Source organism: Ovis canadensis, chromosome 5, assembly GCF_042477335.2.
Source record: "Ovis canadensis isolate MfBH-ARS-UI-01 breed Bighorn chromosome 5, ARS-UI_OviCan_v2, whole genome shotgun sequence".
In the NCBI taxonomy this organism is placed as follows: Eukaryota; Metazoa; Chordata; class Mammalia; order Artiodactyla; family Bovidae; genus Ovis; species Ovis canadensis.
This window is the reverse complement of record NC_091249.1, coordinates 30,096,107-30,168,195: the sequence shown is the minus strand read 5'-3', so window position 1 is coordinate 30,168,195 and position 72,089 is coordinate 30,096,107. Positions and strand designations below refer to the sequence as shown.

The following is a 72,089-nucleotide window of genomic DNA, read 5'->3' as shown; positions in this document are numbered from 1 at the left end:
ATGAGGTGGCCAAAGTGCTGGAGTTTCAGCTTTAGCATCATTCCTTCCAAAGAAATCCCAGGGTTGATCTTCAGAATGAACTGGTTGGATCTCCTTGCAGTTCAAGGGACTCTCAAGAGTCTTCTCCAACACCACAGTTCAAAAGCATCAATTCTTAGGTGCTCAGCTTTCTTCACGGTCCAACTCACATCCACACATGACCACTGGAAAAACCATAGCCGTGACTAGACGGACCTTAGTCGGCAAAGTAATATCTCTGCTTTTCAATATGCTATCTAGGCTGGTCATAACTTTACTTCCAAGGAGTAAGTGTCTTTTAATTTCATGGCCGCAATCGCCATCTGCAGTGATTTTCAAGCTCCCCAAAATAAAGTCTGACACTGCTTCCACTGTTTCCCCGTCTATTTGCCATGAAGTGATGGGACCAGATGCCATGATCTTCGTTTTCTGAATGTTGAGCTTTATGCCAACTTTTTCACTCTCCTCTTTCACTTTCATCAAGAAGCTCTTTAGTTTCTTTTCACTTTCTGCCATAAGGGTGGTGTCATCTGCATATCTGAGGTTATTGATATTTCTCCTGGTAATCTTGATTCCAGCTTGTGCTTCTTCCAACCCAGCGTTTCTCATGATGTACTCTGCATAGAAGTTAAATAAGCAGGGTGGCAATATACAGCCTTGACATACTCCTTTGCCTATTTGGAACCAGTCTGTTGTTCCATGTCCAGGTCTCACTGTTGCTTCCTGACCTGCATATAGGTTTCTCAAGAGGCAGGTCAGGTGGTCTGGTATTCCCATCTCTTTCAGAATTTTCCACAGTTTATTGTGATCCACACAGTCAAAGGCTTTGGCATAGTCAATAAAGCAAAAATAGATGTTTTTCTGGAACTCTCTTGCTTTTTTGATGATCCAGCAGATGTTGGTAATTTGATTTCTGGTTCCTCTGCCTTTTCTAAAACCAGCTTGAACTTATGGTTGCCCATGCGTGCTAAGTCTTCTCAGTCGTGTCCAACTCTTTGCTACCCTATGAATTGTAGTCCACCAAGCTCCTCTGTCCATAGGAATTCTCCAGGCAAGAATACCAGAGTGGTTTGCCATGCCCTCCTCCAAGGGATCTTCCCCACCCAGGGATTGAACCTGTATCTCCTGTGGTTCCTGCATTGCAGGCAGATTCTTTACTGCTGAGCCACCGGGGAAGACCATGGTTGCCCGTACATACTGCTATACTTTAAATGAATGACCAATAAGGACCTACTGTATAGCACACAGAACTCTGCTCAGTGTTATGTGTCAGCTTGGATGGGAGGGAAGTTTGGGAGAGAGTGGATACATGTACATGTATGGCTGAGTCCCTTTGCTGTTCTCCTGAAACTATTGCAATGTTGTTAACTGGTTAAACTCCTATACCAAATAAAAAGGTAAAAAAAATTAAAGCTTTACTGAGAAATACAATACAATACAATACTTTTACATAAACACAATTTTAAAATAATTAAAAAAATAAACAAAGATTGTAATAACAGTAAATGTTAAAATAGCAGCCAAGAGTCACCATAATTCATTTGAAGAGATTTTGTGTGCGTTTTTCAGGTCATAGACAAAGGACTGTGTCCCTTTTCTGTTTAGGGGGCTCTAATATCTCCTCCACATGGTAGCAATATAACCAGAGTGTACAAATCACTTCCTCTCCCAGCTTTGAAATTATGTGATTTCTCTTGAAAAGCTGGCTTCTCCTATGGCTCAGTGGATAAAGAATCTGCCTACAAAGCAGAAGACATAAGAGATGCTGGTTAGATCCCTGGGTCAGGAATATCCCCTGGTGCCGGGGTCTAGCCTCTGTGGATCCAGGGTAATTCGAAGGGAGACGGAGTAGGCATCCTGGGAAAAAACTTATTTAATTACAGATAAAGACAGATTAGAAACGGACAGTGTAGTAGGAAAATTAGTGGAGAAAAAGAGGCTGAATTACTTGGTTTACGTGGAATACCAATCACCACCTATGTAGGCCACAGGTGTCTTTCCGTTCTCCCGAAGGAGAGGAGGCACTGAGGCCTCCCCAGTCTGATCTTAGAAGCCCAGGCAAAATTAGCAGGCTTGGTGAGTACCCACGTACCAGATGGGAATTCAGCCAGAAGGGGAAAGAACGACATGGGGGAATCAGTCTTTCCAGAAACTGATATGATTTCTTTATTTTTCAGGTTTGCTTATATACTTTTTGTTATGCATAGGGATGAATACAGAGTCACATGGGGGTCAGCAGACCTGACCCTTGTCAAAATCAGGTACTTCATATAAAATTATACAAAGGTCTTATGGGTTTTACATCATCTTCTGGCCATGAGGCCTGCTGACATTTTATGGTCCTTTCTGATAACAGTCAGTCAACCAGAAAACTTATTTTTTCCAGGGGTGATTTTTTCTTAAACTAGGCGCCACCCTCCAAATAAAGTTGCATTCCTATAGGGTGAGGGTGTAGTGGGTTACAATCAAGGAAGGAATTTACTTAGCCTAAAGTTTAACATGTTTAATCTTAAAGGTTAATACTTATTTTTCCTATATGCTAGTTATATTCATTATAAGGGCAAAGAATATGGAGATTTAGCAGCAAATGTTGGCTCAACAAATGAAAACCCTTCCCCAGTATTCCCCTTAAGATCTATTTAGTCTTAAGATAAAGTTACATTTTTACATAGCAAGGACACAGTGATTTATAACAAAGTACAGTGATCTATAACAAAAGAGAAAATTCATTAACTCAAAAAGTCTAGTATTGCTAACATCAAAAACTACTATATTTCCTTTTCTATATTCCAAATACATTGATTAATATATTCCCAGGTGCCTAAGGATATGGAAGCCTGGCGGCAATCATTGACTCAACAATGAGAAAAGCCCTATGCTAATTAAGACTTTCAAAATACTCCAAACTCTCTGTACTATTTATGGTTGAGAGGTAGTAAACATTCATGTGCTTGGCAGGAATATGGATAATCCTGTCACACAAGCTAGTTTGCCAGCAAAGAAGTTTGACCTGAGACACCCTTGTCACACCCAGGGCAGGAAATTAGCAGTGATTATTGGCACAACAAATGAAAAACCCTTCACCAATATAATTCCTAACCAACCCACTATACTATACTAATAATTGTCTAACTTTTCAAAAGAGTCTGTATATAGAAAGTTTAAAGCATCTCGTGCCTCTCACGGTTGGGAGGCTGTAAACAATCACATGTGGCCAGACAAACCTACTCAGGCAGGCTAGAGAACCTTCAGAGGAGTTTGTAAGTTGAAACATTTGTCACCCCCAGGAATTTTTATTAACTGGAGCTTCAAGTTAACTCCTTCTCCGAGAGAAATGGTGATGGGAGAGAGCCCCCCGTAAAGTCAGAGGTGTAGGTGAGAGCATAAAACAGACTCTGGTTTTGAGGGTAGATGCTCGGGAACAGGGGGTCTCCTGAGGCTCGATCTCGCCTTTGGGTAATGCCGAGCCTCCTTCCTCACGACTTTTGCCATGGGCGGAGTTCCTCATGCCGGCAAGCCACTCCAATATTGTTGCCTGGAGAATCCCATGGATAGAGGAGCCTGGTGGGCTAGAGTCCATGGGGTCACAAAGAGTTGGACACAACTGAGAGACTAAACACTTTCACACTTTCTCTTCTGTGAAAAGTTAAAATTTAGGGAAAGTCACATGGTTTCAAAATGTGTACACAGAGTGATTTTTTATATTGTGAAATTTCAAATTTACATAGATGGAACTTGCATAAAACAAAATATTTTTCAGGAGGACAATTTGGCACTAACTCTCCAAATTTAATCATTTCATAACCCTTTCATTTAAAAACTTCCTTGATAGGAATCTATCCAGGGGATATTGCAATAAGTGTAATTTATAAATACAGGGACATAGGATATATAAATTCAGGTCAATGATGTTGAATTAAACAAAATGTCCAGCCTAAAAGTTGAGAGTCAGGCTTCCCTGGTGGCCCAGTGGTTAAGAATCTGCCTGCCAGTGCAGGGGACATGGGTTTGATCCCGGATCCAGGAAGATTTCACATGCTGTAGGGCAACTAAGCTTGTGCACCACAACTACTGAGCATGGGTGCCTAGAGCCTGCGCTCTGCAGCAAAAGAAACCACTACTTTGAGAAGCCTGTGTACGGCAACTAGAGAGTAGCCCCTGCTTGCTTCAACTAGAGAAAACTCATGAAGAACGAAGACCCAGTGCAACCAAAAATAAATACAAATTTTTTAAAAAATGAAAGTTGAGAGTTAAGTTTTGTTTGGTGGAAAATCTCAAATAACTTTGAGAGACTGCTCCAAAGAGGCAAGGGCAGGACCCAAGAAACATAGGAGTTTTTGCAATAAAAACCAGCTAGTTGGAACATCAAAAGTGACTTAAAGTGAAAGTCACTCAATCGTGTCCAATATAGTCCATGGAATTCTCCAGGCCAGAATACTGGAGTGGGTAGCTTTTCTCTTCTCCAGGGGATCTTCCCAACCCAGGGATCAAACCCAGGTCTCCCACGCCACGGGCAGATTCTTTACCAGCTGAGCCACAAGGGAAACCCAAGAATACTGGAGTGAATAGCCTATCCCTTCTCCAGCGGATTTTCCCCACCCAGGAATCGAACTGGGGTCTCCTACATTGCAGGGGGATTTTTAACCAACTGAGCTATCAGAGAAGCCTTAGAAAATCAAAAGGTTACTGTTAATTAAAGAAAACCAGATATCTCAAGTTAAGAAATTTAGCACTTTTTTATGTATGGGAAGCTGCAAGAGTCTGGACTCACTGAAATCATTCCTTTGACAGGCACCTCGGCTTACTTGTGCTTTCTCATCCTGACTCCCCTCACAGAGGTTGTCTGCAGTGGCTGAGGGCTTGATGGTTGGCATCCTGTTTGTTTGTTTGTTTGTTTGTTTTACCCTGAGTTCCATCAGGGCTCACCATCTGGATGGCTACAATATCCTTTGTTTACTGACGTGGTAGGCAATATTTTTCATTCACAATGTGATTTGTTCTATCACCCTGAATTATTTGCTGTGATGTAACAGATGGAGGAAAAAGGAACACTTTGTACAGAAAATGTTGCCTTAAACTTGTACATACAGTTACAAAATCACTAAGCTACCATGCTCAAAGATAACCAAATCCCATGGACGGAGGAGCCTGGTAGGCTGCAATCCATGGGGTTGCTAAGAGTCGGACACGACTGAGTGACTTCACTTTCACTTTTCACTTTCATGCATTGGAAAAGGAAATGGCAACCCACTCCAGTGTTCTTTCCTGGAGAATCCCAGCGACAGGGGAGCCTGGTGGGCTGCCATTTCTGGGGTCGCACAGAGTCGGACACGACTGAAGCGACTTAGCAGCAGCAGCAGCAGCAGCAGCAGCATGGCTTAACTTTTGTTGTCGTTCAGTAACTAAGTCGTGTTGTCTTGTTAGACTCTTCGGGACCCCTTGGATTGCAGCACACCAGGTTTCCCTGTACTTCACTATCTCCCAGAGTTTGCCCAAACTTGTGTCCATTGAATCAGTGATGTCCTCCAACCATCTCATCCTCTGTCATCCCCTTATCCTCCTGCTTTCAGTCTTTCTCAGCATCAGGGTCTTTTCCAATGAGTTGGCTCCTTGCATCAGGTGGCCAGAAGGTTGAAGCATCAGCTTCAGCATCAGTCCTTCCAATGAATATTCAGGGTTGATTTCCTTTAGGATTGCCTTGTTTGATCTTCTTGCAGTCCAAGAGACTCTCAAGAGTCTCCTCCAGCACCACAGTTCAAAAGCATTAGTTCTTAAGTGCTCAGTTTTCTTTATGGTCCAACTCTCAGCTTTGCCCATACGGACCTTTGTTGGCAAAGTGATGTCTCTGCTTTTTAATATGCTATCTAAGGTTTGTCATAGCTTTTCTTCCAAGAAGCAAGCATCTTTTAATTTCACAGCCACAGTCACCATCTGCAGTGATTTTGGAGCTCAAGAAAATAAAGTCTGTCACTGTTTTGACTGTTTGCCCACTTATTTGCCATGAAGTGATGGGACCAGATGCCATGATCTTTGTTTTTTGAATGTTGAGGTTTAAGTCAGATTTTTTACTCTCCTCTTTCATCTTCATCAAGACACATATACACACATACATATATCAGATGAATGCGTATATATGGTATGTCATTAAAGTTTTGAAATGAACTTTCCCCATTATTCAAAACAATGCAGGTTTAAAAAAATAAATAAATACTTATCATGGGAACTGGATGACTTTCAGATTTTCTCTCATGACAAAAAAATGTAGTCCTGACCTGCCCTCAGGTTCTTAGCTCAGTTTACAATCTAAATTTGTGTTCTGTTATCAAAGCCTCACAGAATTGGGGGTGGGGTGGTGTATGATTGTATGCATGCCAATGTAAACTACATCTTCTTTATCGGTTTGTCTGTTGACGGACACTTTCATTGCTTCCATGTCTTGCTATTGTTAAATGGTGCTGCTACAGACATTGGAGTATATGTATCTTTCCAAATTAGCATTTAAAATTTTTTGGATATATACCCAGGAGTGAAATTGCTGGATCAGATGGTAGTTCCCAAACTGAAGATTTTTTTTTTAATTTCAGAAGTTATTCAGGTGACCTGACATAATACAATATCACATATAAGCAGTTCTTTTGACCTCTCCTCTCTCCCCACACCAAGGTCAGACAAAGACACTACAGAGCGAGAGGAAGTCATGGAGGAAGTTAGAACATGAGACATTCTCAGGACTCTTGTCCACTCCCTCCCGCCCGGGTGGTGGAGCATGCGCAGAGCAATCTATATAATTTGGTAGGTACAGAAGCAGAAGGAATCTCTTTCAGAATGAACTGGCAGATAGCATCCCAAACAGGGTCCCCAATGACGCAGATTGACAAAAGAACAAAAAGATGTTTCTGAAACATCCAGAGCAGTGGCAGTGATGTGACATCAGCCAGAAGCCAGAATTAGAAGAGAAAGGGAGTAGAGACCATGAGTGACTTTTTCCAGCTTCATTGTGATGCAGTTGACATATAATATTGTGTAAGTTTAAGTTTACTCACATGTTGTGTAAGTAAATCATGTGGTAATTTGACACATATAAACTGCAAAATGTTTACCATCAGGTTAGCTAACACATCCTTCACTTCACATAATTAACATAATTTTAAAAGAACTGTTTCAGAAGGTGCTCCTTATGGCTAATTATTAGAGAAATGCAAAGCAAAACTACAATGAGGTATTACCTCATCATTCTAATGATGGTCAGAATGGCCATCATCAAAAGTCTACAAATAACAAATGCTGGAGAGGGTGTAGAGGAAAAGGAACCTTCTTACAGTATGCATAAGAATATCAATTGGTGTAGTCACTGTGGAGAACAATATGGACGTTCTTTTAAGAAATTAAAAACAGACCTACCATATGATCCAACAATCCTACTCTTGGGTATATATCCAGAGAAAACTAATTTGAAAGGATTCATGCACCATAATGTTCATAGCAGCACTATTTACAACAGTCATAATACGGAAGAAACCTAAATATCCACCCACAGGTGAATGGATATCAAAGATGTAATACATGTATACAGTGGACTGTTAGCCATAAAAAAGAGTGAAATAATGCCATTTGTAGCAACATGGATGGACCTATTGATTCTCATATTAAGTGAAATAAATCTGACAAAGATAAATATCATATGACATTGTCTCTATGTGGAATCTAGGAAAAAATGATACAAGTGAATTTATTTACTGCTGGGGTCCAGCCCCAGCAGGACCCAGGGGTTCCCTCAGGATGGACGGCATTGGCGAGAGAGAGAGAGAGATACGGGGAGACCAAGCTTAGGTGGAGCAGGTCTGTAACTTTATTTTTAAAAGGAGCTTTTATACCTTGGGTTGTACATAGAGGGGGATGGAAGATGCAGTCACGCAGGGTCAGCAGTTCTGACCCTTATTGAAACCAGGCTTTCCTTCTGCATACCTTTCCATATACAAAGGTCTTACGTGATTTACACCATCTTCTGGCCTGGAGACCTGTTAACATTTTATGACCCCCTTTTATGATAAAGGTTAGTTAACCAGAAAACTTATTTTCTCTAAAAGTGTTTATTCTAAAGTCCGGTGCCACTCTCAGAAAGTACTAAATAAAGTTACTTTCCTATGGGGCAAAGGTGCAGTGGGTTATAACACAGGAAGAATTTATTAACTAAAAGGTCTAATGTTGCTAACACCAAGGCTACTACTTATTTTCCCTACATACCAACTATATTAACTATTATACTCCCAGGCACACAGTGGGTAAGGGATATGGAAACTTGGCAGCAAGCATTGGCTCAACAATGAAATCCTTCACCAGCACTATTCCAGTAATTTTTGCTCCTCAAAGGGCTCTATGCCTATTAGGACTTTAGAATGTTTAATTTCCCCTGCCTTTCATGGCTGGGAAGTTGTGAACAATCATGTGCGTTAGTTGTAAGAGTATGGATAAACCTGCCACGCAAGTAGAATGCTAATAGAGGGATTTGAATTAAAATATTCCTTTTATGCCCAGGAGACTTATCACCTAGAGCCCTAAGTTGATTTTCTCCAGAGAAAAGTGGCCGGGGATAGCCCCCTGTTAATCCCAGAAGAGTTGGTGAAATGCATAATATAGTTAACAGTAGACAGACAGATTGTGTTATCTGGGTAGATGCTCGAGCAGGTCCAGGGAGTCTCTCAAGTCCTGATCCGCCTTGCCTGTCAGGTCTCTCCTCATGACCTTGTCATGGGTGGGATCTCGTGTGCTGGCTCCCGGCAATTTACAAAACAGAAACAGATTCACAGACACTGAAAACAAACTTATGGTTGCCAAATGGGAAAAGGGATGGAGGAGGAATAAATTAAGTGTTTGGGATTAATAGGTACATACTATTATATATAAAATGAACATCAAGAACCTATTGTACAGCACAAGGAACTATATTCAGTATCTGGTAACAACCTATAATGGAAAAGAATCTGAAAAAGGATAGATATATACACCAGAAACTAACACAACATTGTACATCAACTATACTTAAATAAAAAAGAACCGTTCCAGACTTACAGAAATATGATGATAGGACTGATGTACCCAGCACCCATGTACCCCTACAAGTAACATTCCATAGACACCGAGCATCTCCTTCACTTCTCTCTCCTGTGAATGTCTTAGAAACAAGGATAACATTCGTATTCCCAAGGCGAATTAACAGATTAGTTGGAGATCAATAAATATTTGAGAAAGGAAGGAACAGAGAGCCAAAGGAGAAAAGAAAGAACCACTTAATTAGGATCCATGAAATCTCAATCTTTAGTCTCCTGCTAAACCACAACCAAATCCTGACCTTTTTCTTGAAAAAAAAAAAAATCTGTTTTTTTTTAAAGAAAAAATTAAAACCAAAGAATTACTATGTATTATATCAAACATTTATATACCCATCACCTATAAAGGACAATTGTTAACATTTTATTGTATTTCCCTGGTGGCTTAGTGGTAAGGAATCCACCTGCCAATGCAGGAGACCCAAGTTCAATCCCTGGGTTGAGAAGATCCCCTGGAGGAGGAAATGGCAACCCACTCCAGTATTCTTACCCGGAGAATCCTATGGAGAGAGGAGCCTGGCGGGCTACAGTTAATGGGGTTGCAAAAGAGTCAAACACTACTTAGCAACTAAGCAGCAACAACAGCAGCATTTTATTGTATTCAATTTGGGTTTTAATTAGCAACATTTTATTATGTTCATTTTGGGTCTTTTTAAACAAAGAAAATGACTTTTGACAGATCCAATGGCTTCCTCTGACTCTCCAACCCTAGGTTCTGTTTTTCTTTCCATTCCCCCAAGGTGGCAAATAGTATTTATTTAACGTATACCCTTCCTTTCTGATTTTCACACATATGTGTATTATATGCATCCAAACACATATGCGTCTCAACATATACTCATACATAAAACACCCATATCAGTGAACAATATCTAGCATTGCTTTGTGCATTTCCATTTTTGTCTATGTTTGCCTAAATATGTAATAAAAATACTTACAGTTCATCTTATATTTTTAAGTTCAACTGGTCTATAAAGATGATGTCTGTGAAACTGGAATGTCATACTGCATAATATATTAGCAACCAAACACATTCATCATTTGTTTGCACCCTGAGTTCTGCTCGTTACCACAGGAAGAAAATAGGGGAAGTGGGTTTTTGCAGCAACATGCATCAGGATGCCACCCTTACAGGGCTAAATAATCTAGTCTGAGAAAAAATACCCATCAGTATCTAGGAAGCAAGTATAGGAACCAGACAGCACATAATTAAAGCACCCCATTTCTCAGTGCATGTTATTTTAAAAATGTGGGGAAGACACTAAATGCTGGTATAAAAACTTTGGAAAATTATTTGGCCATATCTACTGTATCTCTGTCATCTTTATCCCTATCTATAGTTATCTGTATATGCTTTTTGCTCTGTGTGTGTGTGTGTGTGTGTGTGTGTGTGTAATTTCACTCCTAGGCATATTCCCAAAAGAAATGAGTACCCATATACATCAATAGATATGTATGGATAAATAGATTGGGACATATTCATGGAATGGAATCCCATATACCAATGAAAAAGGACAAAGCACAGCTACATGTCCCAACGTGGATGAATCTAATAGACAATAATCAACAAAAGAAGAGCAATTGAAGAGACAACAGATGGTATGAGTCTACTTATATAAAGTTCAAGAACAGACAAAAATAAGCTATGGTGGTGGAGATGGGTTAATTCCAGGGTTGGAAGGATGGTACTGATCAGAAGGGGACATTGGAGAATATTCTGAGGGACTGAAAAGATTTCCATGTCTTGATTACCCTCCCTCTGAAGAGAGGAGAATACTTCCTGAGACACTAGCTTGCTGTACTCCCTCTTTGCCTGACAAAGAATAAATCTGCTCTTTCTTTCTCCTTTGAAACTCTGTCTCCATATCTCATATCAGCATTGTGTACAGAGAACCAATATTTTGGCATCAGTAATGGTCTTCTGAGTGTGTGCTAATCTACAAACTCATCAAGTTGTATATACTCATTATGCACAGTTTTTTTTGTAAGTAAAAAATTACTTAATTAAAAGAAAAGAAAATAGAAATAGCCTTCTATGAATGAAAGGCATTGATCTGGTCTCTGATGGAAGGAAGTAAGATTCAGGTGGAGAATATAGCATGGTCAAGTTGTTGTTGGGCATATGTTGGGGCTGAGAGGTGAACGCAGAGAGAAAGGCCATAGTGGGACATTCAGCATCTCACAAACTTGGGCCTCCATCTGGAAGAGATCAGCTCAGGGATTTGATAACTTCATCTTTGTAGGACTTGATCACAAAGCAGCTTGTAAGTAATAGCTAATGTGAAGACATCTATAGCCAAGATATTTCTTTAAAAAGCAGAAGAAAAGAGACTTCCTTCTTCTGATCCCTCCCCCTGCTCCCCCAAAATTTGCAAGTTTATTTTGGTCAGAAATAGCAAATCAGAATGGAAACTAACACCATGGTACTCTTGGCCCTGTTCGGACTTTGCACTTCCACCCTGGCTGGGTTGCTGGTCCATGAACTAAATTCTGAATATTGGCCCTGATACCCACTTACTCTGGAACTCATCATTCTCCTTTATGTGTCAAGGCTTATTTAATCTCTCCAGCATCATCTGAAATCACATATCCTTCAAGAAACCACTTATTGTGGATTATAAAAAAACACTAATTTGAAAAGATACATGCTTCCTAAAGTTCATAGCAGCATTATTGACAATTGCTAACATATGGAAGCAACCTGAGTGTCCATCAACAGATGAATGGAAAAAAGATGTGGTATACACACACACTGGAATACTTTTAAGCCATAAAAAGGAATGAAAATTTACCATTTGCAGCAACATGTATGAACCTGGAGGGCATTATGCTAAGTGAAGTAAGTCAGGCAGAGAAAGATAAAAACAGTATGATATCACTTAGAGGTGGGATTTGAAAAACACAAGAAACTGGTGAATGTATATAATAAAAAAGAAGCAGACTCACAGATGTAGAGAATAAGTTAGTGGTTACCAGTGGGGAGGAGGGGCAACATGAGGATGGGGGAGTGGGAGGTACGACAGTGTTTTCATTGTCACATTTGGGGGGTGATACTGCTAGCCTCTAGTGGGTGGGGCTTACAACAGGCTCCCACAGCAAAGAATAATCCAGCTCCAATGTCAATAATCCCAAGATATAGAAAAAACACGCAGAGCATAATTTAAAATTTTCTAACATTTGTAGGAGCTCTGGGCATAGAGCTTAGATGTAACTTTTATTTTCTTCTATTTCAAATCCATGTTTCTAAGATTTCTATAAGAAATGTACTTTAAGATTTTTAAACATCATTTTATTATGAAAACTTGCCAAGCTGAAAGAATTTTACAGTGAATGCCCATGTACCTGAGAGAGGCTGGGACTTGGGACCATTTGTTGCAGTGGTTCCACCTGGACAAACATCTCCCTGAACAACAAAATGCAAAATGGGACGAATAACTTCACACATGCACAGATGGGGGCAAATTATGAACAATAAGATACAAAAATGCGGCAAGCCAGTTGCCATTTCTGAGGGGTGGAAGCAAAATCAGGTCCTGCGCATGAACCTGGAATCTTCAGTGAACATTTTACTTGTGTTTTCACAATATATCTCCATGTCTGCATTGCCCTCTCACTTCATTTATTCATCTTACTTTTTTAAATTAATTTATTTCTTTATTGAAGGATAATTGCTTTACAGAATTTTTTTGTTTTCTGTCAAACCTCAGCATGAATCAGCCATAGGTATACATATATCCCCTCCCTTTTGAACCTCCCTTGCATCTCCCTCCCCATCCCACCCCTCTAAGTTGATACAGAGCCCCTGTTTGAGTTTCCTGAGCCATACAGCAAATTCCCATTGGCTATCTATTTTGCATATGGTAATGTAAGTTTCCATGTTACTCTTTCCACACATCTCACCCTCTCCTCCCCTCTCCCCATATCCGTAAGTCTATTCTCTATGTCTGTTTCTCCATTGTTGCCCTGTAAATAAATTCTTCAGTACCATTTTTCTAGATTACATATATATGCATTGCAGCTGCTGCTGCTAAGTTGCTTCAATCATGTCCAACTCTGTGCAACCCCATAGATGGCAGCCCATCAGGCTCTTCTGTCCCTGGGATTCTCCAGGCAAGAATACTGGAGTGGGTTGCTGTTTCCTTCTCCAATGCATGCGTAAATGCTAAGTTGCTTCGGTCATGTCTGACTCTGTATGACTCCATGGACAGCAGCCCACCAGGCTCCTCTGTCTACGGAATTCTCTAGGCAAGAAGACTGGAGTGGGTTACCATTTCCTTCTCTCATATATGCATTAGAATATGATATTTATCTTTCTCTCTCTGACTCACTTCACTCTGTATAATAGGTTCTAGGTTCACCCACCTCATTAGAACTAACTCAAATGTGTTCCTTTTTAGGGCTGAGTAATATTCCATTGTGCATATGTACCACAACTTATTTATCCATTCATCTGATGATGGACATCTAGGCTGCTTCCATGTTCTAGCTATTGTAAATAGTGCTGAGATGAACAATGGGATACATGTGTCTTTTTCAATTTTGGTTTCCTCAGGGTATATGCCTAGGAGTTGGATTTCTGGATCATATGGTGGTTTTATTCTTAGTTTTTAAGGAATCTCCATACCATCTTCCATAGTGCCTGTATCAGTCTACATTCCCACCAACAGTGCAAGAGCATTCCCTTTTCTCCACACCATCACCAGCATTTATTGTTTGTAGACTTTTTGGTGATGGCCATTCTGACTGATGTGAAGTGATATCTCATTGTAGTTTTGATTTGCATTTCTCTAATAATGAGCGATGTTCAGCATCTTTTCATGTGTTGTTAGCCATCTGTATGTCTTCTTCAGAGAAATGTCTGTTTAGATCTGTTTCCCACTTTTTGATTGGGTTGTTTGTTTTTCTGGTATTGAGTTGTATGAGCTGCTTGTATATTTTGGAAATTAATCCTTTGTCAGTTGTTTCATTTGCTATTATTTTCTCCCATTCTGAGGGTTGTCTTTTCAACTTGCTTATAGTTTCCTTTGCTATGCAAAAGTTTTTAAGTTTAATCAGGTCCCATTTGTTTACTTTTGTTTTTATTTTCATTACTCTAGAAGGTAGGTCACAGAGGATCTTGCTTTGATTCATGTCATCGAGTGTTCAGCCTGTGTTTTCCTCTAAGAGTTTCATAGCTTCTGGTCTTACATTTAGGTCTTTAATCCATTTTGAGTTTATCTTTGTGTATGGTGTTAGGAAGTGTTCTAATTTCATTTTTTTTACATGTAGCTGTCCAGTTTTCCCAGCACTATTTATTGAAGGGCTATCTTTACCACATTGTATATTCTTGCCTCCTTTGTCAAAAATGAAGTACCCATAGGTGCATGGATTTATTTCTGGGATTTCTATCTTGTTCCATTGGTCTATATTTCTGTTTCTGTGCCAGTACCATATGGTGTTGATGACTGTAGCTTAGTAGTATAATCTGAAGTCAGGAAGGTTTCTTCCTCCAGTTCCATTCGTCTTTCTCAAGACTGCTTTGGCTATTTGGGGTCTTTTTGGTTTCCATAAGAAATGTGTAATTTTTTGTTCTAGTTCTGTGAAAATTTTCATTTGGAATTTGATAGGAATCACACTGAATCTGTAGGTTGCATTTGGTAGTATAGTCATTTTCACAATATTGATTCTTTCTACCCAGGAACATGGAATATCTCTCCATCTGCTTATGTCGTCTTTGATTCTTTCCTTAGTATCTTATAACTTTCTGTGTAACAGTTCTTTTGTTTCCTTAGGTAAGTTTATTCCTAGATATTTAATTATTTTTGTTGCAATAGTGAATGGGATTGATTCCTCAATTTCTCTTTCCAATTTGTCATTGTTAGTATATAGAAATGCAAGTGATTTCTGTGTATTGATTTTGTATCCTGCAACCATAATAAATTCACTGATTAGCTCTAGTAATTTTCTGACATTCATCTTATTTTTTCAGATGCATTTCAGAGGAAGTTGTATCCTTCAGTTGACTGTCTCTGTTTCTGTATTTTAAAAAAAAAAAACTGCTGTTCTCTTTAGTTTCTCATTAGAATACTAGAAGATGGTCCCACAGTAGCTGTTACAAAATCCCCAATTCTTCTTGAGAAACACCAGAGATAAAGACATATAAGTTCCTATTTCTCTTTTCATTTTGTCATGATGGCTCGAAGTATCTTTTTGCCTTTGAGTGGTAAGTCATTAAAATATTTTATTCTCTCTTAGGAAAAACAGATATTGTATATTAATGGGTAGATATGGAATCTAGAAAAAAGGTACTGATGAATCTATTTGCAGGGCAGGAATAGACACAGGCACAGAGAATGGAATTGTGGACAATGGGGAAGGTGGGGGGTAAGGAGGCAAGAAGTAGGTGAGACAAATTGAGAAATAGCATTGAAACATATGCATTATCATGTGTAAAATAGATAGCTAGTGGGGAGATGCTGTATAACACAGAAAGTGCACTCAGTGCTCTGTGACAACTTTGAGGGGTAGACTGGGGTGGGGGGCAGTGGGGGTGAAGTTCAAGAGACAGATGACATATGTATACTTATGGGTGACTCAAGTTGTTGTATGGCAGAAGCCAACACAACATTATAGAGCAATTATCCTCCAATTAAAAATATTTTTTAAAAAAATAATTAAAATTTTTTTAATATTTTATTCTCTTTAAGTAGAAATAGCAAGGGCACTTCAACTCTCATACTCTGTCTTGTTCTCAACACTGTGGCTTGGGCAGGGGGCATCCACCTGGTTTGCTCTTTTAAACCATGGCTGAGGTATGTCTCCTATGGAAATACCCGGAGGAATTAAGATGGGTCACTTCAAAATGATTTTATCAGGCAGCGGGGCTCTTCAAAGCTTGCAATCTCTTTTATTCCATCGTACAAGGATAGGATCAAAGTGAGCTTCTGGGGTGGTTGTTGTTGTGCTGTGCTCAGTCGTGTCCTACTCTTTGCAACCCCATGAACAGAGGAACCTGGCAGGCTACAGTCCGCTGGATTTTCCAGGCAAGAATATTGGAGCGGGTTGTATTTTCCTTCTCCAGGAGATCTTTGCCACCTCATCTCCTGCAACTGCTGCATTGGCAGGCAGATTCTTTACTGCTGACCCAACTGGGAATCCCTTGCAAAACATGAATCTCATGTAAGAATGGATTCTTTCGTGTCAGGGCCAGGTTTTTGGCATGGAAAGCTGTCCTGTGCTCATTTTTCTTCCTGAAACTGAGTTTGATTCTTCCGGATCTATTTGCTTAGTGAGCCAGAATTTCCATACTTGAGTCCTCTAAGTCTCTGAGCTGACCACTTGGAGCATGCAAATTGCTTGTAAATTTACTGAGCATGCAAACTGCTCATAAAATTGCAATGTTGCTCTTTCAGTATGAACGTACCTTGATGGGAACTAAAAATTGATGAGTATCCTTCTTGTTTCGGAGAAATCACATTTGCTTCCTGCTCCTAATTTTGGAAGCCCCAACATGTATTTTATAAACATATTGAAATTGCTCCTCATTCCATGCTATGTGTGTTTTTGTTTTTGTTTTACTAAAAATACCAAGAGGACTTCTAGAATTATACTTTTAAATTTACTTGCCCACGATAAACTCATTTAATTGTCCAAGTCCTGTGACTTTCTTTTTTGGCCACACTGGGAAACACAGAATCTTAGTTCCCGGACCAGGAATCCAATCCAGCCCCTCAGTAGAAAAAGTGCAGAATCCTAACCACTGAACGACCAGGGAATTCTCCAACTCTTTTGACTTTTATGAAACATTTGTCCAGTGAGAAAACCTAACTTCTGTATTATTCTCAGATAGAATAAACTGCTAATGAATGTTAAATTCAACAATTGATGAAGCCACATTTTGCTACCTATATAACTACCTAGGGGCTTCCTTGGTGGCTCAGACGGTAAAGAATCTGCCTGCAATTCGATTCAGGCGGCCCAGGTTTGATCCCTGGGTCATGACAATCCCCTGGAGAAGGAAATGACAATCCTCTTCAGTATTCTTGCCTGGAAAATCCCATGGACAGAAGAACCTGGTGGGCTATATATAGTCCATGAAGTCACAAAGACTGGGCAACTAACACTTTCACTTTGCTTTCTTTCATATACTTATAAAAGGCATTAAAGTAAATAATTATTTGTCAGTATTATTCAGCTTTCTAAATTTCCCCCGTTTCATCCATTTTTATCCTCGACATCTCAAAAATATTATTATCGATCTGTGAATGTTTGTTGACCATGATCAACTGACTTCTAGTGCTCAACGACCAAACAGTCTCTAGAGGGCCAAAATTGTGTTGAATGTGCCCAATGTGTTTAGAGAAAGTATTCAAGAGCTATTTGGGGGAGGAAAGTAAAGTCAGCCTCAGCAGATTCAGGCCACCAGAAAGTATTTTAAAAATTTAACTCCCTTTTTGTTTTCTCCCCCAGGACTTTCCTGCTTAATTTTCTTTCTGAATATTCCTAACGCATCATTTCAAGGTATGTGGGTGATGGGCAGAATGAATCTGGAATAGTTTGTGAAGCCTGTGTTTCTACAGATGTTGTTGTTGTTGTTGTTGTTGTTGTTGTTGTTTTGGACCACACTCTGAGGCATGTGGGACCCTAGTTCACTGACCAGGGATCAAATCCATAGCCCCTGCACTGGAAGGTGGAATCTTAACCACTAGATTGCCAGGAAAGTCCCTATAGATGTTTCTTTACAAAGCAGTTTGAGGATAAGCAGAACAACTTTTGCTTTCCCCAAACTCAGAGTTAAAAAGAGAAATATGGAAATGGTAAGCATTTGCTCAAACTCATGTGACTCTCCAAGTAATTCTAGCCTTCACTGTTTTTCTTACCATGCTACATTTATGACGCTTAAAAAGAAATAGCTTTATTGGCTCACTCTTACTGTGTAACTGAGGCTATTTACACAAAGAATCCACAAAAGTCAGAAGAACAATTATATAGAAATAATAAAAGAAAACAATTCTTTTTATTATGCATGCACGCTAAGTCTCTTCAGTTGTGTCTGACTCTTTGCAAAACCTTATGGATTGTAAGCTGCCAGGCTCCTCTGTCCATGGGATTCTCCGGGCAAGAATACTGGAGTGGGTTGCCATGCCCTCCTCCAGGGGATCTTCCTGACCCAGGGATCGAACCTGTGTCTCCTGTGGCTTCTTCACTGCAGGCAGATTCTTTAACACTGAGCCACAATCCAAACCTATTTATACCTATAAATAAATATATACCTATGCTAATATATTTCTATATAGCTATGCCTATATACATGTCTGTGTATATATGTATATATATATACACCTATATGTACTTATTTACCTATATATAAATATATAAAATATACATTTATATTTATATATATATACCTATTTATGGGCTTCCCTGATGGCTCAGTGGTAAAGAATCTGCCTGCAGTGCAGGAGACACAGGAGACACAAGCTTGATCCTTGTGTCAGAAAGACCCCCTGGAGTAGGAAATGGCACCCCACTCCAGTATTCTTGCCTGGAGAATCCCATGGACAGGGTAGCCTAGTGGGCTACAGTCCATAGGGTTGCAAAGAGTTAGACATGGCTGAGTGACTGAGAATGTTGTACCTATTGACTTATTTATATAGTTATTTTTAAAGTATATATTAATATAAATATAGACAAATAGGTGTATATTTAAATATATATACATACATAGGTATACACATTTTAAAGTATATATTATATATATAATTAAGTAAATATGTGTATATTTAAACACCTGAGTCACAGTAAAAAGAGTGATCATCTTTTATTATTTCCATATAATTTTTGTGGGTTCTTTGTGCAAATAGCCTATGTATGTTAAATAGTACGTACATAAATATAAACATTCATTTACATACATAAATAGGTAAATAGATATAGATACAGACCAAGATTTGGTAAATGCAGATATGACTATGTATGTATTATTTACAAATGCAGTCACAGTTTATGCTTTTTACAATATGTTTTTATTTCACCTAATACATCCTAAATATCTCTTGTCAATCAGACATAGCATTCCATTTTGTTAATATACCACAGTTTATTGATCCATTTTCCTGTTGATGGACTCCTGATTTTCTGATTTTCTGATGGTTAACTATGATGAAGAGGGCTGCTGTGAAGCCTTTTGAACAAAGACTTCATGTGCAAGTCTTTCTGTGGACATATGCTCTCATTTTTCTTGGGAGAATTTCTCTAAGAGGAATCACTGGATCATAGGATGACCAAATATGTAGAATTATTTTCATCTTGAAAGCAAAAAATTAAGAAAATGCAATCTAGCCTGGGAAACTGCAAATTAAAAATCATGAGGCTTGCCTGGTGGTCAAATGGTTATAACTCTATGTTTTCACTGCAAGGGGCATGGGTTTGATCCCTATTCTGGGAACTAAGGTCCCTCATGCTGTGCCTCCTGGCCAATTAAAAAAAAAATAGTAAGAAAGTATTATCTTCATGAATATTTAGTGGGAGATTGCCATGGGACATTAACTTTTTAAGATTATATTTTTAACATTTTCTTTTTGGCTCTCCTGGGTCGTTGACGCTGCACAGGCTTTTCTCTAGTTTTGGAGAGCAGAGGCTACTCTCTAGCTGTGGTACAGCTTCTCACTGTGGTGGCCTCTCTTGTTATCGGGCACTTAGGCTTCAGTACTTGCAGCACATAGGCTCTGTAGTTGTGGCAAGTGGGCTCAGTTGCTCCAAGGTGTGTGGGATCTTCCTGGACCAGGAATCGAACCCACGTTTCCTGAACTGGCCAGTGGATTCTTTACCACTGAGCCACCAGGGAAGCCCCTAAGATTACAGTTTGAACTCAGGGATGGTCAGTCTGTCTTCCTGTTCACTCCTGTCTACCATTCCACATCAAGATGGTCTCCATCTCATGGCTGTCCCACTGCTCAAGAAAACCTTCTGCTAGAGACTTCCCTGGCTGTCCAGTGGTTAAGATTCCACACTTTCAACACAAAGGATCCGGGTTCAACCTCTGGTTGGGGAACTAAGATCCCACGTGCCATGTGGCAGAGCCAAAAAAAAAAAAAAAAACCACCTTCTGCTAGATTTTCTCATACTTAGTCATCTCAGCCACACTTGCCCTGGTCATCCTACAGAATTTCTCTTCCTGACCCTCTCTTAGCCTCTGGCTTCTTTTTTTCAAATTTATTTTTAATTGGAGGATAATTGCCTTATGGTATTGTGTTGGTTTCTGCCATACATCAATATGAATCAGCTATCAGTTCAGTTCAGTTGCTCAGTGTCGAATTCTTTGAGACCCCATGGACTGCAACGTGCCAGGCTTCCCTGTTCATCACCAACTCCTGGAGCTTGCTCACACTCATGGCTGTACATATGTCCCCTCCTTCTGGAACCTCCCTCCCACCCCATCCCACCCCTTTAATTTGTTACAGAGCACTGGGTTTGAGCTTCATGCATCATACAGTAAAATTTTCACTGGCTATCTAATCTTACATATGGTAATATGTGTTTCAATGCTACTTTCTCAATTCATCCCATCTCGGGCTTCTTCATGTGGGTGTTCAGTCGCTAAGTCGTGTCCGACTCTTTGTGGCCTCATGGACTGCAGCACACCAGACTTCCCTGTCCTTCACTATCTCCTGGAGTTTGCTCAAACTCATGTCCATTACAGAGAAGGCAATAGCACCCCACTCCAGTACTCTTGCCTGGAGAATCACAAGGACAGGGGAGCCTGGTGGGCTGCTGTCTATGGGATCGCACAGAGTCGGACACAACTGAAGCGACTTAGCAGCAGCAGCAGCAGCAGCATGTCCATTGAGTTGGTGATGTCATCCAACCATCTCATTCTCTGCCACCCCCTTCTCTGTCACCTTCTCCTCTTGCCCTCAATCTGGCTTCTTACATCTATTTGCAATCCTTTCCATAGGGGATAATTTGTTCCCTTGTCCCCTCATAAAAATATAAGCTCTGTAGAACCAGGGCCTGGAGTGCTTTCATTAACTGGTGGGTAAGAGAAGGTAAACCAAGGGCTGAACCTAAGGAGTACGCCGTAGTGGACTGAACACCTGCATAATAGGATAGTGACATGGACTGAATTCACTCATTTGACCTTTGATGGATCCTTAATCACAGATGTGAATGAATGCCTGGATACCCAGGCTTGCCCTTCGAAAGCCACCTGCACTGATACTGTGGGAAGCTACTTCTGCACCTGTAAATCTGGATATGAATCAAGCAATGGGAAGAGACATTTTAATGATCCTGGAGTGACATGCATAGGTGAGTGTTATTTCAGTAAGAACATTCTAGAAAAAAAAGTAGATCTTCTCGTCCCTCCTATTGAGAGATTGAACCTAAATTTTGATAATAACTTATCAAATCAATGGCTTTGATAGTGGAGACCTATGTGCTAGGCACGAAAAACAATTTTTTGTTGAATAGCGTTAAAGAACCCTTCAATTATTTAGCTCAAGGATCTTTTCGTTTAGACTGCATAGTCTTTGGATCTAAGTACTAAGTGAGAAGGAATGTTACCAGGGATGTATAAAAGGCATTTGTCCTCAATTTGGAATATTTTAAAGTCCATATTAATAAGGGGTTGGCAGACGTGTATAGCCTAATGAGTTTTTCTCATTTGGAAATGTTGTTGTTCAGTTGCTAAGTCATGTCTTACTCTTTGCAACCCCATGGACTGCAGCATGCCAGTCTTCCCTATCCTTCACTATCTCCGAGTTTGCTCAAATTCATGTACATTGAGTTGGTAATGCTATCTAACTGTCTCATCCTTTGCTGCCCTCTTCTTCCTTTGCCTTCAACCTTTCTCAGCATCAGGGTCTTTTTCAATGAGTTAGCTCTTCACTTCAGGTGGCCAAAGTATTGGAGCTTCAACTTTAGCATCAGTCCTTCCAATGAATATTCAGGACTGATTTCCTTTAGAATCAATTGATTTGATCTTGCTGTCCAAAGGACTCTCAAGAGCCTTCTCCAGCATCACAATTTGAAGGCATCAATTCTTTGGTGCACAGCCTTCTTCTTGATCCAACTCACATCCGTATACAACTACTGGAAAAATCATAGCTTTGACTATACAGACCTTTGTTGGCATTAGCAAAATGATGTCTCTGCTTGTTAATATGCTGTCTAGATTTGTCATAGCTTTCCTTCCAAGGAGCAAGTTTCCTAATACACTAAAATAAAAACAGAGTTCACACAAAATTTTATTACTACCATTTTGCATTTTGGGGTTTCAAAAAAATATTAGCATTTACATTTGTGTTTATAGCAAAAAATTAATGAAAAGGTTATAAAGATTTGTGTATGGAAATTTGTTTTCATTATATGTTCTAACATGTTATTGCTTCAGTTTAGAAAGTACTTTTTAGAAAGTGTTTTATAAGAACTTAACTTCTAAAACACACTAGTGATTTTTCTAATGTTGTTCCTGACTTTTTCAAATGGAGAAATCAACTCATTTTAAAAAGTTGTTTGTATATTTATTTTTTAGGTAAAAAGAAATTTTCTCAGGAGTAGGATTATGGAATCATATGATAACTCTATTTTTATTTTTTTAAGTACTCCACACTGTTCTCCATAGTGGCTGTATCAATTTACATTCCTACCAACAATGTAGGAGGGTTCCCTTCTCTCCACACCCTCTTCAGAATGTATTGCTTGTAGACTCTGAACATAAGAATACCAACTGTGCTCAAGAGACAGAAAACGTGGACTCATCGGAAAGTCGTCTTAGTTCTTCCATCGTTTTCTACACAGATGAGTGCTATGCATGCTCAGTTACTCCATCACACCCCGACCCCACGGACTATAGCCCACCAAGCTCCTCTTGTCCATGAAACTTTCCAGGCAAGAAAACTGAAGTGGATTACCATTTTCCTGACCCGGGGATCGAACCCACATCTCTCGTGTCTCCTGCCTTGGCAGGTAGATTCTTTACCACTAGCACCACCTGGGAAGCCCAATGAGTTCCATTCTGTTTTCTAAATCTCACCCCACTGTTTCCTTTGGGAATTTCTTGTATGGTGTTTTCATATTCTCTTACACTTTGTCACTTCTTCTGAGACATATTTTCTAAACTCATACTTTAAAAATCTACTCACCACTCTCTGTTCCTTCTACTGTTTTTTAAACAATAAAGAAATATATATGTTAGTTAGCGTTAGTTGCTCATTCATGTCCAACTCTGCAATGCCATGGACTATAGCCCACCAGGCTCCTCTGTCCATGGGATTTCCCAGGAAGAATACTAGAATGGGTTGACTTTTCCTTCTCCAAGGGATATTCCCAACCCAGAGATTGAGCCTAGGTCTCCCACATTGCAGGCACATTCATTATAGTCTGAGCCACCAGGGAAGCCCATATTAAACTATTTTTTTAAGTAATATGTATTTAACTATTTTTTTAAGTAAAAAAAAATGTTTGAAGTATTTATTGTTGTTTTTCAGTCACTAAGTTGTGTTCAACTCTTTGCAACCCCATGGACTGTAGCACGCCAGGCTTTCCTGTCTTTAACTACCTCCCAGATTGGAGAAGGCAATGACAACCCACTCCACTGTTCTTGCCTGGAGAATCCCAGGGATGGAGCCTTGTGGGCTGCCATCTCTGGGGTCACACAGAGTCGGACACGACTGAAGCAACTTAGCAGCAGCAGCAGAGTTTGCTCAGATTCATGTCCATTGAGTCAGTGATGCTATCTAACCATCTCATCTAACTGATTATTCTACTCTTATTTTCCTTGCTTGTAGTTACCCTTCATTAACATGGTATTAGGGCTTCCCTGGTGACAGTAAAGAATCCATCTTCCTGTCATCATCCTCATGGATGGGCTTCAACACTAGAAAAAAAAAAGTTTTATATACTCCAAGAAAAATTGATTTTAAAAAAGGAAAATAAATATGAGTAATCCTGTTCACTGCTCTGACACTGGCTGACCATCTCGGTTGGGTTGGCACTTGGTGGTTTTCTAGAGGCAAAACTTTCAGCTTTATATTGAGACAGCCTTGAGCAAACCAAGGTGAGTGTCTTGAAATGCACAGACTGTGACCTGTGTCCTGGACATGCCACAAAGGTGGCATGGAAAGGTAAACTCATGGAGCCCTGAGTGACCCCATGAAGCCCTGAGTGACCCCATGGAGCCCTGTCACTGACTGATTCACTTTTCATCCTTTTCCTGCCACAGATAAGAATGAATGCCTGAACAGCACAGCGTGCCCACTGACAGCCACGTGTAAGAACACCCGGGGAAGCTACTTATGTGTCTGCAATCCTGGGTTTGAGACGCCTGATCGGAGAGCTCAATTTATTGGCTCCAGAGGAACTTGCATAGGTAAGCAGATTCTCTGACGCCTTCTGGTGAAAATTTCCTTAGAGAAAGAGTTGACCAAAACAAACAATGCATCAGTACAGATCTTTACTTCCATATGCTAATAACCTTTCAATTCTTCAGTATCTAAGCACTATCATTTGATATAGCTGTTTATGTGTGCATAACATGTATGTGTGTGTGTCAGTCACTTCAGCTAGTTCCGTTCTTTGCGATCCCATGGACTGTAGCCCGCCAGGCTGCTCTGTCCATGGGATTCTCCAGGCAAGAATACTGGAGGGGGTTGCCATTTCCTTCTCCAAAGGATATTCCCGACCCAGAGATCAAACCCTGGTGTCCCACATTGCAGGCAGATTCATTATAGTCTGAGCCACCAGGGAAGCCCAAATATGTTTTAAACTTATTTTTATTTTTAATTAAAAAATTTTATTTAAGTATTTATTGTTGTTGTTCAGTCGCTTAGTTTTATCCAGCTCTTTGCAACTCCATGGACTGCAGCATGCCAGGCGTCCCTGTCTTTAACTGTCTCCCAGAGTTTGCTCCGATTCATGTGCATTGAGTCAGTGATGCTATCTAATCATCTCATCTAACTGATTATTCTACTCTTTAATTTCCCTTGCTGGTAGTTACCCTTCATTAACATGGTATTAGGGCTTCCCTTGGAAGAAGGCAATGGCACCCCACTCCAGTACTCTTGCCTGGAAAATCCCATGGATGGAGGAGCCTGGTAGGCTGCAGTCCATGGGGTCGCTAAGAGTCGGACACGACGGAGCAACTTCACTTTCACTTTTCACTTTCATGCTTTGGAGAAGGAAATGGCAACCCACTCCAGTGTTCTTGCCTGGAGAATCCCAGGGACATGGGAGCCTGGTGGGCTGCCGTCTATGGGCTTGCACAGAGTTGAACATGACTGAAGCGACTTAGCAACAGCAGCAGCAGCAGCAGGGCTTCTCTGATGACTGAGACAGTAAAGAATCTATCTTCCTGTCATCATCCTCATGGATGGGCTTCAACACTAGAAAAAAAAAGTTTTATATACTCCAAGAAAAATTGATTTTAAAAATGGGAAGTAAATACAAGTAATCCTGTTCACTGCTCTGACACTGGCTGAATATCTTGGTTGGGTTGGCAATCAGTGGTTTTCTAGAGGCAAAACTTTCAGCTTTATATTGAGACAGCCTTGAGCAAACCAAGGTGAGTGCCTTAAAATGCACAGACTGTGACCTGTGTGCTGGACATGCCACAAAGGTGGCATGAAAAGGTGAACTCATGGAGCCCTGAGTGACCCCATGAAGCCCTGAGTGACCCCATGGAGCCCTGTCACTGACTGATTCACTTTTCATCCTTTTCCTGCCACAGATAAGAATGAATGCCTGAACAGCACAGCGTGCCCACTGACAGCCACGTGTAAGAACACCCAGGGAAGCTACTTATGTGTCTGCAATCCTGGGTTTGAGACGCCTGATCGGAGAGCTCAATTTACTGGCTCCAGAGGAACTTGCATAGGTAAGCAGATTCTCTGACGCCTTCTGGTGAAAATTTCCTTAGAGAAAGAGTTGACCAAAACAAACAATGCATCAGTACAGATCTTACTTCCGTATGCTAATAACCTTTCAATTCCTCAGTACCTAAACACTGTCATTTGATATAGCTGTTTATGTGTGCATAACATGTATGTGTGTGTGTGTCAGTCACTTCAGCTAGTTCCATTCTTTGCAATCCCATGGACTGTAGCCCGCCAGGCTGCTCTGTCCATGGGATTCTCCAGGCAAGAATGCTGGAGTGGGTTGCCATTTCCTTCTCCAAAGGATATTCCCGACCCAGAGATCAAACCCTGGTCTCCCACATTGCAGGCAGATTCATTACAGTCTGAGCCACCAGGGAAGCCCAAATATGTTTTAAACTTTTTTTAATTAAAAATTTTTTATTGAGGTATTTATTGTTGTTGTTCAGTCGCTTAGTTTTATCCAGCTCTTTGCAACTCCATGGACTGCAGCATGCCAGGCTTCCCTGTCTTTAACTGTCTCCCAGAGTTTGCTCAGATTCATGTGCATTGAATCAGTGATGCTATCTAATCATCTCATCTAACTAATTACTCTACTCTTTAATTTCCCTTGCTGGTAGTTACCCTTCATTAACATGGTATTCAGGCTTCCCTGATGACTGAGACAGTAAAGAATCTACCTTCCTGTCATCATCCTCATGGATGGGCTTCAACACTAGAAAAAAAATGTTTTGTATACTCCAATAAAAATTAATTTTAGAAATGGAAAGTAAATACGAGTAATCCTGTTCACTGCTCTGACACTGGCTGAACATCTTGGTTGGGTTGGCAATCAGTGGTTTTCTAGAGGCAAAACTTTCAGCTTTATATTGAGACAGCCTTGAGCAAACCAAGGTGAGTGCCTTGAAATGCGCAGACTGTGACCTGTGTGCTGGACATGCCACAAAGGTGGCATGAAAAAGTGAACTCATGGAGCCCTGAGTGACCCCATGGAGCCCTGTCACTGACTGATTCATTTTTCATCCTTTTCCTGCCACAGATAAGAATGAATGCCTGAACCCCGCACTGTGTTCACCGACAGCCCGGTGTAAGAACACCCGGGGAAGCTACTTATGTGTCTGCAATCCAGGGTTTGAGACACCTGATGGGGGAACTCAATTTACTGACTCCGGAGGAACTTGCATAAGTAAGCAGATTCCCTGATGCCTTCGGGTGAAAATTTTCCGAGGGAAAGAGTTGAGGTAAACAAGTGGAGGAAAACAATGCATCAGTATGGATCTGACTTCAGTGTGCTAATAACCCTTCAATTCCTCAGTATCTAAACACTGTCCTTTGATACAGCTGCCTATGTGTGTTTCCGTGTGCTTAACACGTATGTGTGCACACATGTTTACGAGCGCTCAGTCGCTTCAATCATGTTCTATTCTTTGCGACCCCATGCACTGCAGCCCCAGGCTCCTCTGTCCGTGGGATTCTCCAGGCAAGAGTACTGGAGTGGGTTGGGATCCTCTAGGAGGATCTTCCTGATCCAGGGTTCGAATCCAGGCCTCCTGCGTCTCCTGCTTTGGCAGGCAGTTCTTTACTACTGAGCAGAGGTGCCTTCCAAATGTGCAGCTCCTGTTAAGGTAACACAAAAGACTCCCCCTAGTGGTTGCCAATTTATTCGTATTTTAACTTGTCTTTCTGACTTCTATTGAAATATTAAAACTTAGGGCAACTCAATTAAAAAACAAAAAGACAAATTATTTTTATAAAAGAATAGAGACATATATATATAACTAAAGCACTTTGCTGTACTCCTGAAACTAATACAACATTGTTAATCAACTATACTCTGATATAAAATAAAAAGTTTAAAAAAAAAAGAAAAAACCCACATAATAGGAGAAAATATTTACAAATGATAAGATGGATTAGGGATTAGTATCCCTCAGCAAAAGATTCGAATAGACATTTTTCCAAAAAAGAAATACAGATGGTCAACAGGCACATGGAAAGATGTTTAACATTGCTGATCATCAGAGCAATGCAAATCAAAACCGCAATGAAGTAACACCTCACACCTATCAGAATGGCTATCATCAGAAAGTCTACAGATAAATGTTGGAGAGGATGTGGAGTAAAGGAAACCCTTGTACATTGTCGGTGGAATTTGTCACTATGGAAAACAGGGATTCCCTGGTGGCTCAGAGGGTAAAGAATCTGCCTGCAGTGTGGGAGACCTGAGTTCGATCCCTGTGTCAGGCATATCCCTTGGAGAAAAAAGTGGCAGCTCACTCCAGTATTCTTGCCTGGAAAATCCCATGGACAGAGGAGAAGCCTGGCAGGCTACAGACCACAGGGTTGCAAAGAGGCGGACATGACTAAGTGACTTCACTTTCACTTTATGGAAAACAATATGGAGTTTCCTCAAAATACTAAACAAAGAACTGCGATATGATCCAGCAATTCCACTCCTGGGTACATATCTGAAGAGAACAAACACATTAATTTGAAAAGATACATTCATCCCAGTGTTCATAGCAGTAGTGTTTACAATAGCCAAGATACAGAAGCAATCTGTGCCCATCAACAGATAAATGGATAAAGAAGATCTGAGATATACAGACAGACAGATATAGATATACACAGAATGGAATACTACTCAGCCATGAAAAAGGATGAAATTCTGACATTTGCAACAATATGGACTACAGAGTATTATGCTTAGTGAAATAAGTCAGACAAACACATTATGATATTACTTACATGTGGACTCTAAGAAATAAAACAAATAGATATATAACAAAACAGAAACAGACTCACAGATATAGAGAACAAACTAGTGGCTCCAGTGGGGAGAAGAAAGGGGAGGGGCAAGATAGGGGTATAGAATTAAGAGGTACAAACAAGTATGTATAAAGTAAATAAGCAACAAGGATATATTATATAGCAGAGGGAAATATACCCATTACTTTGTGATCATTTTCAATGGGGTTTAATCTATATAAAAATATTGAATCACTATGTTATATACCTGAAACTAATACAGTATTATAAATAAACTATACTTCAGTTTTGGGCTTCCCTGGTTGCTCAAACAATCTGTCTGCAATGCAGGAGACCCAGGTTTGATCCCTGAGGAAGATACCCTGGAGAAGGGAATGGCAATCCAGTATTCTTTCCTGGAGAATTCTATGGACAGAGGAGTCTGGTGGGCTACAGTCCATGGGGGCACAAAGACTCAGATATAAATAAGCGACTAACACACACACAAACACACACATATACACACAAACACTTCAATTGGTTAGCAGGCATGACAACCAGCAGGCATGACTGAGAAGCAGAAATCCCATAATCCCTTTTGTAAAGAAAGCTGGAAGGAAGTTGGAAAAAGGAAAAGTTGGGAGGGAAATTTTCCCAATTTCAGACTGAGAAGAAACATTTCTGTTTTTCTTTTTTTTTTTTTTTTTGAATTCTCATTCTATTTCTAGGAATCAACCCTAGGTCCCCTATCCCAACCCAAGTTACATTTTCGGAAGACTATAAACAACAGGTATGTTTCCATCTTTGTAAGTCTGTGTTTGGTGCCCACCACCAGTATGTGGAAATAAACAGTAATTACAAATAAAATACTCTTAGAGGGAATACGCTTAAATATAAAATATAAAACAAGCATTCAAATCAATCTCCCCACACCTGCCAGCGCACATATACATAATGGTCTCTGGGGATAAAAAGGTGTTTCTTGATATTAATATTTTTGCATCATCTCCCATTTCTTCCATATTTTGTTTTAGCGATTGCTTTCTTTCTGAGCAACAATGTATTGTTTGGAGAATATATGGCAGCCATGAAGTGTTCTCAGTCAACACTAGTTCTGTACAGAATTAATTATAAAAAAGACGCCATCTGGGACTTCCCTGGTGGTCCAGTGGTTAAGATTCTGTGCGTCCAATCCCTGGTCACAGAACTAAGATTTTGCATGCTAAATGGCATGGCCATATTATTATTAAAAAAAAAAAACAACAGTAAGCACCCACACCCCCTCAATTTAACCATCATTATGGTTGATATAATTTCACTGTTGCAAGTGCTGTGTGTTATTGCAAAGAAATCTTTCAAAAGTGACTTACAAAACAAACGTATGTTACATCGGGACAATATGGAAATCAATATTACACCCATAAGATGAATTTTCAAAATTCAATCCTTTGTTTCATTAAGTTATTTGCAGTTTGATCTAAATTGCCCAGTGTCATATAGAACTTATAGGACTTAAAAAACATGCCTTCTAGACCATGTAGGTTAAAGTGCACTTTTGGAAAACAGACTGTCTCTAGTCACAGTCAAAAATAAAGGTAAATGAAATATTAGCTATAAAAAAGAACACATTTGAGTCAATTCAATGAGGTGGAGGAAACTGGAGTCTATTATACAGAGTGAAGTAAGTCAGAAAGAGAAATGCCAATACAGTATATTAACACATATATATGGAATTTAGAAAGATGGTAATGATGACCCTATATGCAAGACCGCAAAAGAGACACAGATGTAAAGAACAGACTTTTGGACTATGTGGGAGAAGGCGAGGGTGGGATGATTTGCGAGAATAGCATTGATACATGTATATTATCAAATGCAAAATAGATGAACAGTGCACGTTCAATGGATGAAGCAGGGCACTCAAAGCCGGTGCTCTGGAACAATGCAGAAAGATGGGATGGGGAGGGAAGAGGGAGGGGGAATCAGGATTGGGGGACACATGTACACCCATGGCTGATTCATGCTGATGTATGGCAAAATCCCCACAATATTGTATACTCCAATTAAAATTAATTAATTAATTTTTTAAAAAAGAAATTACACACAAACCAGAAAAAACAGTAGAGTGGGAGGAGAATAAATAAAGCTGGGGAAAAAAGAATAAAGGTGAATATGTTATAAAGATTGTTTTTGTTAACATGGACAGTGGAAAGACATGTTTACATCGTTATCTCTTATACACAAACATTATATAGAAATAAATATTTTATATAAAATATATAAAAATAGAAATAAATTTTAATATTTTGACCATTATGAATGGCATTTGATTGTTTCACTTCCATCCCCCAAAGTTGATATATTCGAATTGCCCCTCCTCCAATTTTAATTTTCTCAGTGAGAAAAAAGATATTAACTTAATAGTTGGGAATATTTAGGCATTTTTGACAGGTAAGCTCTCTAGAAATTATTTTTGAGAATAATGAGGTGGGTGTTGAACTGATTCACTCTTTTCAAATGGATACCCACTAGTCCCAAAACAATGTATTGAACTTTATTTAGATTGTGTGTGTGTTAAACTCCAGCAAGTGTGTTTAATTTTGCCGTCTTGCATTCACAGATATGTGAGAGTATTTCTCTGCCAGGACCAACTGTTTTAATAAAGCTTCTGAGAACTTGAGAACAACCTCTGGATGCGTCTAACTGAATGAAAGCCAGTGACATGTTTCTATTCTTTCCTTTTAGGGCACCACCGAGGACCCAAATACCCCTGTTTCCATGGTGACCAAAGGAGTACCAGAAGATAACAACGTCACACTTGTGTTACAGGTTTGAAATCATTCCCAGTTTCTGTGAATGTTTTCTCATAGTAGATAAGTCTTCATTTTTCCTTCCTCCAATATGCCTGAAGGAATTAATTATAAGTTAGATGGGACAAATTGCTTTTCCTTTCTGGGTCTCCACATCACAGGACAAATCCAAACTGCACGTGTAGATTTTTAACCTTATCTCTAGAGGTCTCTCCCTTCCCTCTTTTCTGAAAATAAACATTTCCCATATTCGATGACAATTGACTGTTTCTTCAGGGGTATACTAAAAAGCTGTAAGAGAAAGTACAAATGCAGGGGAATTTAGCAGAAAAGCAAAGGTGAAACCAGGTAGCATGGGTACGTTCTCAGTCGCTCAGTCGTGTCCGACTCCTGGCAGCCCCACGGACTATAGCCCACCAGGCTCCTCTGTCCATGGGACTTTCCAGGCAGGAATACTGGAGTGGGTTGCCATTTCCTCCTCCAGGGGATCATCTCCACCCAGGAAACCAGGTAGAAGGTGATGCAAAATCTAGGACCAGTGAATTAAAAACATTCAATTACTTCACAATGGAATGAAGTGAGAGTGTAAGGTCTGAGTTTCTTCCATCTTTGTTTAAACATTCACGCCTTTTCCCTACACTGTTTCCTTCTTCTGCTATTAGGCAATAGAAATATTCCCAGAGAAAGCTCTTAGTTATGGAAGCTTTCAAGAAATATCTGGAAAATAGAAACTGTAATTGTACTCCTGCCTGGAAAATCCCATGGACAGAGGAGCCTGGTGGGCTGCAGTCCATGGGGTCGCAAAGGGTCAGACACGACTGAGCGACTTCACTTTCCCTTTTCACTTTCATGCATTAGAGGAGGAAATGGCAACACACTCCAGTGTTCTTGCCTGGAGAATCCCAGGGACAGGGGAGCCTGGTGGGTTGCTGTCTCTGGGGTCGCACAGAGTCGGACACGACTGAAGTGACTTAGCAGCAGCAGCAGTAGTTTCCTTTTATGATTTCCTCCTAGACAATAGTCATTTTCACAACCACTACTTTTTTGTTTATTCATCTTTCATTCTTTACAAAATTTTTATTGGTATATCACATTCTATTTTTTATTTATTCCTAAGTATTTTGTTCTTGTTTAAAATTTTTATTGGAGTATAGTTAATTGACAATGTTGTTAGTTTCAGGTGTATAGCAAAGACATTCAGTTATATATATATATTCATTCTTTTACAGCTCCTTTTCCTATGTAGGTATTGTAGAATGTGGAGTATAGGTCCCTGTGCTATACAGTAGGTCTGTGTATGTTAATCACAATTTCCTAATTTGTCCCTCTCTGCATCCTGTGTTTCCCCTTTGATAATCATTAGTTTGTTTTAGAAATCTGTGAGTCTGTTTCTATTTTATAAACGCACTTACAATTTTTAAATTTATTTTTTTCCATTATGGTTTATCACAGGATAGTGAATGTAGTTCCCTGTGCTCTACAGTAGGACCTTGTTTTTTATCCATCCTATGTATAGTAGTTAGCATCTGTTAATCCCAAACTTCCAGTCTATCCCTCTCCTAACCCTCTCCCTCTCGGCAACCACAAGTCTGCTCTCTACATCTGCACACTCACTATTTGTATGGCAGGAAATAGCCGATTCTTTTGGCAACTTCAGCAACATCACCACCAAGCCATCTCAGGAACATAAGGAAGAAACCGCCCGTTTTGCGACACAGTATCTTGACAGAGTGCAGTCGGCAGCCTATGAAGCTGCCCTCAATCGACCCACAGGAGGAACGCTGAGGAGAGAGTCACAATTTATGGGTAAGCTGCAGTCATAGATACTCAGGCAGACTCTCAAACTTAATTGGGTTCAGGAAATGCTGGTTGAGGCAGAAAACAGCCTTCTCTTTCTTTACACTGGCAAAATCTGTGTATGTACTTGACATGAAATATCTTATTTCTCTTCAGAACCCTAAGTTTGCATTGGATGAGGCTTGAAAGTTCATTTGACTGGACCATCCATTCATCTTTCAAGTCTAATCTGTTTTTAAAGTGAATCTTTTGTGGCTGTGTGTACTGTCACTTTTAATCCTAGAGTCACCCTAGGGTTCTTAGGTACAAATCTTTATCAAGGATACACTGAAGGATAAAGCAGTCTTTACTCTTAGAATTAGCAAGGCTTCCATGGGCATAAAGAGCACCTAGTCAAGTGTCTGATGCCTAAAACGATTTGTGCTGTGTACTTAGCCACTCAGTCATGTCAGACTCTTTGTGACTCTGGACTGTAGCCTGCCAGGCTCCTCTGTCCATGAAATTCCACAGGCAAGAATATTGGAGTGGGGTGCCATTTCCTCCTCCAGAGGATCTTCCTGACTCATTGAACCCAAATTTCCTGTGTCTCCTGCATTGTAGGAGAATTCTTTACCCGATGAGCCATCAGAGAAGCACCCTAGAAGTATTTACTAATAGTCAAATGAATGAATGAATATATGAACAGAAAAGCTGTGGTGCTGTCATCAATTAGAGGATAAAATTCCACTTTAAGAAATTATTTTGGTGAAGTATAGTTATCCCCCTCACAACCTCTAAGTTTTCAGACTCTTCTTTCCTGCTGACATCATGTGTAAGCAATGATATCTCACTATAGTTTTATCTGCATATCACTGATTACTAGTAGATTAGATGTCTCTATTTTATGCTGGCCATTAGGTTTCTTTTTTGAGATTATTCTGATTTATATTTTTTGTCCAATATCCCTTATCCTTTTACTCTTTGTCCATTGTGTTTTTGGGTTTTATCTTATTGATATTTAGGAGCTTTTTACATATGATGGACCTCATTTATGTCTCTAAATATCTTCTGCCAATCTGTGGTTTGTTGAAAGGATGTTTGAGTGGAGATGTTTTCACTTTTGATGTACTCAAACTTCTCTGTATTAGAGAAGAGGTGAGGAATATAGCAAATGTCAGGGAAGCAGTTTGTGATGCTAATTAGAGTGAATAGAGTAGGCTTGGAAAGAAGGCAGATTTGTGAGAAGACTTGAAGAAGAAAAAGTAAGCTACATGCATATCTGGGGGAGAATGATATGGTCAGAGGGCTTGAGGTGAGCATTCCTGGTGTTTTGGAGATACTTGCAGAGTGACTGAAGGTGACTGGACAAGGAACTGATGCAAGGCAAGATCAAGCAGGGTCCTCCTGGGAATTGTAACAGCACTGACTTTTATTCAGGGAGACCCTATCTGATTCACATTTTGAAAGGATCCCACTGGCTGCTCTGGGAGAACAATGAATGCAGTTAGATGATTGGGATGAGCCAGGAGAGACCTCCTGATGGGCCAGATGAAGTCAGTGCCCCAAATCAGATTCACACCAAGGTTGGTGTCTTTTTAGCAAAAGGTCTGGATTTGCTGCCAGGATGCATGTGGAGTCTGAGAGAAAGAGAAAGTTTGGTGCTGAAGTTGATTAATATGTAGATGATGAAAATATTTAGCTTATTCAAAACAAAAGAAGCTGAAGAGTGAGTATGGAGAGATGAAGGGAAGAAAGAAGATGTCTTATGATTCTTTTTTTAATTAAGTTTTTTGGGAGTATGGTTGCCTTGCAGTGTTGTGTTAGTTTCAACTATATAGCAAGGTGAGTCAGCTACTTTTTTTTCTATTTCCTTCCCATTTAGGTCACCACAGAGCACTGAGTAGAGTCTCCTGTGCTAGAAAGTAGCTTCTCATTAGTTATCTATTTTATTTGTTGTTAGTTTTTAGTCGCAAAGTCACATCCAACCCTTTGAGACCCCATGGACTGTAGCCTGCCAAGTTCCTCTGTCCATGGGATTTCCCAGGGAAGAATACTAGAGCGGGTTGCCATTTCCTCACCAAAGGATCTTCCTGACCCAGGGACAGAATTCGCATCTCTGGCATCTCCTGCATTGGCAGGCAGATTCTTTACCTCTGAGCCACCTGGGAAGCCCAAAGTATCAATAGTAAATGACATATTGTTGTTCAGTCACTCAGTCATGTCCGACTCTTTGTGACCCCATGGACTGCAGCAGCCAGACTTGCTTGTCCTTCACTATCTCCTGAAGCTTGCTCAAACTCATGTCCATTGAGTCAGTGATGCCACCCAACCATCTCATCCTCTGTCTCCCCCTTCTCCTGCCACCTTCGATCTTTCCCAGTATCAGGGCCTTTTCTAATGAGTCGGCTCTTCGCATCAGGTGGCCAAAGGATTTGAGCTTCAGCTTCAGCATTAGTCCTTCCAATGAATATTCAGGAGTGTTTCCTTTAGGATTGACTGATTTGATCTCCTTGCAGTCCAAGGGACTCTCAAGAGTCTTCTCCAACACCACAGTTCATGAGCATCAGTTCTTCAGTGTTCAGTCTTCTTTATGGTCCAGCTCTCACATCCATACATAACTACTGGAAAAACCATAGCTTTGACTATACAGACCTTTGTTGGCAAAGTAATGTCTCTGCTTAATATGCTGTTTAGCTTTGTCATAGCTTTTCTTCCAAGGAACAAGCATCTTTTAATTTCATCACGGCAGTCACTGTCCACAATGATCTTGAAGTCCAAGAAAGTAAAGTCCATCACTGTTTCCATTGTTTCCCCATCTATTTGCATGAAGTGATGGGACCAGATGCCAGGATCTTAGTTTTTTGAATGTTGAGTTTTAAGCCAATTTTTTCACTCTCCTCTTTCACCTTCTTCAAGAGGCTCTTTAGTTCCTCTTTGCTTTCTGCTGTAAGAGTGGTGTCATCTACATAAGTAAGTTCAGTCATTCCTTTGTGTCCAACTCTGCGACCCCATGTACTGCAGCATGCCAGGTTTCCTTGCATATCTGAGGTTATTTATATATTGAATTTGTTCCCTCCAATAAGAGACTGGGTACCCAAATAAAGCCAGCAGCTTCTATGTGTCCACTCCAACTCCATCACCCAAACTCCAGTTTTCATCTGAAGCTCCTACAGTTGTCATTTTTTTAATTTAATTTTTATTTATTTTTCTGCCATACCATGCAGCATGTGGGATCTTGGTTCCCTGAACAGGGATCAAACCCATACCCCTTGCATTGGGAGCATGGATTCCTAACCACTGGGCACCAGGGAAGTCCTTGTCATTTTTTCAAATGAGATGGACAGGAGATTATATTTTAAAATAAGTGTTTATAAGGATTTCCAACATTCATGCAGATTTTCTGTTTTTTTTGTTTGTTTGTTTGTTTGTTTTAGTTATTGAAGCGCTGACCATCAAGAATGGTTGCAAAACAGAAAATGAGATAGTTAAATTACAGATTGAAAAGGAGACAATGGACATCGATTGCACTGTTGTCACTGGAGGAGGAACTGGAGGTAACAGAAATTACCTAAATTATCTCAACATCTCTAGAATTGGGAGCAGGGGAAACTTACTCTTATTTTTTATTGAGTTATATTAACAATTAATACACAATATTATACTAATTTCATGCAGGCGTGCATGCTAGGTCGCTTCAGTTCTGTCCAACTTTGTGCCACCCTATGGACTATAGCCCACCAGGCTTCTCTGTCCATGGGGATTCTCAAGGTAAGAATACTGGAGAATTCTTGCCTTGGGTTTCCATGCCCTCCCCCAAGGGATCTTCCCGACCCAGGGATCGAACCCATGTCACCTGTGGCTCCTGCACTACAGGCGAATTCTTTACCACTGAGCAGCAATTCTTTACCAGGGAATTCTTTACCAGGGAAGCTCAATTTCAGGAATACAACAGGCTGATCTGATGCTTTTATACGTTATGAATGATCACCTCAGTATACAAAATTGTTACAATATCCTTGACTATATTCTCTATTTGTAATTACATCTTTGTGACATATATTTTGCAGCTGAAAGTTGGTACCTCTTAATCCCCATCACCCTTCTTCTCCCCATGCCCCCTTCATATTCTCTCCTCTCAAAACCACCACTTTGTTTTCTGTGTCCATGAATCTGTTTCTCTTTTGTCTTGTGTTTTAGATTCTACATAAAAGTGAAATCATGTGGGATTTGTTTTTCTCTGTCTGATTTATTTCACTAACATAACATCATACCCTCCAGGTCCATCCATGTTGCTGCAAATGGAAAGACTTCATTCTTTTTATGGTTGTGTAATATTCCATTGTGTATATATACCACTTCTTTATCCATTCATCTATGGGAGGACACTTAGATTGCTTCTGTATCTTGACTATTGTAAACTGTGCTTCTAGGGACAGAGGGGATATCTCTACTAGAATCCAGACATAGCCATAACATCCTGCAAGTGGAAAGATTTTGGAATCTCTCCCATCTATTTTTCAAGGATGTATGGTCTAATAAATTAGGATTCAGAGTCCTACATTCCATATCTGACTCCTAAGAAACTGGCCAGATAAATCCTTAACTGGCAACACATTCCCCAGTCTCCTCCTCAGGTTCATCGGTTCTTTGCTTCCTTTCAGGTGCTGTGGTCTTTATTTCTTACAAGTCTTTCGGATCCATCTTAGATGGCTCCTTTGTGTCTAAGGAAAACCTAACTCTTGATGAAAAGCTGGATCACTTTCAATTGAATTCCAAGGTGATAAGTGGTACCACAGGATGCAAGAAGAATTGTTCCCTGGCCAAACCCGTGAACTTCACGTTTCACCATATACAGGTGGGCAAAGTATCCACTTGTTTGAGCACCTAGAAATTTCTACTGATCATACCTATAAACGTAGTAGTGAAAAAGTATGGCTTTTACAATCAGTTCTTTCTGCCCAGGCTGATTTATCAGGAATTGCTGGCGGAGATTTGAAATTCAACCCAGTCTTTGGTTAAGAGTTACTCCAAAAATTACATGATGGGAATTATTCCTTCAACAGACTAAAAAGTGATTTAAAAAAAAACTGTAGCCGTATTTACTGTTGGGAAATGAACAAATAAACGTGTCTCTTTACAATCCCATGGACCAGAGCAAGCCAGGCTCCTCCATCCATGGAATTTTCCAGGCACAAATATTGAAGTGGGTTGGCACTTTCTCCTCCAGGGGATTCCTCCCAACCCAGAGATCAAACCAGTGTCTCCTGCACTGGCAGGCAGATTCTTTACCACTGAGCCACCAGGGAAGCCGAGGATGTTCATAGTAAAGTCTTTAAAGTAAAATCATCAAATCACATACTTTAAGTATGTACAGTTATATTTGTCAAGTATTCCTCAATAAAGCTGGAAAAAATAAAAGACTCAACTTAATCAGAATCCAACAACACATTAAAAAGATCCTACACCATGACCAAGTGGGCTTTATCCCAGGGATGCAAGGATTCTTCAATATCCACAAATCAATCAATGTAATTCACCACATTAACGAATTGAAAAATAAAAGCCATGTCATTATCTCAATAGATGCAGAGAAAGCCTTTGACAAAATTCAACATCCATTTATGATAAAAGCTCTTCAGAAAGCAGGAATAGAAGGAACATACCTCAACATAATAAAAGCTATATATGACAAACCCACAGCAAACATTATCCTCAATGGTGGAAAATTGAAAGCATTTCCCCTAAAGTCAGGAACAAGACAAGGGTGCCCACTCTCACCACTACTATTCAACATAGTTCTGGAAGTTTTGGCCACAGCAATCAGAGCAGAAAAAGAAATAAAAGGAATCCAAATTGGAAAAGAAGAAGTCAAACTCTCACTGTTTGCAGATGACATGAGCCTCTACATAGAAAACCCTAAAGACCCCACCAGAAAATTACTAGAGCTAATCAATGAATATAGTAAAGTTGCAGGATATAAAATCAACACACAGAAATCCCTTGCATTCCTATACGCTAATAATGAGAAAGTAGAAAAAGAAATTAAGGAAACAATTCCATTCACCATTGCAACAAAAAGAATAAAATACTTAGGAATATATCTACCTAAAGAAACTAAAGACCTATATATAGAAAACTATAAAACACTGATGAAAGAAATCAAAGAGGACACTAATAGATGGAGAAATATACCATGTTCATGGATCGGAAGAATCAATACAGTGAAAATGAGGATACTACCCAAAGCAATCTACAGATTCAATGCAATCCCTATCAAGCTACCAGTGGTATTTTTCACAGAGCTAGAACAAATAATTGCACAATTTGTATGGAAATACAAAAAACCTCAAATAGCCAAAGCAATCTTGAGAATGAAGAATGGAACTGGAGGATCAACCTGCCTGACTTCAGTCTCTACTAAGCCACAGTCATCAAGACAGTATGGTACTGGCACAAAGACAAATATAGATGAATGGAACAAAATAGAAAGCCCAGAGATAAATCCACACACCTATGGAACCTTATCTTTGACAAAGGAGGCAAGAATATACAATGGAGAAAAGACAATCTCTTTAACAAGTGATGCTGGGAAAACTGGTCAACCACTTGTAAAAGAATGAAACTAGAACACTTTCTAACACCATACACAAAAATAAACTCAAAATGGATTAAAGATCTAAACGTAAGACCAGAAACTATAAAACTCCTAGAGGAGAACACAGGTAAAACACTCTCTGACATAAATCATAGCAGGATCCTCTATGACCCACCTCCCAGAATACTGGAAATAAAAGCAAAAATAAACAAATGGGATCTAATTAAAATTAAAAGCCTCTGCACAACAAAGGAAAATATAAGCAAGGTGAAAAGACAGCCTTCTGAATGGGAGAAAATAATAGCAAATGAAGCAACTGACCAACAACTAATCTCAAAAATATACAAGCAACTCATACAGCTAAACTCCAGAAAAAATAAACAACCCAATCAAAAAATGGGCCAAAGAACTAAATAGACATTTCTCCAAAGAAGACATACAGATGGTTAACAAACACATGAAAGGATGCTCAGTTCAGTTCAGTTCAGTTCAGTTCAGTCGCTCAGTCATGTCCAACTCTTTGCGACCCCATGAAGAGCAGCACGCCAAACCTCCCTGTCCATCACCAACTCCCGGAATTCACTCAGACTCGCGATCATCAAGTCAGTGATGCCATGCAACCATCTCATCCTCGGTCGTCGCCTTCCCCTCCTGCCCCCAATCCCTCCCAGCATCAAAGTCTTTTCCAATGAGTCAACTGTTCACATGAGGTGGCCAAAGTACTGGAGCTTCAGCTTTAGCATCATTCCTTCCAGAGAAATCCCAGGGTTGATCTCCTTCAGAATGGACTGGTTGGATCTCCTTGCAGTCCAAGGGACTCTCAAGAGTCTTCTCCAACACCACAGTTCAAAAGCATCAATTCTTCAGCGCTCGGCCTTCTTCACAGTCCAACTCTCACATCCATACATGACTACTGGAAAAACCATAGTCTTGACTAGATGGACCTTAGTCGGCAAAGTAATGTCTCTGCTTTTGAATATGCTATCTAGGTTGGTCATAACTTTTCTTCCAAGGAGTAAGCGTCTTTTCATTTCATGGCTGCAGTCACCATCTGCAGTGATTCTGGAGCCCAAAAAAATAAAGTCTGACACTGTTTCCACTGTTTCCCCATCTATTTCCCATGGAGTGATGGGACCGGATGCCATGATCTTCGTTTTCTGAATGTTGAGCTTTAAGCCAACTTTTTCAGTCTCCTCTTTTACTTTCATCAAGAGGCTCTTTAGTTCCTCTTCACTTTCTGCCGTAAGGGTGGTGTCATCTGCATATCTGAGGTTATTGATGTTTCTCCCAGCAATCTTGATTCCAGCTTGTGTTTCTTGCAGTCCAGCGTTTCTCATTATGTACTCGGCATATAAGTCAAATAAGCAGGGTGACATATACAGCCTTAATGTATACCTTTTCCTATTTGGAACCAGTCTGTTGTTCCATGTCCAGTTCTAACTGTTGCTTCCTGGCTTGCATACAGATTTCTCAAGAGGCAAGTTAGGTGGTCTGGTATTCCCATCTCTTTCAGAATTTTCCACAGTTTAATGAGATCCACACAGTCAAAGGCTTTGGCATAGTCAATAAAGCAGAAATAGATGTTTTTCTGGAACTCTCTTGCTTTTTCAATGATCCAGCGGATGTTGGCAATTTGATCTCTGGTTCCTCTGCCTTTTCTAAAACCAGCTTGAACATCTGGAAGTTCACGGTTCATGTATTGCTGAAGGCTGGCTTGGAGAATTGTGAGCATTACTTTCCTAGCATGTGAGATGGGTGCTATTGTGCAGTAGTTTGAGCATTCTTTGGCATTGCCTTTCTTTGGGATTGGAATGAAAACTGACCTTTTCCAGTCCTGTGGCCACTGCTGAGTTTTCCAAATATGCTGACATATTAAGTGCAGCACTTACAGCATCATCTTTCAGGATTTGAAATAGTTCAACTGGAATTCCATCACCTCCACTAGCTTTGTTCATAGTGATGCTTTCTAAGGCCCACTTGACTTCACATTCCAAGATGTCTGGCTCTAGATGAGTGATCACACCATCGTGATTATCCAGGTTGTGAAGATCCTTTTTGTACAGTTCTTCTGTGTATTCTTGCCATCTCTTCTTAATATCTTCTGCTTGTGTTAGGTCCATACCATTTTTGTCCTTTATCTAGCCCATCTTTGCATAAAATGTTCCCTTGGTATCTCTGATTTTCTTGAAGAGATCTCTAGTCTTTCCCATTCTGTTGTTTTCCTCTGTTTCTTTGCATTGATAGCTGAAGAAGGCTTTCTTATCTCATCTTGCTATTCTTTGGAACTCTGCATTCAGATGCTTATATCTTTCCTTTTCTCCTTGGCTTTTCACTTCTCTTCTTTTCACAGCTATTTGTAAGGCTTCCCCAGACAGCCATTTTGCTTTTTTGCATTTCTTTTCCATGGGGATAGCCTTGATCCCTGTCTCCTGTACAATGTCACAAACCTCATTCCATAGTTCATCAGGCACTCTATCTATCAGATCTAGGCCTTTAAATCTATTTCTCACTTCCACTGTATAATCATAAGGGATTTGATTTAGGTCATACCTGTATGGTCTAGCAGTTTTCCCTGCTTTCTTCAATTTAAGTCTGAATTTGGTAATAAGGAGTTCATGGTCTGAGCCACAGTCAGCTCCTGGTCTTGTTTCTGTTGACTGTATAGAGCTTCTCCATCTTTGGCTGCAGAGAACATAATCAGTCTGACTTCAGTGTTAACCATCTGGTGATGTCCATGTGTAGAGTCTTCTCTTGTGTTGTTGGAAGAGGGTGTTTGCTATGACCAGTGAATTATCTTGGCAAAACTCTATTAGTCTTTGCCCTGCTTCATTCCGTATTCCAAGGCCAAATTTGCATGTTACTCCAGGTGTTTCTTGACTTCCTACTTTTGCATTCCAGTCCCCTATAATGGAAAGGACATCTTTTTTGGGTGTTAGTTCTATAAGGTCTTGTAGATCTTCATAGAACCGTTCAACTTCAGTTTCTTCAGTGTTACTTGTTGGGGCATAGACTTGGATTACCATGATTGAATGGCTTGCCTTGGAAACGAACAGAGATCATTCTGTCGTTTTTGAGATTGCATCCAAGTACTGCATTTCGGACTCTTCTGTTGACCACGATGGCTATTCCATTTCTTCTGAGGGATTCCTGCCCGCAGTAGTAGATATAATGGTCATCTGAGTTAAATTCACCCATTCCAGTCCATTTTAATTCGCTGATTCCTAGAATGTTGACGTTCACTCTTGCCATTTCCTGTTTGACCACTTCCAATTTGCCTTGATTCATGGACCTGACATTCCAGGTTTCTATGCAATATTGTTCTTTACGGCATCGGACCTTGCTTCTATCACCAGTCACATCCACAGCTGGGTATCGTTTTTGCTATGGCTCCATCCCTTCATTCTTTCTGGAGTTATTTCTCCACTGACCTCCAGTAGTATATTGGGCACCTACTGACCTGGGGAGTACCTCTTACAGTATCCTATCATTTTGCTTTTTCACACTGTTCATGGGGTTCTCAAGGCAAAAATACTGAAGTGGTTTGCCATTCCCTTCTCCAGTGAACCACATTCTGTCAGACCTCTCCACCATGACCTGCCTGTCTTGGGTTGCCCCATGGGCATGGCTTAATTTCATTGAGTTAGACAAGGCTGTGGTCCTAGAGTGATTAGATGGACTAGATTTCTGTGAGTATGGTTTCAGTGTGTCTGCCCTCTGATGCCCTCTTGCAACACCTACGGTCTTACTTGGGTTTCTCTTACCTTGGGCATGGGCTATCTCTTCATGGCTGCTCCAGCAAAGCACAGCCGATGCTCCTTACCTTGGACGAGGGGTGTCTCCTACCACCGCCCTTTCTGACCTTCAATGTGGGATGGCTCCTCTAGGCCCTCCTGCACCCAGGCAGCCACCACTCCTTGGGCGTGGGGTTGCTCAACATCACTCATTATCAGAGAAATGCAAATCAAGACCACAGTGAGGTACCATTTCACACCAGCCAGAATGGCTGCGTTCCAAAAGTCTACAAGCAATAAATGCTGTAGAGGGTGTGGAGAAAGGGAACTCTCTTACACTGTTGGTGGGAATACAAACTAGTACAGCCACTATGGAGAACAGTGTGGAGATTCCTTTAAAAAAAAAAAAAACAACTGGAAATAGAGCTACCTTATGATCCAGCAATCCCCCTGCTGGGCATACACACCGAGGAAACCAGAATTGAAAGAGACACATGCACCCCAATGTTCATCACAGCACTGTTTGTAATAGCCAGGACATGGAAGCAACCTAGATGTCCATCAGCAGATGAATGGATAAGAAAGCTGTGGTACATATACACAATGGAGTATTACTCAGCCATTAAAAAGAATACATTTGAATCAGTTCTAATGAGGTGGATGAAACTGAGCCGACTATACAGAGTGAAGTAAGCCAGAAAGAAAAACACCAATACAGTATACTAACACATATATATGGAATTTAGAAAAATGGTCATGATAACCCTGTATGCGAGACAGCAAAAGAGACACAGATGTATAGAACAGTCTTTTGGACTCTGTGGGAGAGGGAGAGGGTGGGATGATTTGGGAGAATGGCATTGAAACATGTATACTATCATGTAAGAAAAGAATCGCCAGTTGAGGTTCGATGCAGGATACAGGATGTTTGGGGCTGGTGCACTGGGATGACCCAGAGAAATGGTATGGGGAGGGAGGTGGGAGGGTGGTTCAGGATTGGGAACTCATGTACACCCGTGGCGGATTCATGTTGATGTATGGCAAAACCAATACAGTATTGTAAAGTAAAAGTAAAATTTTTAAAATTTAAAAAAAAAAGAAATGTTAGGGACTCTTACCTCCTGGCCATTAGAATAGAATACCTAAACTATCTCCATCAGAGTGGATCCCTGGGAGTCTCTAAGGAACCCAGAGAGCTCAAGAATAGGCTTTGCTTTACACAAGCCCGAACATCGGCTCCAAAGATGTTCATATTCTCCAGGATTCCCTCAATGCAGAAGACTTCCTCTAGTCACTTCCCCAAATGAAGTCTTTCTTCAAAGAATCATTCATTTAACCAACTCAGTTTGCTTTTGAAATAACTGCAAAGATCTGTTTCTTTGAGATTTCAATCGGTTTGCTTCTTTTTTAATGTTCTTTTTGGTTGCCTTGATAAGAAACCAAGGCAATGAATAAATTAATAAATAATTTTTAAAAAATCAGGTGAGAGCTTCCCTGGGGGCTCCACGGCAAATAATTCACCTGCCAATGCAAGAGACATGGGTTTGATCCTTGGCCCGGGAAGATCCCACGTGCCTCAGGGCAACTAAGCTTGTGTGCCACGACTACTAGTCTGCGTGCTCTAGAGCCCTCAGGCTGCAATGATGAACCCATGTGTTGCAACTGCTGAAGCCCACGTGCCCTGGAGCCCGCGCTCAGCAACAAGAGAAGCCAGTCATCACAGTGAGAAGCCCGTGCACCACAGCTAGAGAGTAGGCCCTGCTCTCTGAAACTAGAGAAAATGCTGCACAGCAATGAAGACCCAGCGCATCCAAAAATAAATAAATAAATAAAAATTTTAAGTCAGGTGAAAGTTGTTTTTTTTTTTTTAATATTAGGATTTCATTTCTGACCCCAGAATTGAAACTTGAGCCTCTAATTAATTGAAGAAGAAGTTGCAAATACATTCTCTGGTCTTCCAGTTCTAAGTAAAAGATACTTAATATAACAAAGCCTATAGTGAATATGGTATCATGCACTTCAAAATTTGTTAAGAGGGTAGATCTCATAGTCAGTGTTCTTACCACAAAAACAAACAAACAATCAAACAAAAAAGCAGAAACAAAGGGACGCAGGAAACTTCAGGAAGTGTTGGGTTTGTTTTGTTACTTTGATGGTGGTGATGGTGTCACAGGTGTTTGCATATATCCAAATTAATCATGTTTCACGTAGTGTGTTGTGTGTTCAGTCGTGTCTGACTCTTACGGCCCCATGGATTGTAGCCCGCCAGACTCCTCTGTCCATGGGATTCTCCAGGCAAGAACACTGGAGTGGGTTGCCATTTTCTACCCCAGGGAGTCTTCCCAACCCAGGGATTGAATCCATGTCTCTTGCGTCTCCTGCCTTAGCAGGCGGATTTTTTACCTTTGTATATCAATTATACCTCAGTAAAGCCATAAAAAAGGAAAAACTGAATCCCGTGATTTTTAAAACACATTAAAAATTGTCCTCACAGATATTTAATATACTTCCCCATGCTGTATAGTAGGACCCTGTTGTTTATATATTGTAAATGTATAGTTTGCATCTATGAATGCCAAACTCCCAGTCCATCCCTCTCCCTCCCCACCCCTCCACCCACCACAACCACAAGTGTGTTCTCTATGTCTCTGAGTCCGTTTCTGTGTAAACAAAATTTTGCGATTATTGTAAATGGAAAGTACATTTAAATTGTATAAAAAATTAAAAAACAAAAACTTTAATATAACAAATTTTATTGGAGTATAGTTGATTTAGAATGCCGTGTTGGTTTCAAGTATACAATATAGTGGGCTTCCCAGGTGACTCAGTGGTAAAGAATCTGCCTGCAAGTGCAGGAGACGAAGGAGGCTCGGGCTTGTTCCCTGGGTCGGGAAGATTCCCTGGAGGAAGAAAAGGTAACTCACTCCATTATTCTTGCCTGGAAAATTCCATGGACAGAGGATCCTGGTTGGACACAACTAAGCATGCATGCATTCATAAAATATGGTAATTCAGTATTTTTGCATATTATATTCCATTATAGGTTATTACAAAATAATGGGGATAGTTTCCTGTGCTATATAGTAAATTGTAGTTGCTTATCTCTTTTATAGATATGAGTTTGTATCTGTTAATCCCATACTCCTAATTTGTCTCTCCCCTCTTCCTTATCCCCTTTGCTCATCATAAGTTTGTTTTCTATGTCTGTGAGTCTGTTTCTGTTTTGTATATTCCATTCATCTGTTTTATTTTTTAGATTCCACATATAGGAAATAATATAAGTATTTGTCTTTATCTGCCTGACATTTTACTAAGCATAATATCCTTTAGGCCTATCTGTGTTGCAAATGGCATTATTTCATTTTTTTATGGTTGAACAGTATTTCATTGTGTGTAAGCATGCATGCAAGTGTGTGTGTGCATGTATGTGTGGGAAGCGTCAGATTTTAAATGATAGTGTCTCATGAAGAGCAATTTTCTTTCCAGATGATAGGGGAAAGCAAAAAGTCTCTTTGTGTCTACTGGGATGAGCTGGTCTGGTCTAATGAAGGGTGCCACGTGACCTTTTCTGACGGAGCTCGAACTGTATGCAGCTGCAGCCATCTGTCCACCTTTGCTGTCCTCATGGCCTCAGTTGAGCTGAAGGTACATGTGTAAACACGCATGACGCTGAAAGTCAGCTCTGCTGCAGGGTGGTGCTGGGGTGGAAGGCAGGGATCTTCAAAAAGAAGATGAAAAAATATGAGCAGAGGAACAGCTATGTATCTTCCTCTCTTCTTCCTCTTTTTCTTTTCATTTTTTAAAATTCAAGGATAATGCTTTACAATGCTGTGTTAGTTTCTGCCATACACCAACATAAGTATGTGTGTGTGTGTTTGTGTGTGTGTGTGTATGTACACTCCCTTCCCTTTTGAGTCTCCCTCTTACTGAACCCCCATCCCACCCTGTTAAGTCATCACAGAGTACTGAGCAGAACTCCCTGTGCTACTGAGCATCTTCCAGCTAGCTATTTATTTCACACATGGTAGTGTGCTTGTTTCAGTGCTACCTGAGAAGCCACAGTGTATATGCTCCAATGCAACTCTCTCAACTCGTCCCACCCTCTCCTTTCCCCACTGTGAACACAAGTCCTTTCTCTACGTCTCCATTCCCGCCCCGCAAATAGATTCATCGGTACTGTTTTTCAGGAAGATTCCCCTGGAGAAGGAAATGGCAACCCACTCCAGTATTCTTGCCTGGAGAAACCCTTGGACAGAGGAGCCTGGCTGGCTATGGTCCATGGGGTCTCAAAGAGGCAGACACGACTAAGTGACTAACCTTTTCTATATACGCATTAATATAACTTTCTCTTTTTCATGTTAAAAATATACAACCCTTTTAGGAGGTGTATAGTGGTATCTCACTGTGGCTTTAACGTATACGACCCTGATGACTAGTGGCATGGAGCCTTTTTTCATGTTTTCATGGGGTAGAACTTGTGACTGAAACAACCCTTATATCTGGGAAACCTAGTCATCCAAAACCACTGCATTCAGCCTTTAGGAATTTCTGGTGGATTTCTTCACACGCAGTCCTGTAGCAACCACATGTTCCTTCTGTGCTCTGTTAAAATTGAAATAGTTCTGTCTCATCTCTTTTGGGAAGAACTTGAGTTAATGTTGCCTCTTTGTTGTGCAAACTTGGCTCTCCAATGAGATCAAGAAAAGTTACAATTTTGTTGATTATCATTGTCTTACTGTTGGGATGAGAGTCATATTTCATTGTGATTTTCTAATCTTTTTAAAAAATTAATTATTTCCTTTCAGATGCCTGGGTCTTCACTGCTGCACGTGGGCTTTCTCTATTTGTGGCAAGTTAGGGCTACTCTCTAGTTGTGGTGGCGAGGCTTCTCATTGTGATGGCTTCTCTTGTTGCAGAGGAGCACACCAATGGGCTCTAGGGCACGTGGGCTTCACTAGTTGCAGCACACAGGCTCAGTAGTTGCAGCAGGTGGGCTCAGTAGTTGTGGCACACGGGCTTAGTTGCCCCACAGCATGTGGGACCTTGCCAGACCAGGGATGAAACACTTGTCCCCTAAACTGGTAGGCCAATTCTTCACCAGTGGACTACGAGGGAAGTTTGGCTTGGCCACTATCGATCTGTTCAGTTTCTCACAAGGAAATTAACACCATGCATTGAGGGTTCTAAGACCTAGATTATTGGGAACCACAGCCTCCAAAACAAAAACCAGTCTGAGCCTCTTTTCTCCTGCTGCATCTAGGAGGATCCTGTGCTGACCATGATCACCTATGTGGGGCTGAGCCTCTCTCTGCTCTGCCTCTTCCTGGCGGCCCTCACCTTCCTCCTGTGTCGATCCATCCAGAACACCAGCACCTCCCTCCACCTGCAGCTCTCCATCTGCCTCTTCCTGGCCTACCTCCTCTTCCTCACAGGCATCAAACAGACAGAGCCCAAGGTAGGAGAATTAGCCAAAATTCTTTCTTACTAATTTTTTATTTTAGCCACACTACATGACTTGTAGGATGTTAGTTCCCCAACAAAAGATTGAATCTAAGCCCACAACAGTGAAAGTGCCAATTCCTAAACTGGAGTGCCAGGGAATTCCCTTCTTTTTTTAAAACAGCTTTTTCTTTAATTTTTATTGCTGTATGTTTGCTTTACAAGGTAGTGCTAATTCCTGCTGTATAGCAAAATGATTCAGTCACACATATACATATATCCCTCCCTTTTGGGCTTCCTTCTCATTCAGGCCACCAGAGTGCTTTAAGGAGAGTTCCCTGTGCTATACAGTAGGCTCTCATTAGTTATCTATTTTATACATAGTATTAATAGCATAATTCATACATATATAGTTTGCCCTTTTTAAACGTACATGTCAGTGGCTTTCAGTATATTCATGGAACTGTGTATTCCCTTGGGTAATTTATTACTCGTTACACGTTCATATCCACAAATTACATCAGCCTTATCATCCCAACCCCTACCTCTGTCTCCTGGCAATCAGGAAAAGAAAGAAAAGAAAACTCTTTTCTTTTTTCATGAATCTGAGATTTTTCGATTCCACAAATAAAAGATTGTACAGTACTTGTCTCTGTCTGACAATCTCCTGAGCATAGCTCAAGATTCAATCATGTTTTTTCAGAAGGCAGGAATCGTCCTTTCTCATGGATAGGTAGTACATTAGATATGTTGTTGGAAAATTCCATAGACAGACAAACTTGGTATTACCTAAGTCTATAATAGATATAGATATGTTGTTGTTTAGTCACTAAGTTGTGTCTGACACTTCTGCAAGCCCATGGACCATAGTCCACCAGCCTCTTCTGTCCATTTGATTTCCCAGGTAAGAATACTAGAGTAGGTTGCCATTTCCTTCTCCAGGGGATCTTCCCGACAAAGGGATCAAACCCACATCTCCTGCATTGGCAGGTGGGGCCTTTACCTCTGAGCCACCAGGGAAGCCCAGATATAGAGACAGAGATATAAAACTATCACCTTGATCAAGATATAGAACATGCCCCAAACTCAGAGTTTTCTTCATGTCCCTTCCCCCAGTTAATTGTCAATTTAAAAACTTACAGACTGAATGAACGATGCACAGTGGTGCTGGGTCCTGAGGGTCACTGATGTGTGATTCCCAGCTAGCAGGTTTGATATCAAGCAATGTTTCATGCAACAGCATCTCCAAGGAGTGAGGGGTAGAAACCAGGAAGTGAATGGAGTTTTGCAAAGATTGAGAGGTTGATAGAAAGACTCAGGACATGATTCCTAAGAGAGGAGGGTTTTATTCATCGTGAAAAGAGAGTCAGTGGTCCAGAAGAGATCATGAGAGGTGTAGAGGAAACCCAGTTCCCCTCAGACAATGGACAGCGGTCACTGTTCTCTTGAAATGTGTGGAAAGCAGTGTCCTCAAACAAAAGCCAGGTTATACTTTAATCAAAGACATGGGGTGGGGGCAAACATTTCCCTGGTGGTCCAGTGGTTAAACTCCACACTTTCAGTGCAGGGAGCGTGGGTTTGATCCCTGGTCAAGTAACTAAGATTCCACATGCTGCGTTGTGCAACCTAAAGAGAGGGGAAAAGATTTTTTCAAGTTCCAGTTTTCCTAAAGACATGGAGGGAACATTCAGTGAATATGAAGAAGGGTGGGGGAAGGTTTGCTTACTATGGAAAATGTCATTCAGGGCAGATGCTTTGATAGTGGAGGAAACCATGAGCTGTTGGCTCAAAAGAGAAAACTATGAGGCTTTATGGGGATCATTCATGTACCCAACATATATGCCACACAGACCAAAGTGACTTCAGTTCTGGGCAGTGACCAAGATGGAAGAGACAGTGATCACGGCAGGACAAGCAGGCTACAAGCTTTCTAGGAGGATTAATTTCATCCTCAGAAGGGGAAAGGGGGCAGGGAGGTGGTTAAGGGTTCTTGGGATGGAGACAGCCCTGGCCAGCACCAGCTTCATCCGACTCAAAGAAGTCTAGCATCCATTAGCCAACAGGCAAAGGGCTATCTGATTTCTGCAGTCCTTAACACACTTTGAATATTGTCTTCTTCCATTTTAAGCTGGACAAAGATCTCTTTGAACTTTAGTTAGCTAGTTAGCTATTTTTGGCCGTGCTGGGTCTTCACTGCTGCGAGCTTTCGCTAGTTGCAGTGAGCGGGGGCTACACCTCCCTGCAGTACCTGGACTTCTCACTGCGATTGCTTCTCTTGTTTCAGAGCATGTGCTTTAGTGTTCATGCTCAACTACTGGTCTTCAGTAGTTGTGGTGTTTGGGCTTAGTTGCCCCATGGCATGTGGAATCTTGCCAGACAAGAGATCAAACCTGTGTCCCCTGCATTGGCAGATGGATTTTAAGCCCTGGACCACCAGGGAAGTCCCCCATTGAACTTTAAACATGATACATTTCAGTTTTTCTTGGGTGGCCCAAGTGACACCCTGCCAAGGCATGGGAATAGACAAGGGGGACCATCCATCTGTTTGGAGACATGACTCTAAAAAGAAGAAGGACATGTGAAGAAGGCTAAGGAGCATCTCTCACCAAAGTTACCCAGAGACAACCCTGGTGAAGAGCAGACGGGGAGGTCATTGCACCCAGGAAACACTCCAGGGGCCCCCCTCTCCCCTCCAGGTGCTGTGCAAGGTCGTCGCCGGTGTACTGCATTACCTCTACTTGGCCGCCTTCACCTGGATGTTCCTCGAAGGGCTGCACCTCTTCCTCACTGTCAGGAACCTCAGGGTGGCCAACTACACCAGCGCAGGCAGATTCAAGAAGAGGTTCATGTACCCTGTAGGCTACGGGGTCCCAGCAGTGATTGTGGCTGTGTCTGCAGCGATCAACCCCCAAGGATACGGCACCACTAAGCAGTGAGTCCAGTGCTGAAAATGTGTTGTCGGGGACGTGGGTACACACCTGTTTCCTTGGGAAACTGAGGGTGGAAGGAAGGGTTGAGTAGGTCATGACTCAGGTTGAAAACAAAGATGCTGAACATTTATTTCTCCAGCCCCTGGGGTGAAGCGTTTCATATATACCATTTCTCATGTCTATCAAAACATCCCTAGAGGAAAGTGCTCCAATTGTTCCCATTTTGTATACTACGCAAACTGAGGCTTAGAGAAAAAAGGTGAATGACTAGGGTAAAGTAACAAAGACAGTAAACTGGAAGGAGCATGAATTTTTATTTTTATATAAATGTCTATATTTATAAATGTCACATATTTATAGATCTTTACTACTTCTATTCCTGAAAGTAATAACTGGTTTTATAAAAAATAATATTCTAATAAAGAACCTCTGCAATACCACTAAGCCCAGTATATTAGTCAGTCATGTCCAACTATGCACCCCCATGGACTGCGACCCACTAGGCTCCTCTGTCCATGGAATTTTCCAGGCAAGAATACTGGAGGGGATTCCCATTTGCTACTCTGAAGTATCTTCCCAACCTAGAGTTTGAACCCGTGTCTCCTGCTTTGGCAGGTGGATTCTTTACCAACTGCACCACTTGAGAAACCCTTATATATGTATAAATATAAATATACATATTTATTTATGTATTTATGTATACATAAATATTTATAAATATATAAATATATTTTTTTATTAAAATGGGATCATGATAAAGATACTGCATGTAATTTGTTTATTCCCTTAATACTCTCCAGGCCAGAATACTGGAGTGGGTAGCCTTTCCCTTCTCCAGGGGATCTTCCCAACCCAGGGATCAAACCCAGGCCTCCCACATTGCACGCAGATTCTTTACCAGCTGAACCACAAGGGAAACCCAAGAACACTTGAGTGGGTTGCCTAACCTTTCTCCAGTGGATCTTCCTGACTTAGGAATTGAACCAGGGTCTCCTGCATTGCAGGTGGATTCTTTACCAATTGAGCTATCAGGAAAACCCAATATATATTTTATACATATAAATATATATTTCTTTATAAAAATGGGATCATGATAAAGGTTCTGCATGTAATTTGTTTATTCCCTTAATAATATGTAGTGGACTTTTTCTACATCAATAATACAGATATACATCATCATTTAATGTGGTACATTGTATATTCTTACCAACTTTTTAAAATTAACCTCTAAGTGATAGACATTTGAAATTCTTTACAAATCTTTGCTGTCATAACCAAATGCTTCCATAAACTTCAAGGAGCATGAATTCTAGACTTGATTACCTGGTTCCAAATTCAAGGTTCCTCACTTACTAGCCTGGTGACTCTGAGGACAGTTAAATTCTTTCCTAGGTTTTCTCACCTGTGAAAGAAAGACAGTAATACTCTCTACTTCCAAGTATTAGAATGGTGCCTGGCACAAGTAAATGCTATATGCATGCTCAGCCGCTTCAGTTGTATCCAGCTCTTTGTGACCCTATGGACTGTAGCCCACCAGGCTCCTCTGTCCATGGGTTTCTCTAGAATACTGGAGTGGGCTGCCATACCCTTCTCCAGGGTCTCTTCCCCACCCAGGGATTGGACCCACATCTCCTGCATCTCCTTGCATAGAAGATGGATTCTTTACCAGTGAGCCACTGGGAAGCCCAAAAAGTCCTATATAAATATTCTCTACTGCAGATCACTTTTTAAATGCTGCCACTGTTGCTTTCTGTTTTTCAGTTGCTGGATCAACATAGAGAAAGGATTTATCTTCAGTTTCTTAGGACCCATATCAGCAGTCATCTTGGTAGGTTTATAGTGTGTGTGTGTATCTGTCTCAGGTGCCATGTGTGTATAGAGTATGTGTGTGTGGTATGTAGTATTCAACTTAATTTGAAGATCAAGAGAGGTACTATTTTTTATTTTTTATTGCAGTTTAGCTGATTTACAATGTTTTGTTTGTTTCAAGTGTACAGTAAAGAGATTCAGCCATATATATATATATGTATATATATATATAATGGAAAAGAATCTGGAAAAGTATATATCTATGGATACTTTTATATATATATATGTCTTTTTATATATATAGAATAATATATTTTTCAGATTCTTTTTCATTATAGGTTATATCAAAGAATTGAATATAGTTCCCTATGCTATACAGTAGGTCATTATTGTTTACCTGTTCGTATATAGTAATGTGTATACGTTACTTCCAACCTCCTAATTCATCCTTCTCCCCACTTTCCCTTTGGTAACCATAGTTTGTTTTCTGTTTGTCGGTCTATTTCTCTTTTGTATTTAAATTCATTTGTGTATTGTTTTCAGATCTCACATATGAGCAGGAGCATATGATATTTGTCTTTCTCTGACTTCGCTTCACTTAGTATGATAATCTCTGGTTGTAACCATGTTGCTGCAAATGGCATCTTTCACTCTTTTCATGACTGATTAAGATCCCATTGTGTATATGTACCACATCTTTACCCATTCCTCTGCTGATGGACATTTAGGTTGCTTCCATGTCTTGGATCCTATAAACAGAGCTGCAGTGAACATTGGGGAGCATGTATCTTTTCAAAGTATGGCTTTCTCTGGATACATGCTCAGGAGTGGAACTGCTGAATCATATAGTAGTTCTAGTTTTACTCTTTTAAAGAATCTCTGTACTGATCTCCATCCCGGTTTTACAAATTTACATTCCTACCAATAATGTAGGAGGGCAAACTAGGTACTATTTTAACATTCTTTGTTTCCTTTTAATAGCAGATGTTTGAGCATATTTATTTATTTAAAAATTTTTGAGCGTATTTTTGCCACCAAAAAGTCTACAAACAATAAATGCTGCAGAGGGTGTGGAGAAAAGGGAACACTTTTACACTGTTGGTAGGAATGCAAACTAGCACAGCCACTGTGGAGAACAGTGTGAAGATTCCTCAAAAAACTGGAGATAGAACTGCCATACTACCCAGCAATCCCACTGCTGGGCATACACACCGAGGAAACCAGAGTCAAAAGAGACACATGTACCCCAATGTTCATTGCAGCTCTGTTTACAATTGCTCGGACATTGAAGCAACCTAGATATCCATTGGCAGACAAATGGAAAAGGAAGTTGTGGTACATATACACAATGGAATATTACTCAGCTATAAAAAAGAATGCATTTGAGTCAGTTCTAACAAGTGGGTGAAACTGGAGCCTATTATATAGAGTGAAGTAAGTCAGAAAGAGAAACACCAATACAGTATATTAATGCATATATATGGACTTTAGGAAGACAGTAACAACAACCCTATATGCATGGCAGCAAAAGAGGCACAGTTGTAAAGAACAGACATTTGGACTATGTGGGAGAAGGCGACAGGGGGATGATTTGAGAGAATAGCATTGAAACATGTATATTACCATATGTAAACAGATGACCAGTGCAAGTGTGATGCAAGAAGCAGGGGACTCAAAGACAGTGCACTGGAACAGCCCAGAAGGGATGGTGTGGGGAGGAAGCTGGGAGGGGCTTCAGGATGTGGGGACACATGTGCACGTATGGTTGATTCATGTTGATGTATGGCAAAAACCACCACAATATTGTACAGTAACTAGCCACCAGTTAAATTAATTTTTAATGATAAAATTAAAATTTTTTTAATTTTTATTTTTACTTCATTTTACTTTACGTCACTGTATTGGTTTTGACATACCTTGACATGAATCCACCACGGGTGTACATGAGCTCCCAAACATGAACCCCGCTCCCATCTCCCACCCCACATCATCCCTCTGGATCATCCCTGTGCACCAGCCCCAAGCATCCTGCATCCTGCATCGAACATAGACTGGCGATTCGTTTCCTACATGATAGTATACATGTTTCAATGCCATTCTCCCAAATCATCCCACCCTCTCCCTCTCCCTCAGAGTCCAAAAGTCCGCTCTACACATCTATGTCTCTTTTGCTGTCTTGCATACAGGGTCATCATTACCATCTTTCTAAATTCCATATATATGTGTTAGTATACTGTATTGGTGTTTTTCTTTCTGGCTTATTTCACTCTGTATAATCGGCTCCAGGAAAAAAATTTTGAGCACATTTAAATGCTGATGAATAGAGAAGAAATCATCCTTGTATCTCTAATATCTAGCATACCATGCATACTTAATATACATTTGTTGAATAAACAAATGAGTGGGTGTATAAAATTATAATTGTGAATATGATAGAATTGTGTGATTTGGAAGTGATTTCACCAAGTGTTCTTAAATCTTCTCAATTTTTATGTTTGTTCAACTCAAGATATAGTCTGATGATTAGTCAGTTTAAGCTAAAGTGTGCTACAGTGACAAAGAATTCCCAATGTCTCAATGGCTCGACAGAGCAAATATGTTTTTGTGTGCTACTTTTGCAAAGTCCAGTGTGGATCAAGAGGCTCTTCCCCATGTGAGATTCAGCTTCACTTTTTTTATGACTGTGCTGGGTCTTCATTGCTTTGTGCAGGCTTTCACTAGTTGTGGTGAGTGGGGGCTACTCTTTCCTGGGTGCTCACGTTTCTCACTGAGGTGGCTTCTCTTGTTGTGGAGCACAGGCTCTAGGCATGAGGGCTTCAGAAGTTGCAGCACATGGACTCATTAGCTCTGGCACATGAACTTAGTTGCTCCAAGGCATGTGGGATCTTCCCAGACCAGGGATTGAACTCATATCTCCTGCATTGGTAGGCAGATTATTAGCTCCTGTGGCACCAGGGGAGTCTTCAGCTTTTTTTTTTATGATTCTATTATTTTGACACATGACCTCACTGGTTGTTGCTGGAGGGGAAGACAGTTGAAGACTGTGTAGGATTCAGGCATATGTCACTGCAACCAACATCTCATCCACTAGAATTCAGCCACATGCCACAGACTATCTGAAATGAGCCTGGAAAATATCTGCCTATGGCCCATATGTGTAAGGAAAGGCATTGATGGAGACACCACACTGCATTGTGTTTGTGCCACCTGACCACCCATGCATGTTCTTTGGTGATGTTGTACAAGTATCCCCAGTCTGCTCCAAAGGAATTGTGACATATATATTTTTTAACTTTTGGGCTGTGCTATGAGGCATGTGGGATCCTAGTACCTGACCAGGGATGGAACCTGCATCCCCTGCATTGGAAGCATGGAGTCTTAACCACTAGACCACCAGGGAAGTCCCCAAGTTTCAACATATTCTAACTATAAAATCTCATACCTTTCCCATGATCTTCAGTGCTTTCTAGTTTGACTCTCTATTTTTTTCCTTAGGGGATACTTGCCTTGCGATGTTGCACAGCAAAGTGCATCAGCTATAGCATGTAGCATGTTAGTCACTCAGTCATGTCCAACTCTTTGCAACTCCATAGGCCATGGCCCACTAGGCTCTTCTGTCCATGGAATTCTCCAGGCAAGATCACTAGAGTGGGTTGGCATTCCCTTCTCCAAGGGATCTTCCTGACCCAGGGATCAAACCCTGGTTTCCCGCACTGCAGGCAGATTCTTTACTTTCTGAGCCATCACATATATCCCCTCTCTCATGGCCCTCTTTCCCACCCACCCCCATCTCACCCCTCTAGGTCATCATAGAACACCCAGCCAGGCTCCCACTAGCTATCTGTAGCTATCTACACATGGCATCTTTACACATGGCAGTACACATACGTCAGAGAAAACCATTAAAAAATTGAAATGACAGCCCTCAGAATGGGAGAAAATATTGGCAAACAAAGCAACTTACAAGGAATGAATCTCCAAAATATACAAACAGCTCATAAAACTCAATATGAGAAGAAACACACCCAATCAAAAAATGGGCAGACCTATGTAGACATTCCTCCAAAGACACACAGATGGCCAAGAGACACATGAAAAGATGCTGAACATCATGAACTATCAGAGAAATGCAGATCAAAACTACAATGAGTTGTTCATCTCACACGGGTCAGAATGGCCATCATTAAAAGAAAAAAAAAATGACTCTGTATATTGGCCCACAATTAGTATCTTATTTTTTTTCTTTCAGATAAACTTAATCTTCTATTCAATAACCTTGTGGATTTTGAGAGATCGACTTTCTTCCCTCAATAAAGATGTGTCCAAGATACAAAACACAAGGTAAAATGGGTTTAGACAGTTTAATGGGCTTAGAATAGGCTGTAGTTCTAAAGGACTGATTTTTCAAGCATGCATACATGCTCAGTTACTAAGTGGTGTCCAACGCTTTGTGACCTCATGGACAGTAGCCCACCAGGCTCCTCTATCCATGGGATTTCCCAGACAAGAATACTGGAGTGGGTTGCTATTTCCTCCCCCAGGGAATCGTCCCAACCCAGGGATCAAATCCAAATCTCCTGCATCAGCAGGCAGATTGTTTACCTACTGAGTCTCCTGGGAAGCCCCTAAACAGTCATCTGTAGACAGTTGCCTGCCATGTTTGGAACCACTGTCAAATGAGAATCACCCTTAAAATCATATGTATTTGAAACCTTGAAATTAATGAGAAGATTCATAGAACCAGAAAGTAGAATTGATGTTGCCAAGGGATGAGAGTATGAAGAAATGGGTACTTACTGTTTAATGGATACAGTTTCAGTTTTTTGGGGTGAAAAAAAAGCTCAGTAGAAAGATAGTGTTGCTGGTAGTACAACAATGTGAATGTATTTAATGCCTATGAACTGTATGTTTAAATACAGTTGTAGTAAATTTTGTGTTATGTGTATTCTGCTGCATCAAAATAAGTAATGGTAAAATACCATTCCTGGAGAAGGAAATGATAACCCACACTAGCATTCTTGCCTGGGAAATCCCATGGACACAGGAGCCTGGTGGGCTACAGTCCATTGGGTCACAAGAGTTGGACATGACTTAGCAACTAAACAACCACCACCACCGCAAAATATCATTCCAGTTATAAACATTCATATTAGAGGAAAACACCCATGGAATAAACTCATGTTCATCTATTAAAGTTTTTACAATGAAAATGATAGCATTACTTCCAAATATCACACTCTCAACCACAGTTTCTCCAAGTCCATCTTGGCTTGAGAAAAGTTCACCAGTAACTGGAGAGAACAGGCTTTCCAGGTGGCTCAGTGGTAAAGAATCTGCCTGCCAATACAGGAGATCTAGGCTCAGTCCCTGGGTCGGGAAGATCCCCTGGAAAAGGAAATGGCAACTCACTCCAGTATTCTTGCCTGGAAAATCCCATGGACAGAGGAGCCTGGAGGCTACAGTCCATGGGGTTGCAAAGAGTCAGATATGACTTAGCAACTAAATAACAACAACTGGAGAGGAAGGCAGATGGGGCCTGAAGACAGGACACCATACTATTCAAGAGAGAAGGTGGTGAGTTGGTGACTGTCCTTCTTGGTGTTAACAGGATGCTGACATTTAAAGCCATTGCTCAGCTCTTCCTCTTGGGCTGTTCCTGGTGCCTTGGCTTCTTTCTTGCTGAACTGATAAAGGAACCCCTCAGAACCATCATCGCCTATGCTTTCACCATCACCAATGTCCTGCAGGGAGTCTACATCTTCCTGGTCCACTGCCTCCTCAACCAGCAGGTAATAGGACCCATCCTGTCTTCTTCCCAGCTCCCAGCTGGGGTCCTCTCATGCATTTACCTGGCTAGCCCTTCTCTCCCACGTGATGCTCTCCTGCCTGATGTGTTCCCATTTTCCCCAAGCCTACCATTCTCCACTGAGTCCGAGAGTTCAAGCCCCTGTTTGCAGAAGCATTTTTTATGTATCTGTAGGGTGAGCTGAGTTCCACATCTTACCACTCCACCATCTTGATTCCCCTTTGGGAGTTCAAGTCTCCGTTTTCCAATTTTCCAGTTTCCCAACTCATGAATCTGTAATGAGTATTGGATGGTAGCGTCCCCGTTCTTCTCAGATCACAAATATGGGGGGTCTGACAGCAGCAAAACAGTGGTTTCCATTTCTTACTATTCATATTATATGTTAACGATTATTACTTGCTTGGCTCTGGGGGATCCAGGGGCTGCTTTCTGAACAGTGAAGAAATCAGAAATTGGAAACAACATAATTAGACATGAATAACCAACTGTGATTTGCACCGTGGGGAAAACTGTTAGGGAGATATTAAACTACCAAGTAGGGCTTCTTTAGACTTGACGGTGAGGGGCTTAAGGTGGGTAGGAGACAACCAGCCAAAGAAAGGAAGTAAAGCTGATGTGGAAATCCTTGCCAGTTCCAGAACCCAAAGATGTGTAGCAAGGGCAGTGCTCTGAGTGTAGGAGAATGTGGTGGTAATGATGATCCAGGTGCCAGCATTGGCCAGACCACATAAACTTTTTAAACAGTGATTTTGCACTGCATTTTGACTTGATAAATAGATAGAGATTGCTAGGTTTCACTCCAGTGGGGTTGGATGGATCTCAGAGAGACATGTAGTCAGGTGTAAATGTAAGAGTTGAACCATAAAGAAGGCTGAGCACTGAAGAATTGATGCTTCAAACTGTGGTGCTGGAGAAGACTCTTGAGAGTCCTTTGGACAGCAAGGAGATCAAACCAGTCAATTCTAAAGGAAATCAACCCTGAATATACATTGGAACTGATATACATTGGGCTGATGCTGAAGCTGAAGCTCCAATACTTTGGCACCTGAGGCAAAAAGCCAACTCATTGGAAGACCATGATACTGGGAAAGATTGAGGGCAGGGGGAGAAAGGGGCAACAGAGGATGTGATAGTTGGATGGCATCATCGACTCAATGGATGTAAGTTTGAGCAAATCCCAGGAGATACTGAAGGACAGGGAAACCTGATGTGCTGCAGTCCATGGGGTCTCAAAGAGTGGGATAAGACTTAGCAACTGAACATCAACAACATTGAGAGGAGGAAGCAGTTCTCAGTGGTTACAGAAAACTGCTCATGCTCTTAAGGATAATATAAATGCTGTGTTATCATTAGCATAAAGATGCATAGGCTGATCCACAAATAATATCTCTGTAATCACTCATAGGGGCCTCCCTGGTGGATCAGATGATAAAGAATCTGCCAGCAATGCAGGAGACCTGGGGTTGATCCCTCTGCTGGGAAGACCCCCCTGGAGATGGGTATGGCAATCCACTCCAGTATTCTTGCCTGAAGAATTCCATGGACAGAGGAACCCAGTGGGCTATAGTACATGGGGTCACAAAGAGCTGGACATGACTGAGGGACTAACACACAGTCACTCATAGATCAATCTATCTGATATAGCCTCTATGGACCACCTGCAAATAAAAATGGGGGAAAGTACAATTTTTGGTAGCATCCGTGCATATAGCCAGAAAGCATTAAAATGCAAGATTTTTGTTTACCTTCTTTTTCAGGTGCGAGATGAGTACGTAAAGTGGCTTAGGAGGATGAATAAAAAGACAGAGTCTGACAGCTACATCCTTTCCAGCTCTACCAGCCAAACCCACATGGTAAGACGATTTCCTCTCCTAGTCCATGCTGTTTCCTTATTTGAATTATTCTCTTCAAACCAGCCAGCAGTTGGGCCCACCCCTCCCCCAATAGTGTGACTGGACCACACATTGATTCTTGGTACAGGAACCTGTTAGCATCTCTGTCTCAGCTTGCTGTGCAATATCTGACACCGAGCATCTCTAGGGTGGGGTAATAGCATACTCACCCACATAGAATCTGCACAGTGAAAGATTTTGCTTTTCTGGGATTATTGGTTTCTGAGTGCAAGGGCTTTCCTGGTGGCTCAGTGGTAAAGAACCTGCCTGCCAAAGCAGGAGATGCGGCTTAGATCCCCGGCTCAGGAAGATCCCCTGGAGAAGGAAATGGCAAACCACTCCAGTATCCTCGCCTGGGAAATCCCATGGACACAGGAGCCTGGCAGGCTATATAGTCCATGGGGTCCCAAAAGAGCTGGACACAATTTAGCAACTAAATAACAACAGCAATCTGAGTCCAAACCTTTGAGTTACAAAACATGAATGAAACTCTTTCTTAAAAAAAAAAAAAAAGAAAAGAAAGAAACTCTTTCTTATTTATGTTATAGTGTAACTAAGATATCCTTGTTCATGAGTTCCACAAGTTGCCAAACAGGTGTTTCACTGCTGATATGCTCAGAGCTTTAACCAGGCCTATGCTTTGTAAACCTTCAAAGAGGCCACAGAACACGAGACTTGCCAAACATCTTTAGCCAGGATTTTTTTGTTTTTGTTTTTGTTTTTTTTTCCTGCAGAAAACGTCTTTACATTTTGTAGAACACTGGTGTTTGTTTTTTTTTTTTTTTAAGACATAATTTAAGGATTGTAGGCATAGGCAAAATAGTACTTGAAGAAAGTGATAGACATTACAAAACACTTTTCTTCTTTTACTTGATAATGATGAAGGAAAATGAATGGAGGGATAAATAAGATGAGTTTAGGTGAGATGTAAGAGTATGAGACCTTGGTTTTAGACCTACTTCTGAAATTAATTTGGATGTGAATTTGAGGTCAGTCTCCTCATGGGTGAGTTAAGGGGGCCAGACTTCATCATCTTATGCTTACTTTCATATCTTTAACTTTCTAAGATACAAAAAACAAAGTTAAGTACATTAAGCCTGGAAGAAAAACACTCAGACTTGCCCGGGGATCCATGCTTCAATATGAATCTCATCTTTTTGTCAGGAAATTCCCATCAAATGATTTCAAAAATTACTTTCAGGAATATTTCAGCATTAATTATATTTCTGTCTCTCCCACAAATCCACACATGGAGATGGAGAAGTCATCCAACTTTTTGGAGAAAAGAAGCAATACTTCAGTCTGAATATGACAAGTTCTTCCATATCATCCTCTCAATCACCCTGGAGAAAGAATTAGCCATATGACTCGATCATCCATGAGAACTGATTTATCCTACAGAAGAATTGTTGGCAGAATGTATGCTTAGGTTGAATAATATTTTGTGCAGTGTTGCAGTGTTATTTGCAAATAATTAAGAATAATATTTTCAATTATTTTACACAGAGACATGTAGATCTTAATTCGGGTGAGTTTCCAAATGTATATACGTGCATTTGTTGTTGTTTAGTTTCTAAGTTGTGTCCAGCTGTTTGCAACCCCATGGACTGTAGCCTACCAGGCTCCTCCATCCATGGAATTTCCCAGGCAAGAATAATAGTGTGGATTGCCATTTCCTTCCCCAGAAAATCTTCCCAACCCAGTTTTGAACCCAAATCTCCTGCTTGTATATCTCTCAACTGTATCAATCAAATCAAGATATGGACTATTTGCATTATTCCCGAAAGTTCCCACATAATCCTTTCAATCATTTATCCCCAGTCTTCCACCCCAGAAACAATTATTCTGATTTCTATAGCAACAGATTAATTCTGTCAGTTCTTAACACCTATATACATGGAATAATACACTATGTACTCCTGGTATCTGCCATGTTTCTCTCATCATGATTTTAGAATTCATCCATTTCACGCATATGTTGCTAGTCTGTGCCTTTTTATTGCTAAGTGCCATCTCACACTATTGTATATCACAATTTGTTTACCCATGTTCCTATTGATATCTATTTTAATTATTTCCATTTTTCTCCATGAATAAAGATGCCATGATCATTCTAATATATTTGTGTGTGTGTGCGTGTGTGTGTGTGTGGCCACATGTCTCATTTTTCTTGGGTAAATACCTTGGGTGTAATTGCTAGGTCATATGTTAATGATCCACTTTAAAAGAAACTGACAAAACTCTAAAATGTTTGCAATAGTTTACAATAACCCAGGAATATTGAAGAGTTTCACTTCCTCCACTTTCTGATCAACACTTGATATTATCAGTACTTTGACTTTTAGCCATTTGCATGGGGAAAAGAGATATTTCATTGTGGTTTTTAAAATGTTGAGCACCTTTTCTTGTGTTTCTTTTCCATTTGCATGTCACCTCTCATTAAACGTTCAAGGATTGTTTGCAGGAATTGAGCATGTATGATGCATATGAGTCTTTGTCAGGTACATGAATTCAGATCATTTTCATTTTCTTAACTGCAGTATAGTTGATTTTGTTGTTGTTGTTATAGTCGCTCAGTCCTTTCTGACTCTGACCCCATGGACTGTAGTCTGCCAGGCTCCTCTGTCCATGGGATTTCCCAGGCAAGAATACTGGAGTAGGTTGCCATTTCCATCTCCAGGGGATCTTCCCAACCCAGGGATCGTACCTGTGTCTCCTGTATTGGCAGGCAGATTCTTTACCACTGAGCCACCAGGGAATCCCCACTGTATACCAAAGTGAGTATTTTTCCTAGACTGTGGATGGTGTCATCCTTTAGGGGGTGGGGGGTGGGGGGGTGGGGGGGCGGTGTTGGGGGAGGTTGGTGGGGGGGGGGGAGGTGGACTGGAGGGCGCTATATGCCTGACATACCACACAACAGAGAAGGACCCCAGGCAAGGGAGCCCTCTAAGTGCCTGAACAGGTGGAGCTACAAAGAAAGAGTGGCCAAAGAGACCTTCTGATCGCCAGCTACGAGAGACGCAAAAAAAGACTCTGATAGGACCATAACTCCTGTGGCAGAGGCAGTCCGTGTCCCTGCACAGTTGGTGCTGGCAGGGTCCCTGCAAGCCAAGCAGCTGCACCACCTTCATACTCAACTCTCACTGGGGCAGAGCAGCCACAGGCAAAAAAAAACAAAGTCTTGCTTCTATGCGTGTAGGGTTGCTTCGATAGTGTTTGACTCTGCAACCCAGTAGACTGTGGATGGCCAGGCTTCTCTGTCAGACAGGGGGTTCTCCAGGCAAGAATACTGGAGCGTATTGGCCTATACTGGTTGCCATTCCCTTCTAGAGCACTGTATTTCCTGCCGCCCTAGCCACCAAACCCCCTGAGTACCTGGTGCTGCCAGAACCCCTGCGACCCAAGAAGCTGCATCACGTTCACATCTGGCCCTCACAGGGGCAAGCACAAGCCCTCCAGGGCAGCCTCAGAAGCAAAACCTCAGTGGATGACCCACATGCAGAGGTGGAAATAAAACCACAATTGAAACCCAGGCAGTGTGGCTAAGGAAGAAGACCCAAAACTTTCCCACCAGCTGTACAAGCTGCAGATTAAATCCACATGATCAACTAGGCAAACTGTGTCTATGGAATATATAAAAGGCCATTGAGAGCTCCCACAAAAGAAAATGCACTAGTTCTGATGGTTGTGGACACTAGAGGCAAGAACACACAAGAATAGGACCAGATTAGAATCTGAGATGCCCCCACATCAGGTCCAAGCCCAGCACAGTGTTGGAAGGCATCCTAGGGAGGTGAGGTGGATTGTGACTTCCAGCAAGGGAAAGGACTCTGACAAAAGTGACTCAAGAAAAACATTTATTATTTTTTGACTTGTTCTATAGATTCTTCTGGATTTTTTTCTTTCTTCCCCTTTCTGTTGTAGTTGTCAATTTTATTGGCACTTCAGTTCAGTTCAGTTCAGTTCAGTCTCTCAGTCATGTCCGACTCTTTGTGACCCCATGAATAGAAGCATGCCAGGCTTCCCTGTCCATCACCAACTCCCGGAGTTCACTCAGACTCACGTCCATTGAGTCAGTGATGCCATCCAGCCATCTCATCCTCTGTCGTCCCCTTCTCCTCCTGCCCCCAATCCCTCCTAGCATCAGAGTCTTTTCCAATGAGTCAACTCTGCATGAGGTGGCCAAAGTACTGGAGTTTCAGCTTCAGCATCATTCCCTCCAAAGAAATCCCAGGGTTGATCTCCTTCAGAATGAACTGGTTGGATCTCCTTGCAGTCCAAGGAACTCTCAAGAGTCTTCTCCAACACCACAGTTCAAAAGCATCAATTCTTCAGCACTCAGCTTTCTTCACAGTCCAACTCTCACCTCCATACATGACCACTGGAAAAACCATAGCCTTGACTAGACAGAATTTTGTTGACAAAGTAATGTCTCTGCTTTTGAATATGCTATCTAGGTTGGTCCAAACTTTTCTTCCAAGGAGTAAGCGTCTTTTACTTTCATGGCTACAATCACCATCTGCAGTGATTTTGGAGCCCCCAAAAATAAAGTCTGATACTGCTTCCACTGTTTCCCCATCTATTTCCCATGGAGTGATGGGACCAGATGCCATGATCTTCCTTTTCTGAATGTTGAGCTTTAAGCCAACTTTTCCACTCTCCTCTTTCACTTTCATCAAAAGGCTTTTTAACTCCTCTTCACTTTCTGCCAAAAGGGTGGTGTCATCTGCATATCTGAGGTTATTGATATTATTCCTGGCAATCTTGATTCCAGCTTGTGATTCTTCCAGCCCAGCGTTTCTCATGAAGTACTCTGCATATAAGTTAAATAAGCAGGGTGACAATATACAGCCTTGACGTACTCCTTTTCCTATTTGGAACCTGTCTGTTGTTCCATGTCCAGTTCTAACTGTTGCTTCCTGACCTGCATATAGGTTTCTCAAGAGGCAGGTCAGGTGGTCTGGTATTCCCATCTCTTTCAGAATTTTCCACAGTTTATTGTGATCCACACAGTCAAAGGCTTTGGCATAGTCAATAAGGCAGAAATAGATGTTTTTCTGGAACTCTCTTGCTTTTTTGATGATCCAGCAGATGTTGTCAATTTGATCTCTGGTTCCTCTGCCTTTTCTAAAACCAGCTTGAACATCTGGAAGTTCATGGTTCATGTATTGCTGAAGCCTGTCTTGGAGAATTTTGAGCATTACTTTACTAGCGTGTGAGAAGAGTGCAATTGTGTGGTAGTTTGAGCATTCTTTGGCACTAAGGAATCCAATTAAGCTTGTGAGCTATTTTTTTCCTCAGTCACATTTTTTATTGTTGTCATAAGCCTCTGCCTCTATGTTGGGCTTTTGCAGTTCTGTGGAGTTTTCCTCAGTTATTTTCTTTTCAATTTTTTTAATTTTAATTTTTAATTTTTTATACCTATTATTATTTTTCTACATTTATTCCTTTGTTTGCTTTTCCTACTGTTTTTTCCCCTTGCAGTTAATCTTTAACATTTATAAATCTTCTTTATCTGCCTCTGTTTAACTTTGCATATCTATTCTTTCTTTCTTTTCTTTCTCTTCTTTCTTCTCAACATATTTGTTAGTTTTATTTTCATTGCTTTATTCCTCAATTGGCACCGTGCTTTAGTTTTGTTTTCCAGTTTGTGCTTTAATTAGTTTTGTTCTGATAGATATAATTTTTGATTTCCTTTGTTTGCTGGGTCAATCTATTGTAATTTTTTGTTGGAATGTTTTGTTTATGGGTGTATATGTGTATGTATATATTCAATCACACTTTCTATTGTTGTTATAAACTTCTGCCTCTACATTGGGCTTTTGCATTTCTGTGGAGTTTTCCTTTTTTCTTTTTTTTTTCTTTTTTCTTCCTTCTTCCATTTTTTCTTTTCTCTTTTTTAAATTTTAATTTTAACTTTTAAAACCTATTATATTTTTTCTACATTTGTTCCTTTGTTTGCTTTTCCTACTTTTCTTTTCCCCATGTAGTTAATCTTTAATGTATATAAATCTTTTTCAATTACCTCTATTTAACTTTGCATATCTATTCTTTCTTTCCTTTCCTCTCAACATATTTGTTAGTTTTGTTTTCGTTGCTTTATTCTCCACTTGGCACCTTGCTTTAGTTTTGTTTTCTAGTTTGTGTTTCAGTTAGTTTTGTTCTTAACTGATAAATATAATCTTTGATTTCCTTTGTTCATCAGGTCAGTCTACTGTACTTTATTTTTGTTGGACTGTTTTCACTTTGCTCATGAGTATATATGTATATGTGTATATTCCATTATTTTAATTATTATTTGCCTGATTTTGTAACTGTCAACTGTCTGGGGCTCATCTTTGGTTTCTCATTTTTTGGATATTTGTTTTAAGCTCACTTAATACCATAACAAACTACTTGTGGTATCTTCATTCCTGACTAGAGATCAAGCCCTGAGCCTTTGGAGTGGGAGCACTGACTCCAAGACCCTAGACCCTAAGTATCAAATAGTGAGAACTCACACAAAGGAAACCACTTGAATACAAGACCCAGCATCACCCAACCACTGCACCCTGTGCAGGATGCCTCAGCTAAACAACAAACAAAACAAAAATACAAACCCCATCAGCAGCAGACAGGATTACCACCTCATTCAGCCTTGCCCATCAGAGGAAAAACAAATAAACAAAAAAAGCACAAATCTCACTCCATCTTAGCTCCCCAACCAGGGATGGAACCCATATCCCTTGCAGTGGAAGCTTGGAAACCTAACCACTGGACTTCCAGTTAAGTCCCCTCTCATGGCTCTTTAGTTTTTTAATCACTTTACTTGAAAAGAGAAAACATAAATAGAGAAAACCAGGTTAATGATCAACCAAATGTATACAGCAAGGAGCCAGAGCATGTGGGCACATCCACAGATATTTGTTGATTGATGAAGAGAAGAAAACTACTGGTAGACTTCAGGGCAGGTTTCCAAGCTTCCCAGATGTAGAGAGACTGAAGGGTCAGCTAACTCCACATTCTGCAGAAGAGGAAACAGTGGACCAGAAAGATAAATGATTGTGCTCAAACTTGCAAGGCTACTTGCTCATAAGAGCCAGCCAGGGTCCTGGATTTCAGTGTTGGCCACACCATACAAACCACTGGACCAACATTAGGAGGGCAGAAACCAAAGGGAAGAAACAAGTCAGCCTTCTTCAAGGAAAGAATTCAACTTTCCTTGAAGCCTGGGAAAAGGAGACCTCAAACACAATAAGTTAAAAAAATAAAAATGAAAAGGCAGAGAAATATGAAAAAAGAAAAGAAAATGAAGGAACAAACTAGAACACAGAAGTCCAAATAAGTGAAGAGGAAACAGGCAAACTACCTAAAAAAGAATTTAGAATAATGATAGTAAAGATGATTTTTTTAAAAAAAACTTGAAAACAAAATGGAGAAAATGCAAGAATCAATTAACAAAGACCTAGAAGAATGAAAGAATAAGCATACAGAGACATACAGCACAATTACTGAAACTAAAAATACTATAGGAGGAATCAATAGCAGAATATCTGAAGCAGAAGAACAAATCAGTGAGCTGGAAGATAAAATGGTGGAAACAACTTCTGAAAAGCAGAATAAAGTAAAAAGAATGAAAATAACTGAGGACAGTCTCAGAGACCTCTGGGACAATATCAAAAGCACCAACATTTGAATTAAAGGGGTCCCAGGAGAAGAAGAGAAAAAGAAAGGATATGAGAAAATTTTTGAAGAGATTATAGTTGAAAATTTCCCCAACATGGAAAAGGATTGATTATAATCACGTCCAAGCAGTACAAAGAATCTCATACAGGATAACCCAAGGAGAAACATGCCAAGACACATACTAATCAAACTAACAAAGATTAAACACAAAGAAAGAATATTAAAAGCAGCAAGGGAGAAGCAACAAGTAACATACAAGGGAAATCCCTTATGCTTAACAGCTGATCTTTCAGCAGAAACTCTGCAGGCCAGAAGGGAATGGCAGGATATATTTAAACTACTGAAAGGGAAAAAGTTACAACCAAGATTACTATACCTACCAAGGATCTCATCAAAATTGATGGAGAAATAAAAAGCTTTTCAGACAAGCAAAAGTCAAGAGAATTCAGTACCAGCAAACCAGCTTTACAACAAATGTTAAAAGGGCTTATATAGTCAAGAAATACAACAGAGAAATAAATGCAAAAGAAACAAAAGAGACCATAGCAAAAATCAACAAAGCCAAAAGCTGGTTCTTTGAAAGGATAAATAAAATTGACAAACCATTAGCCAGATTCATCAAGAAGCAAAGAGAGAAAAATCAAATCAATAAAATTAGAAATGAAAATGGAGAGATCACAACAGACAACACAGAAATACAAATGATCATAAGAGACTACTATCAGCAGTTATATGCCAATAAAATGGACAACGTGGAAGACATGGACAAATTCTTAGAAAAGTACAACTTTCCAAAACTGAACCAGGAAGAAATAGAAAATCTTAACAGACCCATCACAAGCACAAAAATTGAAACTGTAATCAGAAATCTTCCAGCAAACAAAAGCCCAGGTCCAGACGGCTTCACAGCTGAATTCTACCAAAAATTTCGAGAAGAGCTAACACCTATCCTACTCAAACTCTTCCAGAAAATTGCAGAGGAGGGTAAACTTCCAAACTCATTCCATGAGGCCACCATCACCCTAATACCAAAACCTGACAAAGATACTACAAAAAAAGGAAAACTACAGGCCAATATCACTGATGAACATAGATGCAAAAATCCTCAACAAAATTCTAGCAATCAGAATCCAACAACACATTAAAAAGATCATACACCATGACCAAGTGGGCTTTATCCCAGGGATGCAAGGATTCTTCAATATCCACAAATCAATCAATGTAATTCACCACATTAACAAATTGAAAAATAAAAACCATATGATTATCTCAATAGATGCAGAGAAGGCCTTTGACAAAATTCAACATCCATTTATGATAAAAACTCTTCAGAAAGCAGGAATAGAAGGAGCATACTTCAACATAATAAAAGCTATATATGACAAACCCACAGCAAACATTATCCTCAATGGTGAAAAATTGAAAGCATTTCCCCTAAAGTCAGGAACAAGACAAGGGTGCCCACTTTCACTGCTACTATTCAACATAGTTCTGGAAGTTTTGGCTACAGCAATCAGAGCAGAAAAAGAAATAAAAGGAATCCAAATTGGAAAAGAAGAAGTCAAACTCTCACTGTTTGCAGATGACATGAGCCTCTACATAGAAAACCCTAAAGACTCCACCAGAAAATTACTAGAGCTAATCAATGAATATAGTAAAGTTTCAGGATATAAAATCAACCCACAGAAATCCCTTGCATTCCTATACACTAATAATGAGAAAGTAGAAAAAGAAATTAAGGGAACAATTCCATTCACCATTGCAACAAAAAGAATAAAATATTTAGCAATATATCTACCTAAAGAAACTAAAGACCTATATATAGAAAACTATAAAACACTGATGAAAGAAATAAAAGAAGACACTAATAGATGGAGAAATATACCATGTTCATGGATCGGAAGAATCAATATAGTGAAAATGAGTATACTACCCAAAGCAATTTACAAATTCAATGCAATCCCTATCAAGCTACCAGCCATATTTTTCACAGAACTAGAACAAATAATTTCAAGATTTGTATGGAAATACAAAAAACCTCGAATAGCCAAAGCAATCTTGAGAAAGAAGAATGGAACTGGAGGAATCAACTTGCCTGACTTCAGGCTCTACTACAAAGCCACAGTCATCAAGACAGTATGGTACTGGCACAAAGACAGACACATAGATCAATGGAACAAAATAGAAAGCCCAGAGATAAATCCACACACATATGGACACCTTATCTTCGACAAAGGAGGCAAAAATATACAATGGAGTAAAGACAATCTCTTTAACAAGTGGTGCTGGGAAAACTGGTTAACCACTTGTAAAAGAATGAAACTAGATCATTTTCTAACACCGCACACAAAAATAAACTCAAAATGGATTAAAGATCTATATGTAAGACCAGAAACTATAAAACTCCTAGAGGAGAACATAGGCAAAACACTCTCCGACATAAATCACAGCAGAATCCTCTATGATCCACCTCCCAAAATACTGGAAATAAAAGCAAAAATAAACAAATGGGATCTAATTAAAATTAAAAGCTTCTGCACAACAAAGGAAAATATAAGCAAGGTGAAAAGACAGCCTTCAGAATGGGAGAAAATAATAGCAAATGAAGCAACTGACAAACAACTAATCTCAAAAATATACAAGCAACTTATGCAGCTCAATTCCAGAAAAATAAATGACCCAATCAAAAAATGGGCCAAAGAACTAAATAGATATTTCTCCAAAGAAGACATACGGATGGCTAACAAACACATGAAAAGATGCTCAACATCACTCATTATTAGAGAAATGCAAATCAAAACCACAATGAGGTACTACTTCACACCAGTCAGAATGTCTGTGATCCAAAAATCTGTAAGCAATAAATGCTGGAGAGGGTGTGGAGAAAAGGGAACCCTCCTACACTGTTGGTGG

At 40.4% G+C, this 72,089-nt stretch overlaps 1 protein-coding gene across 4 annotated transcripts; it reads left to right on the top strand.

Moving 5' to 3' along the window:
- The first annotated feature begins 15,167 nt into the window (after positions 1-15,167).
- LOC138440989 (adhesion G protein-coupled receptor E3-like) lies at positions 15,168-63,633 on the top strand. Of its 4 annotated transcripts, XM_069591301.1 has the most exons (20): positions 15,168-15,327; positions 17,574-17,624; positions 21,267-21,413; positions 24,328-24,474; positions 25,831-25,977; positions 27,015-27,161; positions 29,452-29,513; positions 31,469-31,552; positions 33,162-33,339; positions 36,744-36,863; positions 36,985-37,077; positions 37,971-38,164; positions 47,122-47,280; positions 48,896-49,090; positions 51,771-52,006; positions 53,766-53,832; positions 58,063-58,154; positions 59,422-59,602; positions 61,377-61,472; positions 62,767-63,633. In XM_069591301.1, the coding sequence occupies exons 1-20, from the start codon at positions 15,294-15,296 to the stop codon at positions 62,815-62,817; spliced, it is 2,481 nt and encodes an 826-aa protein (XP_069447402.1). In that variant the 5' UTR covers positions 15,168-15,293; the 3' UTR covers positions 62,818-63,633. The 4 variants fall into 4 exon arrangements, with proteins under 4 accessions (XP_069447402.1, XP_069447403.1, XP_069447404.1 ...); XM_069591302.1 differs by lacking the exon at positions 36,985-37,077 and having other exon boundaries at positions 15,183-15,327; XM_069591303.1 differs by lacking the exon at positions 25,831-25,977 and having other exon boundaries at positions 15,194-15,327.
- The last annotated feature ends 8,456 nt before the right edge of the window (positions 63,634-72,089 follow it).

Bases quoted from the DNA above. Each gene is read 5' to 3' on its own strand.
- LOC138440989 (XM_069591301.1), top strand. From the start codon at position 15,294: ATGATGGCTCGAAGTATCTTTTTGCCTTTGAGTG. The intron at 29,514-31,468 runs GTATGTTTCCAT...CTTTCCTTTTAG, and splicing joins CGGAAGACTATAAACAACAG to GGCACCACCGAGGACCCAAA. The intron at 37,078-37,970 runs GTAAGAATACTG...GCTTCCTTTCAG, and splicing joins TGTCCATGGGGATTCTCAAG to GTGCTGTGGTCTTTATTTCT.